Source organism: Monodon monoceros, unplaced genomic scaffold, assembly GCF_005190385.1.
Source record: "Monodon monoceros isolate NGI ecotype Baffin Bay Population unplaced genomic scaffold, NGI_Narwhal_1 Super_Scaffold_2, whole genome shotgun sequence".
NCBI classification, from domain to species: domain Eukaryota; kingdom Metazoa; phylum Chordata; class Mammalia; order Artiodactyla; family Monodontidae; genus Monodon; species Monodon monoceros.
In genome coordinates, this window is record NW_021703776.1 from 15,446,409 (window position 1) to 15,503,531 (window position 57,123).

The window sequence follows — 57,123 nt, forward strand, 5'->3', positions numbered from 1 at the left end:
GAATAGGTAAGGAAATAGATTCTCCTCTAGAGCCCCAGAAAGGACCACAGACCAATCAACACCTTGATTTTAGTTCAGTGAGATCTATCTCACACTTCTGACCTATAGAAGTATAAGATAATAAGTTTGTGCTGTTTAAGCTACTAAGTTTGTGGTAACTTGTTACAGGATCAGTCGAAAACTAATACTAATGGGTATACGCATTTGTCAAAACGCATCAAAATATACATTTTAGATCTGTATGTTTCACTGCATGGAAATGATGTCTTGTGATGGATTGAATCACGCCTCCTGAAAAGATATGTTCAAGTCCTAGCTCCCAGTACTTTAGAATGACCAGTATTTGAAAATAGGATTATTGCAGATGTAATTAGTTATGATGAGGTCATAGAAAATAGGATGAGCCCTTAATCCAAAATGACAAGCATCCTTAAAAAAGAGGAGAAGACCGAGACACACAGTGAGAACACCATGGGATGACAGAGGCAGAGACTGTAGTGAAGCAGCTGCAAGACAAGGAATGCCAAGGATTGCCATCCACCAGAAGCTGGAAGAGGCAAGGGGGGATTCTACCCAGCGTTTTACACAGAACACAGCCCTGTAATGCCTTAATTTTGGACTTTTTGCCTCCAAAACTGTGGGAGAATAAATTTCTGTTGTTTTAGTTCACCTAGTTTGTGGTACGTCGTTAAGGTGGTGCTGGAAAACTAATACATATTTTAAAAGAAAAAGAGAAAGAAATCTGCAGTAAGAAAGATAAAATATTACAGATATAGTTGAAGCCCTCTTCACAGTCCCCACCCCCCAGCTAATTTGCTCCCTCTCACCATAGAAGTAACGACTATCCTTAATTTCTTGTTTATCATTCTATTGCTTGTTTTTATACACTTGCTGTGTATGTATGAATCATAAGCATTTCGCATGTTTTTAAACCTTATATAAACAGAATCATGTGTAAGTTTTCTTTCATAATATTTTTCACTTGATTTGTGCTTGTCAGATGAGATCGTGTTGTTACATGCAGCTCTGATACATTAATTTTCATCATTGTACGGAATTCCATTGTATGAACAAAGCATACTTTCTTTATTCACTGTTTTGTAAATGGGCTTTTAGGATATTCCCCCCCACACACACACACCCTTTTTTTTTTTTTAACCACTATTACAAACATTGCTGCTATGAACATCTTGGAACACATGTCAACGTTTCTTAAGGATGTATACCTAAGAGTAGAATTGCCAAGTCTTAGAAAACGTGTATCTCCAACTAGACAAGACAGTGCCAAGCATCTCTCTGAAGTGATGCCCCAATTCATACTCGCACCAACAGTATGAGCTCCAGTTGCTGCATATGCTCCTCTGTGACCTTTGGCATTTTCAGGCAAAAGAGATTTACCATGAAGCAAATGAAGCTTAAGGACCTTTCGTTAGCTTGGGCCCCTTCAAAAGGCCCATAGCTAACTTTGTGTTTGTAATTTTGTATTCTTTTTCTTAAAATGAGCCCTACAAATTGCATAAGCTCAGGGTCCACCAAATCTAGTTATAGTTTCATACCTGCTGACAGGTGTGAAATGGATCTCATTGTGGTTTTAATTTACTTTTCCCTGATTATTAGTGAAATCACTAGTGAAATTACTTGGGTAAAAGTGCGGACATGCTTACTTGTATAGAAAACAGTACATTCTACTGGACTCACATAAGTAAATGCTTTTTCTGTATTCAAAAGCAAAATTTTCCTAAAGGCCTGTGGTTTTTTTTTTTAAAGTAACTCTTGGTCTTGTTTCTCAGCAATTACTTTGTATATTAGAATCTAGCCATATAGCCAAATGTGGCAAGATAAGCCCCATATGAAGAGCATATACACCAGGTTAAGCCCTGCTCTCATACCGATCTTTTGGGGAGCCCATGCTGTGGGTCACCTCAAGTAAAGCTCACATTATGAAGTCTTCCTGACAGGCCACCTGGTAAACCTCCTTGGATAGGATAAATATGGATGCACTCCATTACATACTCTGGTTTACCATAAGGAATTTTCCAGCAGGCTATGCTTTATACCAGTAAGATATGGATATTGGTTGTGGGAATAAAAAAAATGAGTGAGTTTGCCATAACTTTAATTTTCTGGGTTAGAAACATAAAAACATGAAATGCTACTATTTTAAGAGATATACCTATCCCTACAATAAGGAATATAACATGTCTGCCAGATCCGGTTTATAAAAATTGAAAAATATTAAATATACTAGAAACTCAAACCCTTGGAAAGCACAAAATAACCAACTAATTCTGGATTTACTTGATATACCTAGTTCAGTAGTATTTTGTTGAAAAAAGTTAACATTGAATGTTCATTAAAATGTACTCAAATATACATTACAGGGTTTTCATAGTTTTTTCCTTTTTTTTTTTTTTTTTTTTGCGGTATCCAGGCCTCTCACTGTTGTGGTCTCTCCCGTTGCGGAGCACAGGCTTCGGACGTGCAGGCTCAGCGGCCATGGCTCACGGGCCCAGCCGCTCCGCGGCATGTGGGATCTTCCCGGACCGGGGCACGAACCCATGTCCCCTGCATGGGTAGGCGGACTCTCAACCACTGTGCCACCAGGGAAGTCCCTATAGTTTTTTCTTAAAGCAGTGACATTTCCCCAAATAATTTAAAAGTGATCCTCTTCCTAATGTAATGTAGTTTTCACAAGTAGTGTGTTTATTTGCTATCCTTACTATATTTCCAAATAGAATTAAAATGTTTGAGCACATCCTTTTCAGAAAGTTATGAAACTATTGTAAATAGAGCTGCAATGAACATTTTGGTACATGACTCTTCACAGACCTACTAGAGAATGGACTTGATGATATGGGGAGGGGGAAGGGTGAGCTGTGACAAAGCGCGAGAGAGGCATGGACATATACACACTACCAAACATAAGGTAGATAGCTAGTGGGAAGCAGCCGCATAGCACAGGGAGATCAGCTCGGTGCTTTGTGACCACCTAGAGGGGTGGGATGGGGAGGGTGGGAGGGAGGGAGATGCAAGAGGGAAGAGATATGGGAACATATATATATATATATATATATAACTGATTCACTTTGTTATAAAGCAGAAACTAACACACCATTGTAAAGCAGTTATACCCCAATAAAGATATTATTAAAAAAAAGAAAAAACAGAAAGTTATGAAACTAAACAAAAATAATTTTAAATGCTCATTAGAATGAATACTTGTTATGCTCCTTTTTCTAGGAATCAAAACTTGAGTCATTATTCAGAAATGCTTTTTAATTTTAATTATCTTTAAATCTAGAATCAAGTGAAACATATTAAATGCTGGGTCCAGTTTTCTTCCATCTTTCAGAGCTTCGTGGAATAAGAAACTAATCTAGTACAAATGGAAGATTAAATATTTCCGGGCAATGCAGAGATAGTGAATAGATTATGTATCCGTGGACTTCACATCAGTCCAGCAGAGGTGGAGTTCTGCACATTAGAAATGGAATGGGATCAGCCTAACATTGTCTGGGGTCGGTTTTCTTTTGCTGTATTTTTTTGAATGGGGATGGGGGCCCAGGTGTCTTTATGAAGCTGTGGTCGACAAGAGTTTGTGGGAGAAGCACCAGTGTTCTGCTGTGTTCCTGCCTCTGGCAACACAACAGCAAGCACCAGTTTTTAATAGAGTAGCCCTCACATTAAATAAAACCATCATAGACTATATTGTGCAGTTATGTTGCTAATTTTCCTTTGAAGTATAAAATATTTTAAGCTTTTTTTTTTTGGTCAAAAGTGGTAACATCTTAATACAAATAAAAACCTTTTTGTGGTTGTAAGATTTAGCTTATAAATCATTCAGATTGAAGTGAAGGTTTACCAGGTCATTGTTAATGACTTAGTCTATATGTATTTTTGTAAAGTAAAAGCACTTGTAGATATTTAATCAGTACTATATGTCTGTTTTGCAGAAATAAAATGCTGCTTAGAGATTCTCTTTAAATATTTATCTTTGTGCTCAAATGTGTTTTCTGTTGATTTATGGAATGTTCTGTACAAAGCTGTATGGTTGTACTGTTGGGCTAGATACTTTTGTTTTTTAAGATCTGGACTTAGCCAAGTATATGTGACCATATTAAAAACAATATCTTTGTTATTAAAAATGTGATTGCATAAAAAAATAGTCTGATTACTAGTGAAATTACTAGTGAACATCTTTTCAGATGTTAGTTGGCACTTCAAGTTTTCTGTAGGTTGACAGTTTGTATTGAGTTTTTGCCTTTTGTCTTATTGACTTGTAGGAGTTCTTTATATACTCTGGACATTAATCCTTTAAGACTTAATTGGGGCAAATATCCAGTTTGGAGCTTGTCTTCACTATTGTTATAGGTGTATTTCATGTTTCAATTTTAATGGAATAGAATTTATCAATCTTTTTCTTTATGATGAGCACATTTTTTGTGACTTGTTTAAGAAATACTGTTAGCCTAAGGTTATAATGGTATTACTTTGTCTTCTAAAAATTTTGCTTTTTACATTGAGATCTTTAGGAAACTTGAAAATTTTTGTGTGTGTATGGTGTGAAATTGTATCTGTTTGATTTGTTCCATGTGGATCACCAGTTCTCTCAGTACCAGTTACTGAATAGTCCATCCCTTCACAGCTGTAAGGCAACATCAATCATATCTCAAATTTCAATGTTTCTGGGCCTTCTGTTGTGTTCCATTGGTATATTTGTCTCCCGTAGCACAAATAGAGCACTGTCATAAGTACTAAAACTTTGTAATAAAGCTTTACATCTGGCAGAGTAAGTCTCCCCACTTTTCCTTCTTCAAAATTGTCTTGACTTTCTTGGTTCTTTGTGCTTCCATACAAGTATTTCCATACATGTATTATTTATGATAAGTATTTCCAGTCCTATAAAAAGAACTTTCAGATTTTTATTGCAATAGCATTTAATGTAATAAATTAATTTGGGGAAAACATCTGCATGACACTGAGTCCTCACATCCATGAAGATGTATGGCTTCATATTTTTCTCAGATTTCCTTTTCATCCCCTAATGATGTTTTGCCATTTTCTCCATAAAGTTCTTATATGTCTTTAGATTAAAATTTATTCCTAGTGACCTTGTCCCTATGGTGAACCACAGCCACCCCCCGCCTCTGCAGGACACCCTCCAACACTAGCAGAGGGCAGAAAGCAGAAGCAAGAAGAACTACAATTCTGCAGCCTGTGGAAGGAAAACCACATTCACAGAAAGACAGACAAAATGAAAAGGCAGAGGACTTTATACCAGATGAAGGAACGAGATAAAACCCCAGAAAAACAAATAAATGAAGTGGAGATAGGCAACCTTCCAGAAAAAGAATTCATAATAATCATAGTGAAGATGATCCAGGACCTCGGAAAAACAATGGAGGCAAAGATCGAGAAGACGCAAGAAATGTTTAACAAAGACCTAGAAGAATTAAAGAACAAACAAACAGAGATGAACAATACAATAACTGAAATGAAAGATACACTAGAAGGAATCAATAGCAGAATAACTGAGGCAGAAGAATGGATAAGTGAAGTGGAAGACAGAATGGATGAATTCACTGCCACAGAACAGAACAAAGAAAAAAATATTAAAAGAAATGAAGGCAGGCTAAGAGACCTCTGGGACAACATTAAACGCAACAACATTCACATTATAGGGGTCCAAGAAGGAGAAGAGAGACAAAAAAGCCCCGAGAAAATATTTGAAGAGATTATAGTCAAAAACTTCCCTAACATGGGAAAGGAAATAGCCACCCAAGTGCAGGAAGCACAGAGAGTACCAGCAGGATAAACCCAAGGATAAACATGCCAAGACACATAGTAATCAAATTGACAAAAATTAAAGACAAAGAAAATCATTGAAAGCAACAAGGGAAAAACAACAAATAATATACAAGGGAACTCCCATAAGGTTAACAGCTGATTTCTCAGCAGAAACTCTACAAGCCAGAAGGGAGTGGCACAATATATTTAAAGTGATGAAAGGGAAGAACCCACAACCAAGATTACTCTACCCTGCAAGGATCTCATTCAGATATGATGGAGAAATCAAAAGCTTTACAGACAAGCAAAAGCTAAGAGAATTCAGCACCACTAAACCAGCTCTACAACAAATGCTAAAGGAACTTCTCTAAGTGGGAAACAAGAGAAGAAAAGGACCTACAAAAACAAACCCAGGGCTTCCCTGGTGGCTCAGTGATTGAGAGTCTGCCTGCCGATGCAGGGGACACAGGTTCGTGCCCTGGTCTGGGAAGATTCCACATGCCACAGAGCGGCTAGGCCCGTGAGCCATGGCCGCTGAGCCTGCGCATCCAGAGCCTGTGCTCCGCAACGGGAGAGGCCACAACAGGGAGAGGCCCGCATACCGCAAAAAAAAAAAAATAAAAAATTAAGAAAATGGCAAGAGGAACATACATATCAATAATTACCTTAAATGTGAATGGATTAAATGCTCCAACCAAAAGACACAAGCTTGCTGAATGGATACAGAAACAAGACCCATATATATGCTGTCTACAAGAGACCCACTTGAGACCTAGGGACACATACAGACTGAAAGTGAGGGGATGGAAATAGATATTCCATGCAAATGGAAATCAAAGGAAAGCTGGAGTAGCAATACTCATATCAGATAAAATAGACTTTAAAATAGAGAATGTTACAAGAGACAAGGAAAGACACTACATAATGATCAAGGGATCAATCCAAGAAGATATAACAATTATAAATATATATGCACCCAACATAGGAGCACCTCAATACACAAGGCAACTGCTAACAGCTATAAAAGAGGAAATCGACAGTAACACAATAATAGTGGGGGACTTTAACACCTCACTTACACCAATGGACAGATCATCCAGACAGAAAATTCATAAGGAAATGCAAGCTTTCAATGACACAATAGACAAGATAAATTCAATTGATATTTATAGGACATTCCATCCAAAAGCAACACATTACACTTTCTTCTCAAGTGCACATGGAACATTCTCCAGGATAGATCACATCTTGGGTCACAAATCAAGCCTCAGTAAATTTAAGAAAACTGAAATCATATCAAGCATCTTTTCTGACCACAGAGCTATGAGATTAGAACTCAATTACAGGGGAAAAAAACGTAAAAAACACAAACATATGAAGGCTAAACAATATACTACTAAATAACCAAGAGATCACTGAAGAAATCAAAGAGGAAATCAAAAAATACCAAGAGACAGATTACAACGAAAACATGATGATCCAAACCTATGGGATGCAGCAAAAGCAGTTCTAAGAGGGAAGTTTATAGCAACACAAGCCTACATCAAGAAACAAGAAAAATCTCAAGTAAACCATCTACCTTACACCTAAAGGAACTAAAGCAAGAAGAACAAAGAAAACCCAAAGTTAGGAGAAGGAAAGAAATCATAAACATCAGAGCAGAAATAAATGAAATAGAAACAAAGAAAACAATAGCAAAGATCAATAAAAATAAAAGCTGGTTCTTTGAGAAGATAAACAAAACTGACAAACCTTTAGCCAGACTCATCAAGAAAAACAGGGAGAGGACTCAAATCAATAAAATTAGAAATGATAAAGGAAAATCTACAACAGACACCACAAAAATACAAAGCATCCTAAGAGACTACTACAAGCAACTCTATGCCAATAAAATGGACAACCTGGAAGAAATGGACAAATTCTTAGAAAGGTATAACTTTCCAAGACTGAACCAGGAAGAAATAGAAAATATGAACAGACCAATCACAAGTAATGAAATTGAAACTGTGATTAAAAATCTTCCAACAAACAAAAGTCCAGGACCAGATGGCTTCACAGGTGAATTCTATCAAACATTTAGAGAAGAGCTAACACCCATCCTTCTCAAACTCTTCCAAAACACTGCAGAGGAAGGAACACTCCCAAACTCATTCTATGAGGCCACCATCACCCTGATACTAAAACGAGACAAAGATACTACAAAGAAAGGAAATTACAGACGAATATCACTGATGAATATAGATGCAAAAATCCTCAACAAAATACTAGCAAACAAAATCCAACAGCACATTAAAAGGATCATACACTGGGCTTCCCTGGCGGCGCAGTGGTTGAGAGTCTGCCTGCTGAAGCAGGGGACACGGGTTCGTGCCCTGGTCTGGGAGGATCCCACATGCCGTGGAGTGGCTGGGTCCGTGAGCCATGGCCACTGAGCCTGCACATCCAGAGCCTGTGCTCCACAGCGGGAGAGACCACACAGTGAGAGGCCCGCACACTGCAAAAAAAAAAAAAAAAGGATCATACACCATGATCAAGTGGGATTTATCCCAGGGATACAAGGGTTCTTCAATATATGCAAATCAATCAATGTGATACACCATATTAAGAAACTGAAGAATAAAAACCATATGATCATCTCAATAGATGCAGAAAAAGCTTTTGACAAAATTCAACACCCATTTATGATGAAAATTCTCCAGAAAGTGGACATACAGGGAGCCTACCTCAACATAATAAAGGCCATATAGGACAAACCCACAGCCAACATCATTCTCAGTGGTGAAAAACTGAAAGCATTTCTTCTAAGATCAGGAAAAAGACAAGGTTGCCCACCCTCACCGCTGTTATTCAACATAGTTTTGGAAGTCCTAGCCACGGGAATCAGAGAAGAAAAAGAAATAAAAGGAATCCAAATCCGAAAAGAAGAAGTAAAACTGTCACTGTTTGCAGATGACATGATACTATACATAGAGAATCCTAAAGATGCCACCAGAAAATTACTAGAGCTAGTCAATGAATTTGATAAGTTGCAGGATACAAAATTAATACACAGAAATCTCTTGCAATCCTATACACTAAAAACAAAAGATCAGAAAGAAAAATTAAGGAAACAATCCCATTTACCATTGCACCAAACAGAATAAAATACCTAGGAATAAACCTACCTAAGGAGGTAAAAGACCTGTATGCAGAAAACTATAAGACACTGATGAAGAAATCAAAGATGACACAAGCAGATGGAGAGATATACCATGTTCTTGGATTGGAAGAATCAATATTGTGAAAATGACTATACTACCCAAAGCAATCTACAGATTCAACGCAATCCCTATCAAATTACCAGTGGCATTTTTTACAGAACCAGAACAAAAATTTTTTAATTTGTATGGAGACACAAAAGAACCCGAATAGCCAAAGCAGTCTTGAGGGACTGCTCAAGTCCCTCAAGGAGGAATGAAACTTGAATCAAACTTCCTGACTTCAGACTATACTACAAAGCTACAGTAATCAAGACAATATGGTACTGGCACATAAACAGAAACATAGATCAGTGGAACAAGATAGAAAGCCCAGAGGTAAACCCACGCACCTATGGTCAACTAATCTATGACAAAGGAGGCAGGGATATACAATGGAGAGAAGACAGTCTCTTCAATAAGTGGTGCTGGGAAAACTGGATAGCTACACATAAAAGAATGAAATTAGAACACTTCCTAACACCATACACAAAAATAAACTCAAAACGGATTAAAGACCTAAATGTAAGACCGGACACTATAAAACTCTTAGAGGAAAACATAAGAAGAACACTCTTTGACATAAACCACAGCAAGACCCTTTTTGATCCACCTCCTAGAGTAATGGAAATAAAAACAAAAATAAACAAATGGGACCCAATGAAATGTAAAAGCTTTTGCAAAGCAAAGGAAACTACAAACAAGACAAAAGGACGACCCTCAGAATGGGAGAAAATATTTGCAAACAAATCAACAGACAAAGGATTAATCTTCAAAATATATAAACAGCTCATGCAGCTCAATATTAAAAATACAAAGAACCCAATCAAAAAATGGTCAGAAGACCTAAATAAACATTTCGCCAAAGAAGACATACAGATGGCCAAGAAGCACATGAAAAGCTGCTCAACATCACTAATCATTAGAGAAATGCAAATCAAAACTACAATGAGGTATCACCTCACACCAGTTAGGATGGGCATCATCAGAAAATCTACAAACAACAAATGGTGGAGAGGGTGTGGAGAAAAGGGAACGCTCTTGCACTGCTGGTGGGAATGTAAATTGATACAGCCACTATGGAGGACAGTATGGAGGTTCCTTAAAAAACTAAAAATAGACCTACCATATGACCCAGCAATCCCACTACTGGGCATATACCCAGAGAAAACCATATTTCAAAAAGACACATGCACCCCAATGTTCATTGCAGCACTATTTACAATAGCCAGGTCATGGAAGCAACCTAAATGCCCATCGACAGACGAATGGATAAAGAAGATGTGGTACATATATACAATGGAATATTACTCAGCCATAAAAAGGAACGAAATTGGGTCATTTGTAGAGACATGGATGAATCTAAAGACTGTCATACAGAGTGAAGTAAGTCAGAAAGAGAAAAACAAATATCGTATATTAACGCATGTATGTGGAACCTAGAAAAATGGTACCGATGAACTGGTTTGCAGGGCAGAAATTGAGACACAGACATAGAGAACAAACATATGGACACCAAAGGGGAAAAGTGGCAGGGGTGGTGGTGGTGGGATGAATTGGGAGATTGGGATTGACATATATACACTAATATGTATAAAATGGATAACTAATAAGAACCTGCTGTATAAAAAATAAATAAAATAAAATTCAAAAAAACAATTTATTTCTACTTATCTCTGTATCTTTTGTTGCTATTACCAATGGTATCTTTCTATTACATTTTTAAATTTGGTTATTGTTGATATATAGGAATGCTTTTGATTTGCCTTTTTTCAGCTTGTATCCATAAACCTTTCAAAACTCTCTTATTTGTTCTAAAATAAATAATTTTTCATCTGATCAATGGTTCTGAAATTGTATCTTTATATGCAACGTTTTCCAGTTCTCTCAGCAAGAAACCTAAAAACACAATTTGATCAATGCACAGTAGGTCTGAATAAATGCTGTACTTTTCTTTTTTGAGGTATAATTGATGTACAATATTATATGTTTCAGGTGTACAACTTAGTAATTCACAATTTTTAAAGGCTGTATTCCATGTATAGCTATAAAATATTGGCTATATTTCATATACATACAATATATGTATTGTAAAATATATTGTAGCTTATTTATTTCATACATAGTAGTTTGTACACTGTACATTTTTCTTTAAAAACAGCAGTATTATGTACTTTAAATGATGACACAACTAATTCAGTTACACAGTTAGTACATGTTTGAGCCAAATTTTAAAATACAGGTTAGATTAATTTAGAATAAACTCTAGTGACTTGTCCAAATTCTTTTGGAATTTTGTTGTACCAAATATAATTCACTTATTTAACCGTCACTCAACCAGTTCTGTGGTAGATTCATTCTAGGTACTGGGGACAGAGTAGTGAATAAGACAGTCAAGGTCACTGCCTGTATGGAGCTTTTATTCGAATGAGGGAGCCAAACATTAAACAAGTACTTGCAAAAATAACAGTTTATTTTTTAATTATGATGATACTTTAGGAAAGTACAGGACGCTATGAGAGAAATACCACAAGAGGAATTCACTTAGATTTGGGAGTCAAAGTGCTTCTCTCTGAGGAAGTGATATTGAACAGCCAGACAGGGAAGGAAGAGAGCATTAAAGCAGAGGAAACTATGCCTGGAAGGGGCGGGCAAATTCAGGGCACTAAAGATGCCACTATGGTTGGAAGGAAGAAAACAATAGGCAAAGCAGAGCCAGATGAGGTTGGAGAGTTGGGCAACAGGTTATCATGAAAGACTTCGGAGTTCTTTTATCCTAAGTACCATCATTAGTTCCCTGAAGAGTCCCAGCACGAAAAGATCATTCTAACTATTGGGTGGTAAAGAGACTGGGAGGGCTAAGAGAGGAAGCGAGAAGTGCGGCAAGAAGCTCTTGCGGGGGATGGTGGTGACTTAGGCTAGGGAGGCAAAAGTACGATGAAAATTTGTGATATATTTTGGAGGTAGATTCAGCAGGACTTGGTGATGATGCATTGGCTGGGGGTGGGGCGATTGTTTGTAAGAGAAAGTGGCAAAATGACTCTCAGATTTCTGACATGAGTTGGGGGGTGGGGTTCTTTACTAGAATGGGGAAAACTAGAGATGAAGCAGATTTGGGAGGAAAGCTCAAGAGTTCAGATCCGGACGTGTCAAGGTTGAGAGGCCTGTGGGGCCTCTAAGCAGAGATATTGGGTACACAGTTAAATATGTGGATCTGGAGGGCTGGACTTAGAAATCTGAAAGTCCCTGGGAGCCACAGGACTCTTAGAGCAAGAAGATAAAGAGGGAGAATAAGATAGGCTGGGACCTGGGACCCGTATCTACCAGAGTGCTTGCATTTGCACCCAGATGAACGTCTCCTCCAGCAATAGAATGCAAATATAAGGGACTAAAAATACCTGCGTGCATACACAGTTGGGGCAAATTATGAACAATAAGTTACAAAAAGGCCACAAACCAACTGCCACTTCTGAGGTGCCGGGAATAAAAGCAGGGTACTGCACACGATCCCTGCACACAGCACCCCCATGGGGATGGGCTGACCACCCAAGCCGCTGCTCCCGTCCGACCCAGACTCACCAACTGAGCCCTGTCCTCGCCCCGCTTAAGGACCCAGCCCACCCTCCTCAGGGAGCGAGCAAAGGAACCTGTTGCTTGTTTTTGCTCCCTCACACTGCTGCAGCAGGGGCCCCAGTAAAGCCTTGCCTGAATTTCTCGTCTGGCCTCATCAGTTTCTATTGAATAAAGAGTCCGAGGACTCAAGCTGGTAGCAAGAAAAGAAGGGAGTCCAGGACAGAGGGGAATGCCTAAAAAAAAGAGCTGGATAGAGGAGGAGTTGGCAAAGAAGCATGAGGTGAATATGGGGAGAGGTATGATTTAAAAAATTAACACTTTTAAAAGAGAGGTTTTCCAGGATGAGTAGTCAGCACAGTCAAATGCTAAGAGGTTAAGTAAGATGAAAAAAAAAAAAATGTCATGAAGAACCTAGGGGTAAGACAGGAATAAAGACACAGACCTACTAGAGAATGGACTTGAGGATATGGGGAGGGGGAAGGGTAAGCTGTGACAAAGTGAGAGAGTGGCATGGACATATATACACTACCAAAGATAAAACAGATAGCTAGTGGGAAGCAGCCGCATAACACAGGGAGATCAGCTGGGTGCTTTGTGACCACCTAGAGGGGTGGGATAGGGAGAGTGGGAGGGAGGGAGACGCAAGAGGGACGAGATATGGGAACATATGTGTAACTGATTCACTTTGTTATAAAGCAGAAACTAACACACCATTGTAAAGCAATTATACTCCAATGAAGATGTTAAAAAAAGAAAAAAAAACACCACTCATTGGAGTTAGCAACGTAGGGTTTGCTGCCCTTAGCAGGAGCTGTGGTCGGGGCAGAAATTAGAGGGAAAACAGAGGACTGTGGCCTGGAGTTAGGAGAGCTTCCTAAGAAGGGCCTTTATCACACCATGAGTTAGGCTGTGCACCGCTCTTTTGCATCTCATGAGCGTTCTTTGGAGTGATCCAGCCAAGAAATAACACCTCTCAACTCCCATCTAAACTAGTAGGTAAAATGTCAGGAAGATAACCCTTGCTGAGATTTTTTTTTTTTTTTTGTGGTACGCGGGCCTCTCACTGCTATGGCCTCTCTCGTTGCGGAGCACAGGCTCCGGACACGCAGGCTCAGCGGCCACGGCTCACGGGCCTTAGCCGCTCCACGGCATGTGGGATCTTCCCGTGTCCCCTGCATCGGCAGGCGGACTCTCAACCACTGCGCCACCAGGGAAGCCCGAGATTTTTTTTTTACTTCTATGTACACATAGTCTGTGCAAATCTCTGCAGACCAGTGAAATACACACACACACATACAAGTGCAATGAGAGGTATAATCTCACAAGGAACTTGAGGAAGCTGTTGTCATCATCCCATCTGCTGATCAGAGTCTCAAAGGTCAAGACCACACTGGAGTCTTTCCATTGTTGTAAAAGTTAATGAAAGTTAATTATTAAAGCTGACAGAAAGGTGATTTCCCCACTGCTTTACATAACCTATATATAGATGTCTCTATACATATGGATGCGTGCAGAACCTATAGACCTAAGTGGATGGACACTGCCTCTTAGAACTGGGCTATTTTCCACCATTGCTGAAGGACCTCAATGAGTGTGTATCAGGTAGGAAACAAATGTATGATCATTTTACTCAAACTGGTTTTCTCTTGCAAATGTTATATTTTTTGATCAAAGCCGATTCAAAAGTTAGGGTTGCATTCTTGAGTTTATTCCATGAGCAGGAAATTTTGAATGATACCACTAACAGTAGGCTAAAAATGTTAGTCTGGAGCCCTAGCAATGTGATGTAAATACCTGAGTAGATTTTGATATGACCAAGTAAATGTTTGTATGCACTGTTAGGGCTTAAATAGCCTTTTCAATGATAGCAGGGTTTTTTGCATTCATTATTCACATATTCCTTTAATTCTGCACTCAAACCTGACTTTATTAGTAGACCATCTGTTCTGAAGTTTGGCAAATAAAGCAACATTTTAGGAAAGGTTTCTTCCAGGAGATAGAATGATCTGTTAGAAGGTATTGAGAAAAGACTTTTGGTCCAAAAGTGAGGGATTTAGCTGCCAGACTCTCCAGAAAGTCCAAGAAGGGAAAGCGGGGCGGGGTGGCAGCGGGGAGAAAAGGGAATAGAAACAAGTAGGACAGACAGTAAAAAAGAAAGAGAAAAAAGTTGCCACTGGAAAGTAGCAGAATGTCACATGCCATGAGTAATATCATACCAGCAAGAGTACTTTTCCTATGGATTACCAGTCCTAACAGGAAAATTTATTTCATTCTTTAAAATGTCAGAAGATTATAGGGAATTCCCTGGCAGTCTAGTGGTTAGGACTCTGTGCTTCCACTGCAAGGGACACGGGTTTGATCCCTGGTAGGGGAACTAAGATCCCAGATGCCATGCAGTGGGGCCAAAAACACAAGATTACACAATATTCTTTAAACGTGAGTGTGAAAAACAACTTATTAAACCTTTGGATTAGATAGTTCTCTTTTCCAAAGAAAATGTGTCATTCAGAGAAACAGTGTAGTGAAAATTGGTCACATAAAGATCATTCCTAGTAAGAAATAAGGAAGCAACTATTTGATTTCAGACAAAAGTATTAAATAGTTTACAGTGGGTTAACACACACCTTGCCTCCTCCACCTGGAAAAATGAATGAGTAGGTATATAAATAAATGAACAAATGTCTCAATAGCTACTAAATAGCTTATACTTCACTAAGGAACAAAACAGTTCACAAAATGAGAATGGATGTTTTTTAATTACTAGAATAAATGAGTAATAACTTGGTCCAGCTTCTCTCCATGATGGAGATCCTCGGTTCTCCAAACAAGGAGAAAAGAGCCTTCCTCTAGCCTCTGTTTCACTTTGTTGAGTAGTAAAGGGAGAATAAACCAGTTCACTTCAGTGAGATTGAACTCCAGGCTACCCAGGCTCACATTTTGTGTATGTGATATTGATAGCTGGAGCCTGGCAGGAGGGGCTCTTCTGCACAAGGGCACACTGTAGATACCTCGTCTGGAGCTCTGTTGTCTTGTCTCTCTTGGGGATCACGGCTCATGGGCATCCCCACATCAAAAGGCAGAGAAGAGTGTGGATTGGAGAGAATCATTTACACGACCTGGCTTCTTGTCCTAGCTTGCTAGCTGTGAGACTTGGGAAGTCTTATATCTTTTCTGACCTCAATTTCCTGCTCTGTAAATTGGTGATAATAACGCCTACCTTCTCTGCCTACTTCACAGGATAACAGTCAAGAGAGAAAAGTGAAAGTGCTTAGAAAGATGCAAGGCCTTAGAGAAAGTCAAGGGATTCTCCTTATTATTTTGAGAGCCTTGTGGGTCTGAGATTCCTTCCTATGGCACACCTTAACATTTCTCTAGCAGTTCAGCCTTTTGGCCAACAAAATCTTCTGTTCCAGTATTTGGCCGCTAGCCTTTGAACATGATGTGTTCATCCCCCACTGCTTTCTCATCATCTCTTTCAAACTTACCTGTTCTTTAAGGTCTAACTCAAGACCCACAGTCCCTTGATGAAATCTTCCTCAACGCCAACCCACACGCACATCCCTTCTGCTTACAATTTGTTATCTGTACCAATCATTTTGGGCCCTCCTTCTATGCAAGTAAACTTTGGAATTTAGGACTACATCATTTCTATATCTTTTGCTTATAGTTCAGTTTATTTCAACAGACCTTTCTGAGTAATTACTATGGTACAGGTACCATGCAAAAGGGAAAAAATAATTAAGATTTAGACCTTGTCCTTGAGGAACTGAGAACTGGAAAGAGAAACTTATCAACAAATAAGGACAATACAGTACACTATGGGAGAGAAATACACACCAGGTGTGTACAATAAGGAAATGATTAACTCTTTTTAGGGGATTCCACGAAGCCTTTACAGCATTGTCTTAGGAACAGGGTTCCTAACAAACAATAGGATGATAAACGCTTGTTGAAGGAACAAAGGAACAAATCAATGGTCAGGGACAGCTGAGTATTTTTAAGGATGAATTGGAATTTACCAGGTGTTGGAGGAGAACACAGATAAAGAAAACAATGCATGCAAAGTAATGAGGGGAGGGGGTGTTAAATATCATGGTTTGTTAAGAAACTGCTGTAATTATGAAGGAGGAATGAAGAGTCTTGAGGTAGGCCAGAGCCAAGATATGCGGGGCCTTGTATACCATGCTAAGAAGCTTAGATAGGAGATGCTTTAACATGATGTTAAAATAAATGGGTGGGAATGGAAAAGCTCGAATTCTGGAGAAGTCCAGAATAAAGACAAAATTATAGAAAAGATGGCAGCACTAACATTTTCAGACAGCTTCCAGCTGACTGTCATGTAAGGTCTACCCAGTTATTAAACTCCATCCTGAAACTATTATCTGTGCAATTAAAGCTAAGAAGTCTCTCCTTACATACCTCACTTTCAGTCTGGACAACAGTCCTACCAGCGAGGTAACGACATCCCCTTTCACCATGAGAAAAACTAAGGCTTGGAGCACTTGCCCATAGCAACACAATGAAGCAATGGCAAAGCAAGGATGTGAAGGCAGGTCTACTTAGCTGCCCAGTTCCCACTCTTTTCTGTTGCACCTCCCAACTCAGTTAGGTTTGACTGAGTTTTTCAGCAGATGGTCAAGAATAATAATTGCCAATAAAAAGAATTGCCAATAATAACTATAGTGCCTGAACTAAGATTAAGATAAAACTGAGTTAAGTTCCTAAAAGACCACTGTAAATCTGTGTCACATACACAGATTTCTTGAATAAGCAATACAAAATACATGTTATGTTCTTGCCAACTATGGTCACTGAACTAGAGCTGTGTGAATCATCCATATTATTGTGGGAAAAAAAAAACCTTTGGGACTCTTTGGAGATACTGCCCCACACCCTCAGGATTCTCATTCCAGCCCCACCACCTTTAATTGCCTTCCACGTCAGCATATCCCCTCTTCAGGGGAAGACTCTGGCTTCAAAAGCAATCTGGAAGGGTTTGTGAGATGCTCATAGCTTTCCAAGGATCATGACTAAAGGGTGGAAGGAAAACAGGAGTGCTTTTTATGTTCTAAATGATAATGGACACATTTATTTCTCCCAAAGAGCTACCAGGTTCAACTTCACATCTATACCATAGCTTAATTAATTACCTTACTGTGATTCCAAAGTGGCTGAAGCACACAAGAACCACAGCGTTTAGCTAGAAAGTATAGCCTGCCCCACCTCTGACCCTTCTGACCTTTCTTCATCACGATCAGCCTCTGCCCCGAGCTCTCTTCACCCACATCTTTCCCACTCATCCCCAGCCCAGTGACTCCTAACCACCACTCTGTCCCTCTACGATTTTGATGCCATTATCTCCCCGCTTCCATTCAGCTTGACATCATCCAGAATGTGGATCTATGTGCCCTTGATTTCTGGTTTCTTTTTGGCTGCTGAGTGGGGTCCCTCTGAAGGTGCTCACCAGAGCCGTTAGTCTGCTTGTTCTCCCATCTCTCCCCCAGATGTAACTATCAAGACACGGCTGTTTTTCCCATTGTCCAAGGACCAATTCGTGAAATAGGCCTGGCTTACCTCTGGTTTTCCACCAACTGGCACAGGGGTATTTTGAGGTCTGATGGAGGGGTGGAGTCACTGAGAGCCAACCTTGTGCCAGGGTGGTAGAGGTTACCTACCGTGACTGGGGAGGGGCTGGGAAATATTCTGCACACCTGCTTCCCTCCTGGTTTCAAGTTACCACCAATTAAAGAAAAATACTAGCATTGCTTATGAGCATCTTGGTTCAAATTAGTTTCCCACAGAAGGGGCAGACCCCTGAAAGACTAGAACACTGAATGGACAAATGCTGAGACATGCAAAGGTCATGGCCATCGACACTTCTCAGGGGAGTGGGTCAGGCAGAATGGAGGTGCCCAGATAGCTGGAAGCCAGGTGGTGACACTCAGTGCTGCGCTGCAGGTTGCAGATGGGTGGAGCTCAGAGGGGTTAGGGGGATGGGTAATGCGCATGACTATCCCTAATTCCTAGAAGTATCAAAATGTTATTAATAGGGCTTCCCTGGTGGCGTAGTGGTTGAGAATCTGCCTGCCAATGCAGGAGACATGGGTTCGAGCCCTGGTCTGGGAAGATCCCACATGCCGCGGAGCAACTAGGCCCGTGAGCCACAACTACTGAGCCTGTGCACCTGGAGCCTGTGCTCCGCAACAAGAGAGGCCGCGACAGTGAGAGGCCCGCGCACCGCAATGAAGAGTGGCCCCCGCTTGCTGCAACTAGAGAAAGCCCTTGCACAGAAACGAAGACCCAACACAGCCAAAAATAAATAAATAAATTTATTTTTTTAAAAAAGGTTATTAATAAATCAGAATAGTTAAAATAGAAAAAAACTGAACTTCAGGAATTAATCCCAGGACTAAATTTCTGCTCAGAAAAACAAAAAAAAAAAAAAGCAGAGAAAGACAAACGTGTATGACTAAGTCACAGGACCAAGATATGTATGTGCACGTGTCTATGTATGTAATTTATATGTAATAAAGGCCAAAAAATTTAAAAGAACACATCATAGGAAAGGAAGCAAGACTGGAAATGTACATGAACAAGGCTTAAATTTCAAAAATTATTAGGAGGAAAAGTGCCTGAGAATGAATTTCAACCCCTCAAAAGCCACTGATGCCCTAAGAAACCCAGAGAAAAATTTGAGGCATGAAGATAAAACAGAACATGAAAAGGTGTACATTAATGAGGGTGTAATATTTGAAAGTGGAATTCATTCTAGGAACCAAGAAAACGTTTTCCAAGAATTTCTGGGGAAAAGGTAACATGTTCAGGTTTTGTTTTTTTTTTTTTTAAGAAAAATCACTTTTGAATTCCTAACTAAAGTAGGTCATTCTCAAGAATCCCAGAAATGATGAACTGGAGAATGACATTAATTTATGAGTATCTGGAGCTTTTCTCAGCAGAGGCACCATTGGGGTGGTCGATTTAGTGGCTCAGATGGTTGGTTACATGTGGAATATTTTTTCTTAAAAGTTTTTTTTTTTGCTGTGCCACATGGCACGTGGGATCTTAAGTTCCCTCTGCTTTGGAAGCATGGAGTCTTAACTACTGGGCCGCCAGGGAAGTCCCTGGTTACATGTGGAATATGAAGCAGTAGCTTTTGGGAGAAGTGATGGCAGCTAGGGGAAAACCACAAGGTTGGAATGGTGGCCCTCAAACTCTCTCGCTCTAAATTCTGGAAAGATTTCTTAAGCCACCCTGACGCCGGCCCTCGAGCACTCCCCTTGTGGTCAGCGCTTGGGCATGAGATGGTGGCATTTCCCAGGCTGTGGCAGGATGGCCAGGGCTCAGGCCTTTGATCCACTAAAGAGCCAGGGCACGGTCATACTCAGGGAAGGAAGCTTCATAGAGCTGTAGTTATATCTGCAATCATTGTCACTGGCCAAAAAAATTAGACTGTGACTTAGCAGAGAGAAAATGTGCAGCAGCAAAAGGAAGGAAAAAAAAGCACTTTCAGGATCTTTCTTAAGGAAGAGAACTAATGAGTTTCCGTGAACAACTTGATGAAAATATGAGTAAAGTAACAAAATAGCAGCATCTTTTTTTTTTTTCTGTCCACGGCAGCATCTGCCAGAAATAGAATGCATAGTACCCGAGTCATCTTCATCCTAAATTGGTTACGTTGGGGAATTCCCTGTCGGTCCAGTGGTTAGGACTCCATGCTTCCACTGCTATGGGGGCCAGGGTTCAATCCCTGGCTGGGGAAATAAGATCCTGCAAGCTGCTCAGCACAGCCTAATAATAATAATAATGTTGGCTAGGTTGCATACCTCAAGGATTAAAGCTCTTCTTGAAGACAGCCTTTGCAAGAGACCTAAGGTGTCAAGAGTCACTAACGTGGGATAGATCTCGTGTAAACGTCCCAACCATATGGTTGGTAGTTGGCAAACAAGGACAAAAATCCTTGCTATGCACAGCAATGAGTAAGCCAACCCCCACCTTCACGTACAAGTTCTTTTGATAATGGAAAGTACTATATAGTTAGTGGGATATAACACCTGGAATTAAGTGTGGAGAGGTGGGAGCGGGAATAGAAATGAGAAGCAAGGAGGACAAGCAGCTTGGGGTTGGACGAGGCTCAGAAAGAATAGCAAAGGCGGTCTCACAGTCATAACAAGGTTCACGGGGTCTCAAATGCTGGAGGTCAAGCCAGAGGCTGGGGCAGAAACACCACACTGTGGTCAGAGAAGGTCAGTAGAAAGGACATTGGAGGAAGCTAGGGAATGGGGTGGGGAAAGAAATGGGTGTCAAAGAGAGATCAGGTGGGGTCAGAAATTGAGGCCAGCATCTGATTCCTGGTTATAACTTGAGCTCTGCAAACATGCTAAAAATCCCTTGAGCTTTGGAAAAGCACCATGTAACAAGGTACAATCTAGTTTGAGATAATTCAATTCATAACTATGATACAGAACCAAGATTAGTGGGCAAAATGCTAACAGTTAGTTGGAAGGTTCTTCAATTCTGTTCGCACTGGACAAAAGAGAAGCTGCGTGTTGTAGAGGAAACAGCAAAGTCTGAAAACAGAAGTCACATTTTTGACAGTGTACTAGCTGTATGACCTGAGGAAAAGATTCTTAGATTTTTATGGAGACTTTTATGTGCTATTTATTGTCTTCTCATTTGTAAGAAGATGACAAGAATAATAATAGTAATTGTCTCAAAGAATTGTGAGGGCTAAATAATGTGCATAAAAAAACTTTTGCAAAACTGACCTTTTAACTGTAGTAAAAAGGATTGAGATAAGAACCAAGAAATTAACAATCTTGTGTAGAAAATGCAAATAGTTTGAATAAGAACTACCATTTAGCGAATGCTTGTAGTGTGCTAGATGCTTTGAAGCAATGCTAGATGCTTTGAAGCAATGCTAGATGCTGTGAAAACATTCTCATTTAATTTTCATCATCCCCTTGTAACGAGTATTATTATTCCAAGTATACAAATGAAGCTCAAAAAGGTTAAGTAAATTGAGTAGTTTCCTCAACTACAAATGATAAAACTCTATTTAATTCCCAGAAATAATAAGAAAATACCTTAAATGGGCAATATCCTTGAATTTCACAAATTAAAAACATTTTATAATGTATTACAAAAATTCTGATGGGTCAAATGGAACAGCCTTGACTAGAGTTAGGGGCAATGAACAGACTTTAAATCTAACCTGTCCCAGTACCTCCAGTGCCATAACTTTGGAAACATTGCTGAAAAAAAATTTTTTTAATAAATTCCTTTCTTGAGATCTCGCTTTACAAGTCAAAAATGCACTCACTGGTTAGTAAACTGAGTCAATTTCTATTGCTTTTTGGCAATCTTTTAAAAATAAATCAATCAAAGCCCTTGTTTACTTACCCAGAGGAGCTGTGTCCAGCTCCTTGCAGTAAAAAGCGATTATCACAGTCGCAAAATACAATCTAGGTCCCTTAATCCAGCCTCTTTTGATCTCAAAAGGTGGTAACATTCAGTTCAGAGCTCACTCATCTGTAAATTGCATCACATTATCTCCGAGTTATTTAAGAAGCAAGCTCTGTTTGGTTTCAGGCATTTTTAACCTGCTAAAGGCAAGAAGGGTTTGCCACATAGTTCCAAAGGTCTTCCACTTACCACAACGGTCAGAGAAAGCACAATGATTGAACCCATCGGGAATCAGTACGTCGTGGCCAGGCCAGTGTATTCCACAAAGGCTTTTGAGGAAGAACATAAGAAGAAACACAGACATCATAAGACACTTTTGGATCATCTCAAAAAGTGGTTCCGGTAAGATATTTTTTTAAGGTACTGGCATTAGGAGTAAATGAAGCACTTTCTCTGAAATTTTTAAGCTTCCAAGCTCTTCTTTCGGCTATAGCCCACAGTCTCCAAAGTCTTTTTTTTTTTTTCAAACAGATATCTATAATTGGCTACTTATTAAAGATTTAATATGTTTCTTTTTTCAAATATTTTTCCCCCCTCTCCAAAGTCTTTTTATCTTTGGTTTCCAGACCTCCTACTTCCTGCCAGGGCTAGAAAAGTAGTCTCTGAAATTGAACACCAATCTTGGCTCTCAACACAATCTCTCCATACCAGAGAACTGATAGATGAGGACAGAGGAAAATTCTCCATCAAAGTGTTGTAAAGTCAAGCTGAGGATGACAGATAATTTCTATTGTGGCTAAAGAAAAGCAACATTTTTCTTAAAAAAAAAAAATCCTTTGGTGGTGGTCAATCCTTTGGGGGCAGTTGATATGGGTAAGGAGGTGAATGTTAGTGGGAAAGTTAGTGAAATGATAATATTATCTTTACCAATTTTCCAGTTACAATAGGTACTAAACTTAAAATTGGATATTAATAACTGAACGGTGGCTTTCAATGTTTTCAGCTGTTCTGCACAAAAGGCCAAGAGAATTGCCCTCTCTTTGTTCCCCATAGCATCTTGGTTGCCAGCGTACCGCATAAAGGAATGGCTCCTCAGTGACATTGTTTCTGGAATCAGCACAGGGCTGGTGGCTGTACTGCAAGGTAACTTTTTTTTTTTTGAGATATAATTCATGTATCATAAAATTCACCCTTTTTTTTTTGCGGTACGCGGGCCTCTCCCGTTGCGGAGCACAGGCTCCGGACGCGCAGGCTCAGCGGCCATGGCTCACAGGCCCCGCCGCTGCACAGCATGTGGGATCTGCCCGAACCGGGGCACGAACCCGCGTCCCCTGCATCGGCAGGCGGACTCTCAACCACTGCGCCACCAGGGAAGCTCAAATTCACCCTTGCAATGTGCACAATTCAGTGTTTTTTGTGTATTCACGAGGTTGTGCAACTATCACCACTAACTGCAAGACATTTTCACTACAACCATCCCCCAAAATCTCTTGCAATCACTTCCCATCCCCTCTCCATCCATCCCTCGGCAACAACTTTCTGTCTCAATGGATTTACCTATTCTGAGCATTTCATGCAAACAGAGTCACAGAATATGTCGTCTTTTGTGTCTGGTTTCTTTCACTTAGCATAACGTTTGCAAGTTTCATCCATGATGTACAGGTACTTCATTCCATTTTATGGATGAATAATATTCTGCTGTATAGATATACCACATTTTGTCCATTCATGAGTTGATGGACATTTGGGTTGTTTCCATGCTGTGGCTTTTATGAATAATACTATTATGAACACTTGTACACAAGTTTTTGTGTGAACATGTTTCATTTCTCTTGGGTATATATCTAGGAGTGTAATTGCTGTGTCATATAATAACCCACTAGCAATAGTGAGGGTTCAAATTTCTCCACATCCTTGTGAACACTTGTTATTGTCTGCCTTTGTTATTTTAGCTATCCTAGTGAGCATGAAATGGACTCTCTTTGCGGTTTTGGTTTGCATTCTCCCAATGATTAATGATGTTGAGCATCTTTTCATGTCCTTACTGACCATTTGTACATCTTTGGAGAAATGTCTGTGTAAATCTTTTGCACATTTTAAAATTAGGTTATGTGTCTTTTTATTGTTGAATTGCAAAAGTTAATTATATAATTCTGGATAATAGACCCTTATCCAAGATACGATTTGCAAATAATTTCTCCCTTTCTGTAGGTTGTCATTTCACTTTTTTGATAGTATCCTTTGAAGCACACATTTTTACATTTTGATGGGGCCCTGTTTATCTGTTTTTAATTTGGTTGCTTGTGCTATAGGTGTCACTTCTAAGAAACCCGTGCCTGATCCAAGGTCACAAAGGTTTACACCTAAGTTTTCTTCTGAGAGTTTTATAGCTTTAGCTCTTACATTTACATCGTTGATACATTTGAGTTAATAAAATAATTTTTAAGGTACAATCTTAAATACTTGAAGAGCCTAATGAAAACTTCTATGATCCCTTTGCATGAAATAAGGACACTGATGCTTGTGTATTTACAGGTTTAGCATTTGCTCTGCTGGTCACCATACCCCCAAGCTATGGGTTGTATGCAGCCTTTTTCCCAGTCATAATCTACTTTTTCTTGGGCACTTCTAGACACATATCAGTGGGTAAGTGAACTACTGGGCTAATTGATCCTTACATTGCTTTTCTTTATGAATGCCATTAGCCACACATTGTATCAATTCCAAATTGTGCAGAATCCAGGACAGGAGTCATAGTTTCTTGTAAGAATTAGGACTGGGGCTTGCGGAAGTAGACCAGAACTCCAGACAGCAGTCTTTTCATATGCTACATTATGGCTGCAAGACAACTGGGCCATAGGGAGACATGATGACTACAACTCGCCCTCTCTTTTATTAGGTCCATTTCCAGTTCTTAGCATGATGGTGGGAGCAGTAGTTGTGAGATTGACCCCAATAGCCGATACAGCTGATCCGACAGTCACTAATAGCTCAGTGGCTAATGATTCATCACTAGATGATCATAAGGTGATGGTGGCTGCAACGGTCACAATTCTTTCTGGAATCATCCAGGTGAGTACTCTGTCACAGAATCTACCCTCCCCAATTTATGTGTCCTGACTGGTACACATCTTTGTGGTTTTTCTCCTTCCTGCCACCCCTCCCGACTCTTCCTGTTAGTTTACATGCCTCCTTCAATAGCCCGTTGGAAATAATTTAAGAGTCACCTACCACAGCCAGAAGTGAAAGGGCAGGTCTACTTTGCAAAGATGATTGAACATGGGTCTAGAGAGAAGGAAAAAATAAGAGTGGGGAGGCACATGTGGTGACAGGTGAAATGCTGAATTCAATAATATACCTGGAAATTTATATACTCACTAAACAGAACTCTATGCAATAGAGAAACTGGCAGCTTGGGAACTTTTTTCTTTCTAATTCCTCATTGACTACAGTCTATTTGGAAGGGATGGGCGCTTAGCGCTTTGAATTGTCCATGTCAAAGATTTGGAGAAAGCTGAAAATGATTATGGAGGGGTTTAAAGCCTCACTCCCAAGTCACACCCCTGTCACCATGCCTGGATTATGAAAATGTCCCTATCCTCAAGATGTTAGATAGTGAAAATGTCAGACTCCTCAAGATGTTGCCTAAGTTTACGGCTAATGATATTATTAGTTAAGACCATTCCTTAAAGAAAAAGAAAAAAAGAGTCAATTCAAACCAAGACATAAGTGGTGGGTCTTCTTGACCAACAATGGGGTCAGTTCAACAATGGAGTCCGAGTGCATCTCTGATCCTAGTGCATTTGCAAACTCACAGCTCAGTTTGCATTCCGGGGACGGGAGTGGAGAGGTAGGCCAAGCATCTATCCATTTACTTTCTTGCAAAATCCTGAAGCTTTGGGGGAATGAACCACTTTTGCCCTCATTTAAAATCAAGCACTTTTGATGTCATGAGCAGTTACGTATTTCCTAACAAAAATCAAGCAACTTGTTTGAGGGAATCTGAATGGATGTTCGCCCATGCATGCGACAGCAGCTGTAAAAGGTAACTGAAAATTCCCTGGGAAGATTTATGAGGGCTAATGCTAGATAAGATTCTGCTATGAAAGGTTTATGGGTGAGTCTCCTAAAGATACCGCACTTTCAAAAGAGGGAAGAGAAGAAACCTGTTAGTTCTTGGGGGTATACTGGACTGATGTGCTATTTGAACACCATGTAACATTCCATCTTGGGGTGGGGGGTGTTGGGATAGGGGAGGGAAGCAGAGGGTGGTACCTTGCATGGGAGGTTTTCCAGGAGGCAACAACACTTGCTTCTTCAAGACACAGGGGTGGAGGCTGACCTCCACATTTTGAATCATTACAGTAGCTGATCCTTCAGTCTGCCGAGGTGTTCTCTGAATCTACACTAACAAAGGCTCTGCTCTCTCCCTTTGCAGTTGCTCATGGGGGTTCTGCAGCTGGGCTTCGTGGTGATTTATCTGTCCGAATCCTTAATCAGTGGCTTCACCACAGCTGCCGCTGTTCACGTTTTGGTTTCCCAGCTCAAATTTATTCTTCAGCTGACAGTCCCAGCACATGCTGATCCATTTTCAATTTTCAAAGTAAGTATTCCTTTTGCTTAAAAAATATGGAAATACACGAAATTCACTATCATGTTTCCAGGAGAACTTTCCTTTCATGCCTTTGCTGCAGGACTTACCTGTAACTTCCAAGAAATCAATGGGCTGTGAAATGTATTCACATTAAGAAAAAGTGGCAAGGAGAACAACGCTGAAAATCTACCACAGCGACCATATACCACATCAGCTGATGTGAATAACAGAAATTAACTATCACTTCTCTTAGATCTGAGTGTTCAGTATTTTTAAAAAGAATAAACATCGATGCCCATTATTAAAAGTTTGTCCCAAGTTTTAAAATCTTTCTCAAAATCTTATTTTGAAAGAAATGTGCTGATTGAGTGCAAGTGCTTCCCTAGTTTTAAAAAGCAGGTCTTGTTCTTCTAGAATTGAAGTTCTGACTCTTATGCATCCCTGTTTATAAAACAAAAGGAAATTGGCCAATATGTAAATAGAACAGTGGTTCTTTCTTCTCTCCTCTAAAGGATGTTCTGTAGAACAGAGAGCATTCTTAGCGCCTCTGAATTTATGTATTTTTGTCCTCATTCTTTCTTCCTTTCTGAGGCTAGCTACAGGTTTGTCTCTTTTATCTTTTCAAAAATCCAGCTTTTAGTTCCATCGATCTTTTCTATTGTCTTTTTAGTCTGTGTTTCATTTCTTTCCACTCTGATCTTTGTTATTTCCTTCCTTTTACTGACTTTGCGCTTGTTGGTGCTTCTGTCAAGACAGTCTTTGGGAATCAGAGACAAACTCCCTCCAAATTGGAACCAGCCCTCTCTCACTCCCATCCAGAGCTATTCCAGAAGTGGAGTCTTTTGGGAACCATTTGGGATCCAGTTTGGACCTGCTTGAGCTGTCTGGATCCCACAGATACGGCACCCAACTGGCTTAGAGAACTGCACAGCTAGCCAGGAAACTAGTTTCCAAAAGTGACAGAGAGAGTCAACGAAGAAATATGAGGGGTCTGAACATTTAAAAAAAGCCAGGAATTAAGGGGATACATGCTAAGAAAAACTACCAGAGGTCAAATGTTATTCCCTGGACAGAGCAGTAGTGTTGATTGCGAAATAAAAAAGATGGCAACGAGACCTAAGAGCAGAAGAGACTAGTTATAAAAATGTGAAAAACGTCCAAGAAAATTCAACACTAGACGAAGAGCATCCCAAAACCAGTGTGGTGACAATGCTGTGCTGACTCACCCTTCTCATATCTCCATGCTAGTCTCTGCAATTACTCGTGGCTAACATGAGCAGAACAGGGAATTGCTATCAATCTGTTAGTCGTTTCACGTCTATGTTTATTTTTATCTATTTGGAATTAAGTGTTATATCCAAATTACACATTAATGTAGCACTTGGGTGTTTTTTACTTTTATACTCTAGGTACTAATTTCCATATTCTCACAAATAGAGAAGACTAATATTGCAGACCTTGTGACATCCTTGGTTATCCTGTTGGTGGTATTTGTGGTTAAAGAAATAAATCAGCACTACAAAGCCAAACTTCCAGTGCCCATTCCAATTGAACTCATCATGGTAACTGATCGTCTCAAGACTTTCTTTCATAATTCGTTAGTCTTGTGTTTTTATGTCTAAAGCCCTTCACCGTCTGTAGATCAGGAGGCTTTAGTGGGACCGGTGACCTCTCTGCAGTTTCTGGGTATCATATTTAGTATGGTTTTCTCTTTATTCAGAATTTAATAACTTGCTTTGATGACTTGGGGTTTATTCTTTCTATGTAAGACAAGGATGGGGCAGAGAGCAGACCTCTGAGAATCCTAGTGAGAGACCCATTGGAATGGAGCTGTGGTTCTCAGCTTTGGTGGTACATTAGAATTGCCTCGGGACTTTTCAAAAAGTAGCCAAACCTGAGCTTGAGATTCTTATTCAATAAGTCAAGGGGTGGCTTTTGGCAATGGTATTTTTTTTTCAAAGCAACACTCTTAGTTACATCTCCCATTTCTAACTTGGGCAATTTGCAACTTTGCAGACTGTGATCGCAACAGGTGTGTCATATGGCTTTGACTTCAAAAACAGGTTTAACGTGGCCGTGGTTGGGGAGATGAAAAGTGGGTAAGTGTCTCTCTTATTATGGCATCTCCAAGCTCTAATTAGAGAGTAAGCAGTAGTGACGAACGACTTCAAGCTGAAATGCATGAACCCAGCTCAGAACCCTCCCTGTATCTGGCATCCATCATGCATCCAGGAGGAGGGCTCACTACCCTCCTTCTAGGGGGGAGTCACAAAGGACATAGGGTCTGCAGTTCTTAACATCAGAAAGTTTCTCTGTGTGGAAGAACTCACAAACCAGAAGAGAAGGGGCTCACGTGCAAGAAAAGTGAGATAGTGAAAATAGAAAAATAGACAAAGTAAACTTGCTCCTCCCCTTAAAAGGAACCGAGGGAAACCAGATTTCCTTGGCCATAAATTACTATAAACAATATGTAGTGTTTTGTTTGAGGTTACTGGAGCCAAGTTCCGACAGTTCAAAGGAGACACTGAAGGAATACCTGCCACACGCTGCTTGAGCAATCCAGATGGGCACACTCTGTCCTCTCTGAAGATCAAATTCAAGACAAGCCCAGAGCAACTCTTAGCGCTGCAGAAGGATGGGAGGCGCAGCTTGTACAAGGAATTTGAAAACGTATTCCATTGCATTTATTGGATTGAGGAGGGAGATCCAGTTTTGTGCTCTTTCCTCTCTCTGCCCTCTGGCCATAGCATCAATTTCTTCCAACTTGCTTACCAAGGGAAGGTGGTATTCCTGTAAAAAAAAAAACCAAAAAAAACCTCCCTCCCTCCCCATGCTTAGGAGTATTTGAGAATTATTCCAGGAATCAGCATTTATATGCATTGCATTGTTGACTTAAAACTAACTAAATTCTATTAAAAGCAAATATATATTTTTAAGCAAAAAATATTTTTATCATCAGATAAAATTGTGTTACCACTTGTAATATTTGGATCACAAATATCACTTTTAACTTAAATGGGAGAAATTAGGCTGAAGCTGAAAGACTATTTCTAGTGTTTCTCTCCACTATGCAACTTTCAAGTGATAACCGTTTTTTTTTTTGCGGTACGTGGGCCTCTCACTGCTGTGGCCTCTCCCGTTGCGGAGCACAGGCTCCGGACGCGCAGGCTCAGCGGCCATGGCTCACGGGCCCAGCCGCTCCGCGGCATGTGGGATCTTCCCGGACTGGGGCACGAACCCTTGTCCCCTGCATCGGCAGGCGGACTCTCAACCACTGCGCCACCAGGGAAGCCCGATTATGCTTTATTTAAACATCTTGGGAGACACAAACTAGATAGATAAGTAGATACAAAATTAAAGAGGATCTTGCCAGAAAGGTTTTGAAATAAAAGGTAAGGACACTGAGTTACAATCTTAGAGACAGTACTTAGTAAATATATTTTAAATGTCAATGGACCTCCCTCCATAGTGTGTGTGGGTAGGGAAAGGGGTAACTCACATTTATAGGTCATTACACTCTACAGAGAGGCAGTGTAGCCCAGTAAGCAAACTCATGCTTTCTAGAGGCAGAGTGCCTAGGATTTACTTCAGACTCACTTCCTGATCTTGGGCAAATAAACTCTGTGCCTTAATGTCTTTGGCTGTAAAAATGGGGCTAAAAATAGCATAGGTTATTACATAGGGTTCTTGTAAGGATTAAGTGAATTAATATGTGTGATGTCCTGAAGTGCCTGGCCTACTGTAAGTGTTCGAACTGCATTACTGCTGTTCCTAATTTAGCACCTAAATTAGGTACTAGGCACTTTACACACTTTTTTTTTTTAATTAATTGATTTATTTATTTTATTTTTGGCTGTGTTGGGTCTTTGTTGCTGCGCCTGGGCTTTCTCTAGTTGCAGCAAATGTGTGCTACTCTTCTTTGCGGTGTGCGGGCTTCTCATTGCGGTGGCTTCTCTTGTTGCAGAGCACGGGCTCTTAGGCACGCAGGCTCAGTAGTTGTGGCTCATGGGCTCTAGAGCGTGGGCTTCAGTAGTTGTGGCGCACGGGCTTAGTTGCTCCACGGCATGTGGGATCTTCTCGGACCAGGGCGCGAACCAGTGTCCCCTACATTGGCAGGTGGATTCTTAACCACTGTGCCACCTGGGAAGCCCCTACATGCTTTTTACAGTCCCATTTTTTCTGAGTGATAATCAAGTGAGCATTTTAGATTTCTGATGATTGCAAATAGAAGATAACTGGAAGGTAACTATTGCTAATTATTGCTAATCTGTTATTAATGAATATGACACCTTAGAAGTGACTTTGTGAAGCTACATACACTGAATGCAGATAACTTGGCTGAAGGAAAGAGATCATTGAAATAGTAAAGGAAACACAAAGGATATATTCAGATTCCAGAGGGACCCTGTAATAGTAGCTTACAGGTACTTTGTACTTTACAGTGTGTCAACAGTAGTCACATTCATTATTTATTTGACCCTCCCACAAAAATTATGAGGAAAAGAGAACAAGTGTTATTATCATCACTTTACAAATGAGGAACCTGGGTAAGTAGCAGAGCCAGGAAATGAATCAAGTTTTCAGACTGTAAATCTCCATCACACCACTCTGCCTATGGTGATTAGAGGCTAGAAAAAAAGAATGATAGCAGGCTTCTGGTTATTTTGGTATAAAATGCAGATTATAATTGTACCACTGGTTTTAGATTATATATAATATTCCAAGCTAACTTTCTGATTTACGAAAGCTGCAGAATATGAAATAATAGTACTTCTTCAAAATTAGAGCTAAAAATCTAGTAACATTCACAAAACATGAATAGCAATTTAAAAAGAGTTGAATGGACCCAATTAACTTACCTCCAATAAGTTTTAGGTCAGAAACAGATGTTTATAGGAGCTGAGCATTTTAGTAAATTGATGTTGAGTTTGGGATATTTGGACTTTATAATGCAATTAGTAAATATTATTTAACTGCTCTGAGTTCATGAGGCGCAGGCACAGGAGTATCCTCTGTGGCTTGAATGTTTCCCTGACACTATCTCACTTTAAATGGAAACCCGCCCTCCGTCAGGGCCACAGTTGGCTCTAGAAGTTCTGTGGAGTGCGGGGCAGAGTCTAACGCCCATCTGTTTGCTAAGGGTTTTCCATGAAAGGTTATCATTTTCAATGAAGCGAAGAATTTCTTGCTTTCCTTCTCTCAGAATTGTGTTTGCTCAAAGAGCCTTCATCCATGGATAGCTATTGGAGGCATAATGGGTGATTCTTTGCAACCCAATGTAACAATACAAGTGGGATCTGAGACATTTTGCACAAAGCTTATATTGATCTAAGTGTACACTATAGTGTGGCTATGCTAGCAAAATCATATCAGATTTATCACTATCACTGGACTAGATTTACACTCATATCAAATACAGGCGGCATTGCTTTTCAACAGTAAGACAACAGATTCCAAGGTTTTCAGTGGTGCTAAATTCTTGCTACTCATGCTCCAAAGGCACAACTCAGCCTAGATTGCATTCATTCATTCACTGACTTGCCCAACAATTACTGACCACCTGATATATGCTGTGAAGGACCATTGTTGGTCCTGGTCATAGAATAATGAAGAAGTTACAGTCCCTGCTCTGGGTCTGGATGGAGAGTTGGGGGAGAGAGGGGCAGGGATGGAAACAGGAGGCATCAAGAACTGGGGAAGCATAGAGAATCTTGACTAACCCTGACCTTGGGGGTGAGAGAAGACTTTCTGGAGGGAAGGATAGGGATGAGGGGAATGGTTCAGGGAAAGGCAACAGCAAATTAGAAGCTGTCAAGGTGAGAGATGATGGGTGATGAGAAACAAAGAAAGCTTGGTATAGCTGGAGTATAAATTCTGGGAAAATGGTAGTAATTAAGCAAGATGTGGAGGAGGGGTAATTGGGACCTTGCTAAGGGATTTGCACTTTTCCTGAGAACAAATGGATACTGTTGAAGGTTTATAAGCAGGTTGGTGGCATTCTGACTTAATTTCAATTTCAGGTTTCAGACCCCTATCACACCTAATGTGCAGACTTTCCGAGATACCATCGGAGACTGCTTTGGCATTGCCATTGTTGGCTTTGCAGTGGCCTTCTCTGTGGCCAGCGTCTATTCCCTCAAATACGATTATCCCATTGATGGCAATCAGGTAAGTATAAACCGACGCTGGGTCTAATTAGGCAACTTTATATACTATTCTGCATGCATAATATCAATGGTGTCGCACCTAAAGAAGATTCTTCCTTGTTCTCCCATCAGGAGTTAATCGCCTTGGGAGTGAGTAACATATTCGGTGGATCGTTCAGAGGATTTGCAGCAAGTACAGCCCTCTCCAGATCAGGGGTCCAGGAGAGTACAGGAGGCAAAACCCAGGTACTGGAGGATCTTTGCTGTGAGGGTCGTCCTAGCTTGAGTCACTGGGGATGCGGATCCCGGGGGGAAAGTTGAGTCTGTGATGAGAATGTTCTCATCTTCACAGGTTGCTGGCCTTCTCTCTGCCGTCATCGTGCTGATTGTCATCCTAGCCATTGGATTTCTCCTGGAGCCTCTGCAGAAGGTAGCACTCCTCTCTTGGACTGACATCTCTCTCCTTTGGGTGATGAATCAAGGACCCTGGTTCTTAAACTGAGGAAGCACAAACTAAACTAGGGAAAATGAGTATCTACAAACTCTCAGATCCTCTTCTTAGCCAATACTCTATGGGCCAAAACTATTTCTTTTTCTCCTGGCACTATCTTATGAATGTTAGGAATGCAAATATCCAACAACTCTACCCTTGCAACTCATACTCTGCCTTATCAACTCTCCTCTTCAACCGCTATGTTTGTAGCCCCAGATATAATTAATGCTTACATAGGAAGGCATCCTGGCACTGCAGCTTCGATATGGATTGACTAAAGTGAAGATTTTCTTAAAGGTTGAGGTCATCAGGGCCTCTATCAAATTCAGAGAATGGTGCTATCATCCACACAACCTGTTCTTAGGAATACGCCCTGCAGCTCCCAGAGTTTGGTTTGACTCCAAGACCAAAGCTGTCAGATTGCTGGATGGGAGCCAACAGCTAGACTTTGACCTTGTACCTTCACCTCATGCTCCTCTCTCCATCTCTCCTGAACTGTAATTTTTGAGGGCGTAGTTTAACGCTTTGTCCACCCTGGCAGGTCACAAATATAACAGCGGGCCCTAGAAAATACAGGATCTGTAGGAAACCAGATGATGGTCAATACCTTGTTCTTTGCGGTGTTAATTTGACTTTGAGGGAGTACAGAGGGCACTGGCTCTAGTCCTGTAGATGTACTTCTAAGCGGCTCTGCCGCTTATTACCTGTGTGTTTTGGGCCGATTACTTAACCTCTCTGAACCTCAAGTTGCCCATTTGTAAAATAGGGAGGGAAATAGTCCCCACCTTACAGAGTTGTTGCAAAAATTGAATGAAATAATGCACGTGAAATATTTAGCCCAGGGTGTGGCACATGATAAACAATAAATAATAGCCTTTTAAAAAAATTTATTTATTTTTGGCTGCGTTGGGTCTTCGTTGCAGTGCAGGGGCTTTCTCTATTTGTGGTGAGCAGGGGCTATTCTTCGTTGTGGTGCGTGGGCTTCTCCTTGCACGGGCTTCTTCTTGTGGTGGCTTCTCTTGTTGTGGAGCACGGGATCTAGGCACGTGGGCTTCAGTAGTTGCGGCATATGGGCTCAGTAGTTGTGGCTCGCAGGCTCTAGAGCGCAGGCTCAGTAGTTGTGGCGCACAGGCCTAGTTGCTCCGCGGCATGTGGGATCTTCCCGGTCCAAAGATCGTACCCGTGTTCCCCTCATTGGCAGGCGGATTCCTATCCACTGCGCCACCAGGGAAGTCCCAATGCTAGCCTTTATTGTAAAGATTATTATTGTTTTTGTTATTCTTATTCTACAAACATTCTATTATACCTCTGACTACGAAGGACATAGAGATAGGACACAGCCCACCAAAGTCTGTTGGTTGTTATCTAGGCCTTTTTCCTTGTTGGTTGGTTGCTGGACCATGAGTTTTGTCCAAGGTTTCTGGAGTCCCAGTGCAGTTATCCCGAATGTGGCCAAGCAGTGCACAGTACTCTTTGCTAAAATTATGCGTTCTTCCTATGCTAACCTACTGATTTCCAGAGGAATGGCATAAAATGGGTCAAAAAGTCACCACCAAAGAAATAATGTGTGTAAGAATGTATATCTCAATAAAAATAAATGCATACACAGCTCCCCGAAATAGAGAATTCTGCCCCGTGTGCTTCCTCCCATGTGTATCCCTGGGCTCTACCTCACCCACTTCAATTGGGAGAAACTAAAAAAACAATTGCCGTTTAAAATCCTATCTCTTTCGTGAATAAACCACACCAGTGACGCTGTCCAGGATGCTAATCAAAGGCCCTACTTTGTAAAGGAACCATGTGACAATTCCTTCTTAGACCATTGTGTCTAATGTTTTTGTTTCATCTGAATAACCGGTCTACTTCTTTTTATCATATAAGGACAAAATAACCCTTCATGATAGCTAAGAATGAACGTCCCTTGAGCGCTTACTAAGCATGAGCAGAGTTCTAAGCATTTTGTTTACAATTAATCCTTTGTAGCAATTACAGTATGGATACCTGGTTCCTGGTAAAATGATTCCCCTTTTCCTGTCTATGGCTTCTCAGGGCTCTGTAATCTTTATTTTTCTTTAAAGGGCTCTATTGTGTATGTATTTCACTGTAAATTGTTTCAATTTCTTTTTAATTTTTAAAAAAATTTAAATTGAAGTATAGTTAATTTATAACGTTGTATTAGTTTCAAGTGTACAGCAAAGTGATTTGTTTATACATATATATGTTATACATATATATGTTGTTTACCCATTTTCAAGTTGTTTTTCCATGGAATACTGACCAGGTGGTAAATAATGCCTAATGAAAAGAAAAAACATGTCTCTTCTGCAGGTAGTACTTGACGTGTTTTATAGTAAAGTCCCCCAAAGCAGCAGGCTTATTGTACAGAGTACTGCGAACCTTTCACGCAGCTACCATGGCAGGGGGGCAGGGCATCTACACAGCTACACTACAATATCAAAACGAGTACATTGACATCGGTACAGTACTGTTAACCAGATTACAGACTTTATTCAGTTTCCCCCATTTTTTAACTGGTGTGCATTTGTGTGTAATTTCCTTTTTAAAGTCACTTAAGACAATATTTAGTCTTCTAAACAACCACCTGTATTCTCACAGTGAGTAAATGAGCTAGTCAGGCATTAAATTATAAACATAACTTGTGAAAATAAAAAATGTCTAGATCAGTTAAACTATATTTGAGATAGGAAAACACAAACTGTGTTTGGTTTTTCTTTGTACATTTCTTTTATGGTGTGAAAGTAGTCAGTATACAAATTCCATAGTCCACTCAGAATCGAACAGCTGAATTGGGGGCAGGGGTTGGGGGCCTGTTCCTACCATTGTGTTAAAACCCAAATAAGGAAGAGAGGGTGCCATTCAGCATTTTTCACCTTAATTATCATAATTCCTGCAAGACAAATTATCTCATTTTGCCATGCCACGAAACAAAAACTTGAGCTTAGCTGACCACCCAGACCCCTCTTCGTGACTCTACCGTTCAGCAGTATCACAATCAGGCTTCTTAAAGGAGGCTGTGTTACTGCCTCTTCCACTCACTAGTTCACCCACTCATTCGCTGAATAATTATGAAGCCCCCCCCCCCCACGTGCATTTACCACAGTAGGTTCTGGGGATCTAGTAGGGAACAAGACAGATAAGGTTCACACTGTCCCAGAGAGTCGGCGTCAAATCTTTGCGAACCTCTCTGTGATCTTTGGCTTCCTCTTACTAAATGACATGATCACTGATCATCATCCAAGGTTTGAATTCTGATTCCAAGACCCCAAGCTCCCCAAGTTTCTTTTTTTTAAAAAAAAAGATTTTTTTGATGGGGACCATTTTTAAAGTCTTTATTGAATTCGTTACAATATTGCTTATGTTTTACGTTTCGGATTTTTGGCCGTGAGGCATGATCTTATCTCCCCGACCAGGGATGGAACCCGCACCCCCTGCATTGGAAGGCAAAGTCTTAACCACTGGACCACCAGGGAAGTCCCCCCAAGTTTTTTTTTTAAACAAAGAGCAACCCCCTCTCCCTACCTACAGTAAATAGACATACACTAGACCACCTCTGCTTGGGAAGAATTTCTTTTGGTCATAGGTCTTCAGATCTGCCTTTCTCTGACCCAAGGTACAGGCGAGTAAATGCTATCAGATCATTTATGGCATGTCCCTGTCACTGTGGTGGGGACAAAATCATGGCTGGGGACAGCTCACAGTCCCGGGTCTGGTGTATCGTGCATGGCATTGCACACCAGAAAAGGGTGTATCCTTTGATAGGCCTTGAGGCCCTGGAAAGGACTCACTTATTTACAACCTTCACCTTTGCTTCTCTATGGTTATTGGATTATCTCAAAGTACATCTGCTCTTTATGTTTTTCACAGTCTGTCCTGGCAGCTTTAGCCCTTGGAAACTTGAAAGGAATGCTGATGCAGTTCACAGAAATACGAAGATTGTGGCGAAAGGATAAGTATGATTGTGTAAGTAGAGGCGATGGTATTTGAAAGAGAGGAATCAGAATGACATTTTAATGCTGATGTAAAATGCATATTTATATTGCAAACAAAGTGAAATTTTGTTTCTGTCTGTTCAAATAACCTGAGTTTATTTGCTATCCTGAAACTACATACTCTAATGATTATTCTCTGGGATTTTAATGTAAAAGGATGAGCTACTTACAAGTAGGCAATGGTCCATGAAACACAAGGAGAGAACTTCTTAGATCTGTTCTAAAACTTCTTGAAGTCACCTCTAACACCACAGAAACTCTCTGAATCTTAGGGTATGCATTGCTTCTGTTCTTCATTACATCATATGTTAGTTTCCAGAGAATCTGTGAAGAAAAATTCTGAACGTTCCTTTTGGAAACACTCTATAAAGGCTCCCCTCGCTCTCAGCATGCCTTACAATGAGAAGCCCATGTCCCTAATTATATCAGGGTCAAAGTCTGTGGTGTAAAAAGGCTTGTTAACATAGCTTATGGTACTTAACAAGCATAAAGTAATAAACCACACTTGGTTTAGTTTTGCTGCTGATAGATCAGTGTTAGGGATTTTAACACTTTTTTGGCATGCTAGGAGTCTGGTAGAGACAGTAGCCTTTAATTAAATCAGAGGACCAAAAGTAAGAGATTAGTCCAGGCTCTACCAATTAATTTGCTGATTTTGACAAAGAGCAGCTGGTTCTGGAATTTTCGCTGCGACAGATTCAATCATTTCCTTAACTGGCTCAGGGATGGGATTAGAAATGGATACACTCGCTTGGGATTTTTGAAAAGATTTGCTTGTGTTTCTGCAGCTCAGAACCCGAGCCAGCAGAAATGACTTCAAGGCAGGTCCCTTCTGCTGTGCACTCCCAACTTCTGCTTTGGGCCCTAGAAGTTCATGCTTTCTTATAGCTCTGGACCTAGGACACTGTACTTAAATGAGAGTAAACGGTGGTGTATGTGTTGCCTTCTTTTGACAGCTAATTTGGGTCATGACCTTCATCTTTGCCGTTGTCCTGGGCCTCGGTTTAGGCCTGGCTGCTAGTGTGGCGCTTCAGCTCCTGACTATCGTCTTCAGGACCCAGTTGTAAGTGCTCATTGTGGTCTGCATCCTTGCAGGCTTTGACCTGCCCAGGTCGGAGGAGAAAAAAACCTGTCACTTGTTAAGGGAAAAGCAGTTTAGTTGATAGGTATGCAAATCTATCAAGATTGGCTAAGCCTGAGATTTCCCTGGTGGTCCAGTGGTTAAGACTCCGCGTTTCCACTGCAGGGGGCGAGGGTTTATCCCTGGTGGGTAACTAAGATCCCACATGCTGTGCCGTGTAGCAAGAAAAAAAAAAAAAAGGAAGAGAAGATTGGCCAATCTGTTCTGCCTCACCCCAAGGCCTGAGGGTGAAAGAATGGCCCAACCTTAGAGCATCAGCCAGATCCCACCAGTTATTGGTCTGCTCCCTGCTTTGACACCAATTCAAAGAAATCATAAATCTCTGAGTCTGTTTGCCCAGCTGTAAACTGGTGGTAATTCTATTCTGAGCAGGTTTACTGTCTTTGTCTCAGACTTGTTAAACATGGGAAAGTGTTTCTGAGAAGATTCTGAGATTCTCCGTGTCTGGGGGAGTGTTGTTGTTCCTCTGGATGGGTTGTTAGATTGGACTCCCACCTGAAAATCAAGGAGCTGGATTAGAGAACTTCTCAAAGGCCCCCCTCATCCCAAAATGCCACAAAAGCTACTTAGAATTCTTGATTTTTAACAGAATTCCAAACAGAATTCCAGTCCAAACATCTTTGGATTCTTAAATCTCTGCCATGTAATGTCACCACCATGTGGTCACTCAGCCTATGTTGGATTACATGGCATGACAGAGAGATAAGGCTTGTTGGGATCTAAGGTGTTCTAGAACAGAAGGTATTATCATAGTTAAGGTTGATCCTGGACTGACGGAACACATTTACATTGAAATGTTCCTGCACTTGTTTATTCACTTATATTTTCATTCATTTCTTGGGGACCCATCAAACACAGAGACAAACTGAGTGGTCATAGGCAAATCATGATACTTCTCCATGTCCTTATCCATACAAGGTGACTGTATCTGCCTTATTTCACCCACTAACTGATATTCAGAATCAAAATGGCAAAGCATATGGAAGTGCTTTGTAAACTGGATGTGGTAAATGGGAGGAGAGGCACGGTTCCAGGAGCTGTGGGAGGGTCAGTCAAAGAAGGTGTTTGCCCTCCAGGGCATGATGGCGTGAGGATTCCCCAACCTTTAAAATTTGGAAAAGTGAGCCTGCTTTGGAATGCTGGGAAAACATCGACGTTAGCCTCATAGGCCTAACGTATATGCATGAATGATTCACTTGGTGTTGATTTTTCCCTACAGTCCTAAGTGCAGCACGCTGGCTAATGTTGGCAGGAGCAACATCTATAAGAATAGAAAAGATTACTCTGAAGTAAGGAAAACTCAATTTTTCTCTTTGATTGGCTAAATGATATTAATATAAATCTAATGAGCACCATCTACTATGACTTCTCTGCCTTACAGATGTATGAACCAGACGGTGTGAAGATTTTCAGATGTCCATCTCCTATTTACTTTGCAAACATTAGTTTCTTTAAGCAGAAACTTATCGATGCTGTAAGGTTTGGGGTTATTAATTTTTTTTAATTCCACTGAATATCTAGGAAAGAAATGCTTGTTCTGTAACAGGAGTGTCATTCATTTCACATATGTTGAGGCTGGGTTGTGTTTGTGTTTTTGTATCCTGTGTCCCAGGGCAGGTGGAACTACATTATAAGGGGTCCATTAACATGTTGGGAAATGAGACCTTTTTTTTTTTTTTTTTTTTTTGCCGTACGCAGGCCTCTCACTGTTGTGGCCTCTCCCGTTGCGGAGCACAGGCTCCGGACGCGCAGGCTCAGCAGCCATGGCTCACGGGCCCAGCCGCTCCGTGGCATGTGGAATCTTCCCGGACTGGGGCACGAACCCGTGTCCCCTGCATCGGCAGGTGGACTCTCAACCACTGCGCCACCAGGGAAGCCTGAGACTTTTTGTATAAGGTCCAATATAGAGACCCTTTTTATTAAATTCTGCTGTAAAGTAAAAAGATTTACCACAAGATTTTGGGCTGCTGGTTTTTAACAGATGATCTCCTACAGATTTTCTTTGGGAATCAACTTCAGAAACAACACGAGTCCTTAATATTTGACTGCATCCTTGAAGAGATTCAGGATAGCAAATGAATACTTATAAGTGAAATGAATAAATATAAATGAATATTTAACACTAAATAACAACTAGTGTCCCTGATGTACTGGAGAGAAGCTGACAAAGAAGCAGACTTTAAGGTTAAGAAACAAAAGCTCAGCACTCACCCTTTCACATGCCTTCTGGTCCACTCTGTACCTTGCACAGAGCTTCTGCCTTAAACCCTAACTATTTTTACTCATTTGTTATGCATCAAATATCTTTCTACCCAACAATTTTTATTTTTTTTACAAAAATGGGATCATACTGTCTATCTGGCTTTAGATACTGTCCTTTTCACTTATCTTTCCATCTCACTACATTTTTTTGTCAATGATTTTTTTATTACATACTTTGATCCTCCTTACTTATTACTCTGGAGCTAAATATTACCACAATAAGAACACATTTGTTTTGGAAAGGGGAAAAATGAACGTTACCCTCAGATCTAATACTAAAAGTATAAAATAAGATATATAATAGTAGATATTATAAAATATAATCATACAAATTTTAATAGAATAAAAAGTATCTAGAAGCAGGATACTAATTAGATGCCACTCATATTCAACAAATAGAAAAAATAAAATAAAATTCCCTAAGGGTTGTGTGGGCCAAAAACAAAAACAAAAACTTCAAATAGAATTTAGACCCATTAATGGATACTTTAGGGATAAAACCTGGATGGTACAGAGGTTTTTGAATGTTAACTGCATACAGGCTGGGCAGACCATACGTCAGATACAATGCTCTCAATGATGATGTCTGGACCACTTGTAAATTTTATTTCAAATATCTGCTTTATGTGCCCCAATCCCTCAACCCATCCCGCTTAATTATGCTATATAAGTAGAATTATGCTATTAACTAGAATTATGCTATATAAGTAGCAGAATATTCAGCATTCTTGTAACACAGCAATGGGCTTTTCAGATTGGCTTTAGTCCACTTCGAATTCTTCGCAAGCGCAACAAAGCTTTGAAGAAAATCCGAAAACTGCAGAAGAAAGGCCTGTTGCAAGTGACACTGGTAAGCTTCTTGCCCACATTTCTGCATATTATACCTAAAAGCTTAGTAAAATGTAGTTCAAGAGGTTGGTTCCATTCCTTTAAATGAAATGCCAGATAAACAAGGTACTTTGTGTGTCTATTAGTGTCATGTTTTTAAGGGTCTCCTTAAAATTGTATTCTCCTAAGAAATTTTTTTTTTACGGTATGTGGGCCTCTCACTGTTGTGGCCTCTCCCGTTGCGGAGCACAGGCTCCGGACGCACAGGCTCAACAGCCATGGCTCACAGACCCAGCCGCTCAGCAGCATGTGAGATCTTCCCAGACTGGGGTACGAACGAACCCGTGTCCCCTGCATCGGCAGGCGAACTCTCAACCACTGCGCCACCAGGGAAGCCCCTAAGAAATTTTTTATTCTCCAAATAAAACAGTTTACAATCCCATCAATTGACCCAACTCTGAATCTATGCTTCAGAAATTCACTACTTATCCTTGACATACAGTGTTTTGTTTAACATCTTTAGTGGAGTATATTTGCTTTACAATGGTGTGTAAGTTGTTGCTTTATAACAAAGTGAATCAGCTATACGTATACATATATCCCCATATCCCCTTCCCTCTTGCGTCTCCATCCCACCCTCCCTATCCTCCCACCCTCCCTATCTGCCCTCCCGCCAGGTGGACACAAAGCACCAAGCTTATCACCCTGTGCTATGCGGCTGCTTCCCACTAGCTATCTATTTTACAGTTGGTAGTGTATGTATGTCCATGCCACTCTCTCACTTCTTCCCAGCTTACCCTTCCCCCTCCCCATGTCCTCAAGTCCATTCTCTATGTCTGCATCTTTATTCCTGTCCTGCCCCTAGGTTCTTCAGAACTTTTTTTTTTTAGATTCCATATATATGTGTTAGCATACGGTATTTGTTTTTCTCTGACTTATTTCACTCTGTATGACAGTCTCTAGGTCCATCCACCTCACTACAAATAACTCAATTTCTTTTCTTTTTATGGCTGAATAATATTTCATTGCATATATGTGTCACATCTTCTTTAGCCATTCATCTGTCGATGGACACTTAGGTTGCTTCCATGTCCTGGCTATTGTAAATAGAGTTGCAATGAACATTGTGGTACATGACTCTTTTTGAATTATGGTTTTCTCAGGATATATGCCCAGTAGTGGGATTGCTGGGTCATATGGTAGGTCTATTTTTAGTTTTTTAAGGAACCTCCATACTGTTCTCCATAGTGAATGTATTAATTTACATTCTCACCAAAGTGCAAGAGGGTTCCCTTTTCTCCACACCCTCTCCAGCATTTATTGTTTGTAGATTTTCTGATGAAGCCCATTCTGACTGGTGTGAGGTGATAACCTCATTGTAGTTTTGATTTGCATTTCTCTAATGATTAATGATGTTGAGCATTTTTTCATGTGTTTGTTGGCAGTCCGTATATCTTCTTTGGAGAAATGTCTATTTAGGTTTTCTGCCCATATTTGGATTGGGTTGTTGGTTTTTATGATATTGAGCTGCATGAGCTGCTTGTATATTTTGGAGATTAATAATCCTTTGTCAGTTGCTTCATTTGCAAATATTTTCTCTGAGGGTTGTCTTTTGGTCTTGTTTATGGTTTCCTTTGCTGTGTAAAAGCTTTTAAGTTTCATTAGGTCCCATGTGTTTATTTTTGTTTTTATTTCCATTTCTCTAGGAGGTGGGTCAAAAAGGATCTTGCTGTGATTTATGTCACAGAGTGTTCTATGTTTTCCTCTAACAGTTTTATAGTGTCTGGCCTTACATTTAAGTCTTTAATCCATTTTGAGTTTATTTTTATGTATGGTGTTAGGGAGTGTTCTAATTTCATTCCTTTACATGTAGCTGTCCAGTTTTCCCAGCACCATTTATTGAAGAGGCTGTGTTTTCTCCATTGTATATTCTTGCCTCCTTTATCAAAGATAAGGTGACCATATGTGAATGGGTTTATCTCTGGGCTTTCTATCCTGTTCTATTAATCTATATTTCTGTTTTTGTGCCAGTACCATACTGTCTTTTTTCTTTTAATTTTATTTATTTTTGGCTGCGTTGGGTCTTCATTGCTGCGTGCGGGCTTTTCTTCGGCTGCAGCGAGCAGGGGCTACTCTTCATTGCAGTGTGCGGGCTTCTCATTGTGGTGGCTTCTGTTGTTGCGGAGCACAGGCTCTAGGCGCGCAGGCTTCAGTAGTTGCAGCATGTGGGCTTAGTTGCTCCGTGGCATGTGGGATCTTCCCGGACCAGGGCTCGAACCATGTCCCCTGCATTGGTAGGCAGACTCTTAACCACTGCGCTACCAGGGAAGCCCAGTACTATACTGTCTTGACTACTGTAGCTTTGTAGTATAGTCTGAAGTCAGGGAGCCTGATTCCTCCAGCTCCCTTTTTCTTTCTCAAGATTGCTTTGGCTATTTGGGGTCTTTTGTGTTTCCATACAAATTGTGAAATTTTTTGTTCTAGTTCTGTGAAAAATGCCATTGGTAGTTTGATAGGGATTGCATTGAATCTGTAGATTGCTTTCGGTAGTATAGTTATTTTCACAATGTTGATTCTTCCAATCTAAGAACATGGTATATCTCTCCATCTGTTTGTGTCATCTTAATTTCTTTCATGAGTATCTTATAGTTTTCTGCATACAGGTCTTTTGTCTCCTTAGGTAGGTTTATTCCTAGATATTTTATTCTTTTTGTTGCAGTGGTAAATGGGAGTGTTTCCTTAATTTCTCTTTCAGATTTTTCATCATTAGTGTATAGGAATGCAAGAGATTTCTGGGCATTAATTTTGTATCCTGCTACTTCATCAAATTCATTGATTAGCTCTAGTAGTTTTCTGGTAGCATCTTTAGGATTCTCTACGTATAGTATCATGTCATCTGCAAACAATGACAGTTTTACTTCTTCTTTTCCCACTTGGATTCCTTTTATTTCTTTTTCTTCTCTGATTGCTCTGGCTAAAACTTCCAAAACTATGCTGAATAAGCATGGTGAGAGTGGGTAACCTTGTCTTGTTCCTGATCTTAGTGGAAATGGTTTCAGTTTTTCACCATTCAGAATGATGTTGGCTGTGGGTTTGTCATATATGGCCTTTATTATGTTGAGGTAAGTTCCCTCTATGCCTACTTTCTGGAGGGTTTTTTATTATAAATCGGTGTTGAATTTTGTCGAAAGCTTTTTCTGCATCTATTGAGATGATCATATGGTTTTTCTCCTTCAATTTATTTGTTAATATCCTTGCATTCCTGGGATAAACCCCACTTGATCACGGTGTATGATCTTTTTAATGTGCTGTTGGATTCTGTTTGCTAGTATTTTGTTGAGGATTTTTGCATCTATGTTCATCAGCGATATTGGCCTGTAGTTTTCTTTTTTTGTGACATCTTTGCCCACAGTGTTTTTCTTGGTCACAGTTCTTATGCATATTAGTATCCTCTCTTGCAGAAAGGATATATATGTACTGTTGATGGCTTTAAAGATTCTGACGAAGAGCTGGACAATGATAATACAGAAGAACTGGATCAGCCCATCAATACAACAGACCTGCCCTTCCAGATAGACTGGAACGCTGATCTTCCTTTCAACATCATGGTCCCTAAAATCAACCTCCACAGCCTCATTCTTGACTTTTCAGCAGTGTCATTTCTTGACATTTCATCAATGAGGGGTCTCAAAATGGTAATTTCTTTTTTCTGAATGGAAACAGCTAATCAGTCACTAAAGGTAAAAAAGGTGTATTTGTGGAAGGATGCTCCTTTAGATAACACATGCTTAAGTAGAAGTAAATTTTAATCTTAGAATATTTCATGGAGGGAGTGCCGGTGGGGCATGTTCAGAGAACTCTTTAAAAGTGCATTTCCCATGAGACTGCATATAATTTCTAATGTATGCTTATAGACAACAATGCTCATAATCCTATTAAATTCCAATTCTGCAGTGCCTTCAAATCCTTGCGGGTGTTGTATCTCAATTGTCCTGAAATAGAGGAGGTCTTGGGAAAAAGTGGAACAAAAAAGTGGCCTTTTGTTTTTATCCTCATCTTTCATAAGCCAGTGAGATTTCACTTGACTATATAACAATGTGTGGTTTTTTTTAAGTAGATATGCAAAAGAATAAATGTCACATGTGATTTTAAAACAGAACTTGTAACAATCAGGTTGCAGAGCTCTTTTCTTTGCACAGTTTCGTCAGCATTTCTAAAATAATGAGTTTCTGACAGAAATGCAGAAACAGATATCAAGAGAATTTAAGAATTCCAAGTCTCCCTCTTTTGCTTGATTATTTTTTTATAGAAATCTGCCTACATAAAAACTGACTTAAGATCTGTTAAGTATAGGTGAACTGGATATAAACTTCAAAAATAGGATCAATTTTATTTCCTTCAAACTATCTTAAAAAAAAATCTAAACATCACATAACTTTTGAGACTGCCTGCCTTTTCTTTTTCTTTGCTTCTATTTTAGCTTTGGAGGAGAAAATACACAAAAAGTTTATGTTTTGATCTTGGCAGTATAGCACAAAGGACGGGGACTCTGCCTTAGGTTTCCTTGGTTTCCTTAAGGTCCTAATTCTTACTTCAGCCCAGTAGAGGCTCTAAAAGTGTTTACTGATGATAATAGTGATATTAATGATCACTAAACTGATCAACAGTACAAGATACTTTTCTTAACCTTATATGACCTTTCTCATATCACTACCGGCCTTTGTTCTTAGCCTAAAGACCAGGAAAACGGATAAAGATTCATTGGTGCTAGATACCTCCAGGCACTGTGGACAGGAATAAAAAGAACGATGTGTACGGGTCATGGGGTTTTTTAACTTTTATATAGATGAAAGCTCTAAGTCAAGATCACCCCATAGAAGAAACTTTTAAAATTAAATCAGAGTTCATCTTGTGAGTCAAGGCAGAACATTTTCCCATCATCCTCCCTTAGAGTTCTTTCCTTTGGATTTCTTTCTTTTTGTGATAGAGCCTTGTTATTAACTTTAGTATCTCTATACTATTGTCTCTTTTCAAAATGTAAAAGGCTCTGAAAGCAACATATCACCCTAAGACATAATTATGATAGTTTTCTTTATGATTCTGACAAGTGAAACTGTTCCCTAAGGAAGATCTACTTTCTTTTTAACAGATCTTGCAAGAATTTATCAGGATTCAGGTAGATGTGTATATTGTTGGAACTGATGGTAAGTTGTTTTGTTTTTATATTTTGACAGTTTCTTCACTGCTCTCAATCTAGACAGCTTCTCCAAAGAACAGGCACTTTTTATGATCACCAAGAAGGAAATCTAATTTGTAGATTTCCAGTAGAAATCTCTAGGGAACAGCATATTTATATTTGAGTTGTGTCAATATGTAATTAACTTTACAATTTGAATCCTAGTTTAACAGGCAGCAAAGGAGTGAATATGTAACCACTGTTTACCCTAAACTTCCTAGAAAAGTAGGCTTGTTTTCTCTTTTCCTCACCTCCCTCGATTCATCGGCCCATAATTACCTGGTTTCTGCTTCACCTCACTGATGAGGTTGCCCTGCCAAGGTCATCAATGATGTCCAGGTTGTCAAGATCAACCACCCCCAGCCCAGCCTCATTCTCTTGGAGCTTACTTTAGCATTGAGGTACCTTTCTTTAGCCTCTGTCTCCCTGACTTCTGCAAGACCATTCTTCTGAGTCCCACCACTCTCAGAGCTCCACAGTGTCTGACATTGTTTCCTCTCCACACCGCAGTCGGTCTTCCCCAAGGTTCAAACCTAAACCCTATGGTTCTATCAACTCTTTCTAAGTCAATCTCTTAGCATGCTTATGACTGCAAGCATGTCTACAGGTTAATGAATCCGCTAACTACACCTTCAGCCCAGACCTTTCTTCTGAGCTGCAGACCCTGTATTCAACCATCTGGATGTCCTCCAAGTACCTAAGATACATGTATTGAAAACTAAATATATTACCTTCCCTCCCAAAACTACTCCTTCTCCTTTTCTATCTTGATCACTGCATCACCACATACCCACCCAGTTGCCCAAAGTAGAAACCTTGGAGCCATCTTTAATTTCTCCTCCCCATCCCTCTATATTCAGTGAGTCACCATAAATATTCCCTAGTGAATCACTCCTCCTCTCCATTTCTACAGTCTTAATCCAGATCCTTATCAGTTCTCATGTAAGTCCTCTGCAAGAACTAATCAGTGTCCTTGCCCATGCCTAGAATATTCTCCCATCCCATTTTCTGACTCATCCCATTAATCTTTCTCCTGAAACTTATAGTCTAGTGGGAAAGCCCGATAATAAATAAAAAGATATTTCAGGTAATGATAAGCACTGTGAAGAAAAGAGCAGGGTTAAGAGACATAGAGCCACAGGGGTAGTGCTATATTAGACAGGTGATCAAGGATGTCCAGTAATGCGACATTTGAGCAGCAACTGGAATGAAGTGAGGGAGTCAACCTTGACAGTATCTTGGGGGAAAGCATTTTAGGGAGGGGGAGGGCAAGTGAAATTGAGGGAGGCGTGAAATTGGCATCTTTAATTTTTTGCTCTCTACTGGCTCCTATCCATAAAATCTACAGATATACTCTAGTTTCAAGGCTTCCTTATAATTAAAAATATTCTCTTAATCTCAGTAACCCTTTAATCTCTTAAACAATTTTATTCTTTCTCCATCATCCCAGGTTTTTTAAGATTGTCCTTTCCTGCTGCCTCTGCTGCCTGGCATCCCTCTTAGTCCTTAACTAAGATCATCACCTTCCCTCTCAGTGCACACCACCACCCACCGGCATCCTGGGTTCTGGCAACCACAATGCCCTCCTCTCTCCCTCTCCCTCAGACACTGCTAGGTCTTGTCGATATTGAAAGTTTGCCTGTGAACAGACTTTCCCACCTCCACCCTTTCATACCTTCTCTTCATCCTTCTTTCTCCAGATCCTAGGCATTCTTTTAAACGGTAACTGCTTCATCAAGTTTTCCCAGAATCCTGCCAAGAGGAAACAACCTTTACCCTTCTTTCTCTGAATTTCCATAGCACATGATCTGTGCCTCTTATTCATTCTTCAAAAATCTGAGGACCTACCTTGTGCTAGGCATTATTTAAGACCCCAAAAAAAATTAAAGAAAAAAATCAGATTGCTTCCTGCCTTTATGATTCTACAACAATTTCCCTTTCATTAAGATAGTATATAAGTGCTCTACCTTCACTCCAGGACAAGATTCATGTCTAACTTAGGTTTTGATCCTTCATATTACCCAGCCAGAGCTTTGCATATAGTAGACATGATGTAATATTTGGTTATCTGTGCAAACAATGCTGGTTAGTGCCTACAAGAATAGAATTCCTCAAATATGACTGGAGAGGTAATGTACGGTGCCAAGGAAGATGTTTTCTGATAGTACCCAGCACCTTTGGGAAAATGGACTAAAGCAGTAACTAGTAAATCCAGAACCAGGGCACTGGTCCATGAGTACACGTTCTATTTTGGCAGAATCTCAGCTTTTAGTAATAAGCTACATTTGATGCTCCAGTCATTAACGAGGGAGATTAACTCACAAGTCTCCTGCCTAAAAGTTTTTCTCATTTGAACCTTTTCCTTCTTTGTTTTTACATGAACACATTATATGTGTAATTTTCTTAGAAAGGTGTCCTTTAGTTCCAGAAGACATTGTACTAATGGTACACTGGTATCGTACCATTGCAACCCCCAAACACTTAACCAAACATCAGTGAAATGCACATTTGCAAATGTAAGTTCAAATCCCCAACCTCAAGGAGAAACCCATAGCCAAACAATTACTTCTTCCTGTTATTCTTTCTTTCCTCTCTTCAGATGACTTCACTGAGAAGCTGGCACGGTGTGAATTTTTTGATGATGAAGTCAAGGACTCAATATTCTTCTTAACAATCCATGATGCTGTTTTGCATATTTTGATGAAGAAAGATTACAGTACTTCGAAGTTTAATCCCAGTCAGGTACCAGCTTTTCGGCGACTTTCACATTTGTATAACCAACCATCTGTGCTTCTTAAATTTCCCTTTATTTTTCAACATTAAAAAAATATATTCCTAATCCATATTTCCATCCTGGTTTTTCAGGAAAAAGAAGCAAAATTTGATTTCACCATAAACACAAATGGAGCATTACGTAATCGGGAATGTCAGGTAAGATTCCTCAGCAGGTTTACCTGTATCTAGACATTAGGACAAAACACTTTTAAAAATAGTGAGGCCTCTTCCAGCACACTGCAGAAAGTCCAGCACCTGTTTGAGCCTCTGTGCCTCATCCCTACAAAACTGAAGCAATAACAAAAAAAAAAAAAAAAAGAAAGAAAACTGAAGCAACGTCAATCTCATAGGGACTCTGGGGGGAAATAAGCTCAGACCAGTACAAAAAAAGGATGGAAAATAGTGATACTCGATCTCTTAGTGCAATATTGAGCACAGAGAGAGAGAACGTTTTGTTTTCAAAGTACTTACAACAAAGATCTTATTCTGGTCTTGTCAATCCATGAGGCAGGGAAGGAATTACTGTTTCCATCTACAGATGAATTTGTGATAGAGCTGAGAAGCTAATGTACACATCCTGACCCCCAGATGCATGGGAAGCCCCTAGACAGTGCCTAGCCCAGCACTGAAAGTTAGGTTCCTTTACTTCCTTACTTGAAAGAGTTGCCAAATCATCATTTAACTGGATAGTGCCGTTTCATTCTAGAATATTCATTTCTAGAATATTCACTCCTATAAGGGACTGTCTCTAGTTTGGGAAAAGCAGAACTACAAATCAAAATGGGTATCTGCTGTAAGGCAAGTATATGGTAGGTGCATTACATTCATGATCTCAATCTTTACAACAATATGCAAAGAAGATATCTTCATTTCACAAATGAGGAAATTAGAAGGGCTCAGAGAGCTTAACTAATTTGCTTAAGGTCACACACTAAACTGACAACAGGATTTGAAGCAAGATCTGTCTGATGTCAAGATCTATGTTCTGCACACTATGATATACTGGCTGTTTCCTTTGGTGAAAAACTAATGGATATGAGGGTCCTGGGAAAGAATCTAATGATTGTCTTCAAGTACGGGAAGTGGCTGGTGGTATTTCTCTTATTTGAAGAAAGGTCTAAGAAGAATAGCAAAAAGGAATTTAAATTAGAAATGAAGCAATGTATAGCATAAGATAAGCCTGGATGATTATTAAGAGTTTTATCAAACAGAAAAAGGTTAGGTGAAAAAGCCATTCCAGAAAATTAGACCTGGTGGGGGAGAGGAGAGCCATGATTCTGTTTCCCAGGGCTGTTTTCCAGAAAACCCCACATCTAGCACCTTGCCCAAGGCCCCCACAAAGAGAGCCTTACCAGAAACCCTCTGCCCAGTTGTTGGATTCAGAATTGTCACCAAGTTTTAAAGGATCAAGTATAGGAACAGAATTTAAATCTGATGTCCAATCATAGCTTTAGAACCAACTGTCAAACAGAATGTAGTCAATACCATCCTGTACCTGTTTCCCTATATTTAAAAAAAAGAAATATTTAACAGGAGCTCTTTGCATTACTTAGAGGAAGATAAATCAGCAGTCGTGGTTAGGCCACCAGTGGTGATTCATGTAAAAGCTGAGTGTCCCTGACCAGCACACTTGGCCCCTTTGAGTTGGTATGGCCCCTGTAACAAATGTGAAGAAATATATTACTACAACACATTATATTCTTATTTTGGTTAAGTTAAATTAGGCCTTTGAAAGATACACTTCTATTACAACATGGTATCACATGGTTCTACGTTAACCAGGTAGTCGTGGAAGGTATTATTTGATCATTAAAATTGAAGACAAAAAACTTGTTGGTGACTCTGGTAAGTTCTAGGTCCCAATTTTAATCAGATTGACCACATTTACTCTTCTTAAATACAAGATATGATTATTAAGAGGGATAGAACTTAACAAGTCTTTTAAAGCAAGAACTTTCTGTCTTCTTCCAGGTACCCAGTGAAACAAAATTCTAATCAAAATATAATTCAGAGGGATCCTCATCTGACTGTCACATAAAGAACAACTTTATACCCAGAAAGTTATTGATAAGTTCATACATTGTATGAAGAATATTTTTATTTGACAGAAATTATGTTTCAAACTTTGGAACGAGATTGTTCTAGCATGGTATATTTTTCACATATCTAGTAGGCAATTATGTAAATACTCTTAATTTTATACCTTGTAGATTTATCAAAGGAAAATTATTTTGTTTGTATGTATTTTTATAGCACTGACAGATTTCCATCCAAGTCACTACCTTTGCGCATATTTTGCAGTGCATTTGCACCACTGCTTTGAATCTTGTAATTTGTATAGTTCATACTAATATATATCCATTTTAAAAAATCAATTGTACAGTGGGTGTGTCTTGCTTTGTAAAATTTCTTGTTAGTTTTCTGAAACATGCTTGCTGTGGGTCCTCTTTATAGTGATCTGACTGGAAACCTGCTACATGAGAATCTTCTAAACCCCCTGCAATGAGACTTCTTTGCCCAGATTTTATGATTACTATAGCTTTTTAAAGCACTCAACCTCCTATCCAGATTTAGATACAATCCTTCTAATGCCCTATCTGTAACTATAACTAGTTTTTGACTCTTTCTTCACTGCTGGTCATTATTTGTAACTCACAGGGTAACAGCTCTAGAGCTCAATTCAGCTGGAGAATGAGATTCAGCATGTTTCTCTTTTTTGCTGGAACTGTTCTTGGTACAAATTTGTATTTATTTTATGTAATAGAAATTAAACATCATCACCAACAGAAAAAGATTCAGTGGCCTCTGTTCAACATCAAAGCACTCTGTCAATGGGAAAAGTTGCCCCAATTGTTTTAGATCTCACCTCTGAATGTTTATTGTCAAAGTACCCTTCTAACCTTTGTTAATGTCTTTACTGAGAGGGCTTGTCTACTGGACTTAAAACCAATTACAGAAAAATAAAACAAAGGCTTATTTGCATAGCTACTCTTAATTAAAGACTAGAATGTCAGCACTCTTTATAGCAACGTGTCTTAAACTTTTTGAGTCATGGACACCTTAGAGAGCCTCATGTACCCTATGGACTTTGGGAAAAAAATACACATACACATATACCTTTGTATATGATGCCCTATGAATCTCAGGTTAAGAGCTCCAGTACAAATTGAAAGCATGAGCCTATTTAATTGGTCATTTGGCTTGGGGGTGGGGCAAAAGCCTTGCACAGAATTGTCACTGATGTCTGCATCTTCACAAGCAAAGGTGCCCTCTACCCTCTTCCTGCCAACCAAAATGTCACAGAGCAGGAAGAAGCACTCCAATTACCGTGCCCCCATCACAATCCATTCAACCTTAACATCTTGAGTGAGGTTCACTTATCCTCATCCTTAAATGTTTTTTCTCTGAGGCCTCTAAGGTGGATATGCTTTGGGTAAGGGGCATGCATGGGGCTGGGCCTCTATTTGCCTGCCTCAGAGCAAATATTGGAAACTGACCAGGGCAAAGACTCTGAGCCCTGATTTAGGAAGAGGCTAAGAGATTGCGTTGGAAGATAAAAATAAAACTTATGGGACTTCCCTGGTGGTGCAGTGGTAAAGAACCCGTCTGCCAATGCAGGGGACACGGGTTCGATCCCTGGTCCGGGAAGATCCCACATGCCACGGATCAACTAAGCCTGTGCCCCACAACTACAGAGGCTGCGCTCTAGAGCCCGTGGGCCACAACTACTGAGCCCGTCTGCCACAACTACTGAAGCCAGCGCGCCCAGAGCCCATGATCCGCAACAAGAGAAGCCACCACAGTGAGAAGCCCGCGCACTGCAACGAAGAGTGGCCCCCGCTCACCGCAAAAGGAGAAAGCCCGCACGCAGCAACGAAGACCCAACGCAGCCAAAAATAAATAAATTTATAAAAAAAATAAATAAAACTTACAAAAAAATAAAACTTACACAAATCAGAGCAAACTGAAGGGGAGAGGATATCCAGTGATGAACTGGGAGACAGAACCACTTGTGAAGAAACATATATTACTGAAATTAAGAAAGGTTGGAGCTCATACATACATGTTGAGCAGCTTATCTTCAAAATCATTTTCTAATGCTAATTTATGCATTTGATACATATTCTTGTTTAAACACAGTGACTTACCAGTTAGAAATGTAAATGAAATGTCTTAAATGCAAGCTGGACCATACACTGCATAAACAAGAGCAGAGAGAGGAATATTTCATATTTGTCTGCCATCTTCATTTCGACAACTTACATGTTAAAACTGATCTACTGATCCTCTCCCCCTAATCTGTTCTACTAGCACCTTTCCACCTCAGTTAATGCCAACTCCAGCCTTCCAGCTGCTCAGGCTGAAAATTTTGTTAGGAAATTCTATTGACTCTACCTTTTAAATATGTCTAGTATCAACTCACTTAACTCTCTAAATAGCCCCCCTAAGATAGGTACTATGTTTATCCTCATTTTTTAGAAAAGCAAAATAAATCAAGGCTCAAAGAGGATAAATAATTAGCCTAAGTTATATATACTTGCTAGTTCTATAGGTATAGAACCAGAATTCAGTCTAGATGGTCTGACTCCAGAGCCCAGGCTCTTAATCATTAGGAAATACTACCTCTTCAAAGAAATAAAAACCTAAAAAAAAAGAAATAAAAACCTATCTAAAAACTGATCTAGCACAAGGCAGGACTAAACTCAGGAACGATATAGGTGCATTCTGCAGATTTGTTCCGAAGTCACTTATTTAGCACTGCACAATTAAATATACCCAGAAAAGCTATTAGGAAATATATTATTAATTCCAGAATCAAATAAATTATTTCTCTCATTATGGTTGTATATCTGTATACTTTTGTAAAACATTTTTTAGTGTTTTTCCCCACCCTGGCCGCTATACTTTGAAAAAGAACATAATAAAATCTTTCGAGGAAAATTCAGGGGTTACTATCAAGAACAATTCCTGGGTAAGTTAGAAATGTAAGCTCCTAATTAGCAGGGATCATATCTAGTTGGCTCATAATTATATACCCATGTCCATCATATATAAGTGCTTAATTTACATAAATTTTTATTTTATATATATATATATATATATATATATATATATATATCTCCATCCTTCCACAAGTCACCCACTTCTTTTTTTAAATATTTATTATTTATTTATTTATGCATGCCACACTGGGTTTTAGTTGTGGCATCCAGGATCTTCATTGCAGCATGCAGGCTACTTGGTCGCAGCATGTGGGGTTTAATTGCAGCATGCGGACTCCTAGTTGTGGCACGTGAACTCTTAGTTGCGGCATGCATGTGGGTTCTAGTTCCCCGACCGGGGATCGAACCTGGGCCCCCTGCATTGGGAGCGTGAAGTCTTACCCACTGGACCACCAGGAAAGTCCCTCACCCACTTCTTGATACTTATGTCACCACCATCATCTCTTGTGAAAATGATTAAAACAGCCTTCTGACTGGCCTTCCAATCTTTGCTTCCCTCTTCTGTTCTCAACACACAGCCAGAATAATCCTTTTAAAAGAACCAGATCATTCCACTCCTTTGCTCAGAACCCCACCACGGTTTTCCACGTCAGAGTAAGGTCAAAATCTTTACAATGGCCTAGGAAGCCTGTGATCTCCCCATTCCCACTGTCATTACCTCTCTGACCTCCTACTACTCACGCATTCCATTCCAATCTCCTTGCTATTTCTCAAATATGCCAGGTGCAACCCCCTCTTTAAGGCCTTTACAGACTGTGTCCTCTGCTTGGAAAGTTCTTCCCCACATAATATACGTGGCTAACTGTCACCTACTTCAAATCTTTGCTCAAATGTCATCTTTTCAATGAATTCTACCCAGACTGCTCTATTTAAAACTGCAAGCCTACCAACACCCCCATTATCCTTACTTTCCCTTTATTCTCTAGGATTTTATCACACTTCTAACATGTTACACAATTTAACGAAATTTATGGTCATCTGTCTCTAAAGACTTGTGCATCCAAAGTGATTAGAATGGTGTCTAGCCAAATATCGTATGATATTGCTTATATGCAGAATCTAAAAAAAAATTCATACAAATGAACTTATTTACAAACCAGAAACAGACTCAGACTTAGAGAACAAACTTTTGGTTACCAGGGAGGAAGGGTGGGGGGAAGGACAGATTGGGAGTTTGGGACTGACACGTACACACTGCTATATTTAAAATAGATAACCAACAAGGACCTACTGTATAGCACAGGGAACTCCGCTCAACATTCTGTAATAACCTAAATGAGAAAAGAATTTGAAAATGAATAGATATACGTATAACTGAATCACTTTGCTGTACACCCGAAACTAACACAACATTGTTAATCAACAATACTCCAATATAAAATAAAAATTTTTAAAAAATGGCATCTAGCATATAAATGAATTTATATTTCACATGGTAGGTGCTCAGTACCTATTTGAGTTTAGGCCATGAAATACTACATTTACCGTGGATTAGGGTGCTTAACCGGAGGATGGAGCCTATTACTTAGTTGTCAGCTCTGCAACTAAAACAATTCATACACCAAAGTTATAACATGAGTTATCTCTGGAAGGGAAATGTTAATTGTGGTAGTGGTCAAGGGGATCTCTATTTGTAATATGACATATTTCTCCCAAAAGACTTATTGCTTGTATAATGGAAATGAGTGCAAATTTTAAAACAAAAAAATTAAAGATTTTCAAAGTAACACATAGGAAGAAAAATAAAGGGAGCAAGATTTTTCAATCTGAAGGAAGACAAAGGGAGAACAATTTTAAAGGTAGATTAATAGGAAATGGGCTTAAATACAATATGAAAGTTGGTGCTAACAACTACTTGGAATAGCAATGAGACATTCTCAGGACATAGATTAACATTTCAAAATGGCAGATTTTTAAAAAGACATGGTTCCACTCAAGTGTTAGAGCTAAACCCATGACCCACCATTGTTCATTTAGATCCTGTGATTCTGTAATGCCTAAAAATTCAAATTCTAAGGGAGATGAGAAAATTAAAGTTTGATACTAAAATGCTGCTTTAAAAATTCTGCCTTAATACTTTTCCCCTCAAAGATGGAAAACTGAAGGGGCATGAATCAAAACATGTTTGAAAATTCAAATGTTTTTATTAGTATCATTACCAAGTATTTTAACTGGCTTACCTCTCTTTCCCCTTTAAACCTAGTATATCCAATATTGCTTTATTAGATTGTGCATATATTGTAATAAGAAAAGTCGGCTTGGTCTAGGCCACAATTGAACAGATTACAGTTACAAAAACCAGTGAAGAAAAATAAATCCACTTCAGCCAGAATATAGTATGATTATGTCAAACCTCAATTAACATCAATATACCAATTTGATGGCTGATCTAATAGTCAGAAAAGTTTATTTTTGTTTCAGGTACTTGTGAGATTTTTCCAAGTACTTGTAACGCTTTTTCAAGAATTGTATGATATGTCTATACAGTTTTTCCAGAAAGATGTATGAAAGATACTCTTCCAGTATGTTAGTAAGAACAAAGCGTAAAGCAGCTCTGTATACTTCATACAGTAAAGTCACCTATTTTGAGTTTAAAAATATGGTCAAATTATCTTTTGCATTTATATTTCAGTGGTA

General features: G+C 39.8%; 1 protein-coding gene across 1 annotated transcript; it reads left to right on the plus strand.

The window, feature by feature from the left end:
• The first annotated feature begins 22,269 nt into the window (after window positions 1-22,269).
• Window positions 22,270-51,541, plus strand: SLC26A3 (solute carrier family 26 member 3). The gene is made up of 20 exons (XM_029234014.1): window positions 22,270-22,400; window positions 23,002-23,141; window positions 24,534-24,644; window positions 24,898-25,070; window positions 26,437-26,601; window positions 28,002-28,154; window positions 28,609-28,691; window positions 32,613-32,760; window positions 32,871-32,984; window positions 33,091-33,168; window positions 37,117-37,212; window positions 38,198-38,304; window positions 39,602-39,671; window positions 39,764-39,856; window positions 41,399-41,494; window positions 44,934-45,167; window positions 46,622-46,676; window positions 49,308-49,450; window positions 49,574-49,639; window positions 51,455-51,541. Exons 1-20 carry the CDS (start codon window positions 22,270-22,272, stop codon window positions 51,476-51,478), a joined length of 2,280 nt encoding a protein of 759 aa, XP_029089847.1. The 3' UTR covers window positions 51,479-51,541.
• Window positions 51,542-57,123: the final 5,582 nt, after the last annotated feature.

Bases quoted from the DNA above. Each gene is read 5' to 3' on its own strand.
- SLC26A3 (XM_029234014.1), top strand. From the start codon at position 22,270: ATGATTGAACCCATCGGGAATCAGTACGTCGTGGCCAGGCCAGTGTAT. The intron at 25,071-26,436 runs GTGAGTACTCTG...CTCCCTTTGCAG, and splicing joins TTCTTTCTGGAATCATCCAG to TTGCTCATGGGGGTTCTGCA. The intron at 39,857-41,398 runs GTAAGGTTTGGG...TGGGCTTTTCAG, and splicing joins AGCAGAAACTTATCGATGCT to ATTGGCTTTAGTCCACTTCG.